This window comes from Silene latifolia, chromosome 9 (assembly GCF_048544455.1).
Source record: "Silene latifolia isolate original U9 population chromosome 9, ASM4854445v1, whole genome shotgun sequence".
In the NCBI taxonomy this organism is placed as follows: domain Eukaryota; kingdom Viridiplantae; phylum Streptophyta; class Magnoliopsida; order Caryophyllales; family Caryophyllaceae; genus Silene; species Silene latifolia.
Window position 1 is genome coordinate 68,265,508 of NC_133534.1, and position 72,089 is coordinate 68,337,596.

General features: G+C 38.0%; 2 protein-coding genes and 1 long non-coding RNA gene across 3 annotated transcripts; 2 read left to right on the forward strand and 1 right to left on the reverse strand.

Moving 5' to 3' along the window:
• The first annotated feature begins 42,555 nt into the window (after positions 1 to 42,555).
• On the forward strand, positions 42,556 to 49,892 carry LOC141599892 (folate-binding protein 1). Its single transcript, XM_074420022.1, has 4 exons — positions 42,556 to 42,792; positions 44,620 to 44,966; positions 45,472 to 45,806; positions 49,514 to 49,892. The coding sequence occupies exons 1-4, from the start codon at positions 42,729 to 42,731 to the stop codon at positions 49,635 to 49,637; spliced, it is 870 nt and encodes a 289-aa protein (XP_074276123.1). The 5' UTR covers positions 42,556 to 42,728; the 3' UTR covers positions 49,638 to 49,892.
• Positions 49,893 to 50,147: 255 nt separating this feature from the next.
• LOC141599891 (serine/threonine-protein phosphatase PP1 isozyme 9) lies at positions 50,148 to 53,627 on the reverse strand. The gene is made up of 4 exons (XM_074420021.1): positions 53,140 to 53,627; positions 51,691 to 52,250; positions 50,643 to 50,822; positions 50,148 to 50,519 (listed from the first exon to the last, which is right to left on the reverse strand). Exons 1-4 carry the CDS (start codon positions 53,330 to 53,332, stop codon positions 50,496 to 50,498), a joined length of 957 nt encoding a protein of 318 aa, XP_074276122.1. The 5' UTR covers positions 53,333 to 53,627; the 3' UTR covers positions 50,148 to 50,495.
• Positions 53,628 to 69,193: 15,566 nt separating this feature from the next.
• Positions 69,194 to 71,355, forward strand: LOC141598140 (uncharacterized). The gene is made up of 3 exons (XR_012523265.1): positions 69,194 to 69,462; positions 70,971 to 71,060; positions 71,242 to 71,355. It is a non-coding gene; the product is annotated as an uncharacterized LOC141598140 (long non-coding RNA).
• The last annotated feature ends 734 nt before the right edge of the window (positions 71,356 to 72,089 follow it).

Here is a 72,089-nt window from a genome sequence, read left to right on the forward strand (position 1 = left end):
ACCAAATAATTTTTGGGTCAATTTTTCTTACAAAATTAATATTATCTAGTATACATTATATTAATTTTATTAAGAGTGTGTCTTGGGTATTAATCCTTGGGAGAGATCCTATACTTGGGTCTTTGTTCATCCATAAAGGAAAGTACAAGAACAAGAGAGAAGGAGATCTCTCTTGTGCCCATATAAACCGAATTTCCAATGTAAGAATGAATGTTTCTTCCTTATTTTGTTTATAAGTTTGCATGCATAAGATCATTTATTAATTTTATGAGTAAATTAACAAAAACATATATGAATATGTTAGTATATAGATCTACTTTTCCTTCAGTTTCATCATTCTCGTCAACCGTGTCAACAGTTTTAGCATGGTCGGCATTTTTTCGTATATCATTAGCCTTTTTGACACAATTGATTTGAATGTGACCCGTATGACCACAGTAATTGCAAATCAGGTATTCGGGAAGATCAAAGATACTTCCTTTTCTCGAAATCAAAATCCGAAGGTGTTGATTTGCATTTAGAGTGATCTCTACGGCTGTAGAACTCATGTCCTAACCCCATCTTCATATTATTGTCAGATTGCTCGGTTAGGAAGTTTAGGACTTTTGTGCTACCTTCCCACTTATCATGGACCTTTCTAGCATGTAGAAGTAGGTCTTTTAGGGTTTTAATTTCCTCTTGACATTTCGTGTGATCTACATCATTATCCTTTTTAAAGTTATCACGAAAGTCTTGGAATCGTTTGTTAAGAAGGAACACAACATTGGAGTGTTGTTTCTTAACATTGATCATGTCGGTCTTAGATTCCTTTAATTGCTTTGAAAGGGAATCTATTGATCTAAAATACTCAAGAGGGGGTTTGAATTGAGGATTTAAAACTTTTTAAAGCTTTTTCGATTATGCATCTGTAATTGATTATTTAAAGTTTATTGATTAAACTTTAACCAATCAACTAATGAATGTAAAACGAAATATGCAAATGAACGAACGAACGAGGAGACACACGGTTTTTGAAGTAGGTCAGTTTCACAAGTCGAAACCTACGTCCACTATTCTCGATTAATAAATTTAGTACCTTTCTACGGATTACAAATTTACTAACCCAACTCGTACAACTAACTCTAGCTGTAACTCAATGAGTACCGTTAAATACTCGAGTGACTAACTTACGCTAATAAGAAAGCACTAATGATTCTTGCAAAGGTTCACGTTAATGAACAAGTAAGAAATCAACTAAGCACTATTATCTTATAACGATAACAATAACAATAAGAACGAGTATACGAGTTTATAACACACGACCTTTCAAAAATAACAAATCGGTTTTTCTGCTTGAAAACACACGGTTTGCTTTGTAAAATTAAAATCAATTTTTATGCTTAAAGGTCTCTACTTTAGATGTTGTAAAGAGTAAAGTATTTATAGGAAGGAGAGAGTAGGGCAACTCGGTCTACAAGAACCCTAATTGGCTGAATAAAAGAGATATGTTAACAAAACATATCTTCTATTATCTTTTTCCTAAAAAGCCTTAAAAGATAATAAAGAATATTCCAAAAGATAGAATATAATCTATTCAAATATTATCTTTACTATAAATTCTAAGATATGATAAGATTTCCTAAAACAAGAATATCTTTTATCATAAACAAATATATTAAGTAAGATATATAAGATATGTAAAGATATTATTATAGAATAAAATCTTTACCAAATATACCCTAGGTAACACGAGATGTCACGGCTCATAAGCCTCGTGACTCGTGTAAACCCTAGCTCAATATATGGTTTAGAATTTAGGTTTTAAGTGAGGTTTTGTTGAAACCCTAATTAGTAGCAAGGTCCAACTCATAAGTTGGTCCAAAACAACTACTAGTCAACGTTCAACATAAAACCGAACTCCGCACTAAACCGGGCTTAGTTAAATAAATACTTTTATTAAAACATTTAAAATAAACTTTAAACAATTTTCAAAACAATTTTGAAACACTATAAGTCGTGTATAATAAACTCATCATCTCAATGTTATAGTAGGGGAGCTATAACATTGAGCTCTTTTACTAGTAATGTTGTAGCTGCAAAGTTATAACTTTACCGATTCAAGAAACTCATTCTTGGTTATCATTACGAGATAATCACCTATACTATTCTAATCTTCAAGGAGATCTTCGAGTATAGGCTACGTCATCATCCAAGCTTGATTAATCTTTAGACGGACTTCGTCTTCACATAAATCTTGAATAAATCTTTATATCATTTGACTTGAATAGAGGCTTGAACATTTCATACTATCATCACAATCTCCTTTATCGCTTGATTGTAATAAGTTGATTCTAAAACACTTAGACAAACGATTAAGCGCAACAAGTATATAAAATATAAAACACCTTGACATCATCAAAACACAAACATATAAGCTATATGGTTCAACAGAGTCGTTTTTCAGCTTCAGTAGGACCTAGTGGGGGGTTGACTTCTTGTTGTTCCACAAAGGGTGGAAGGTTATCATGCACGCTCATATCAGGAACATTATTTTCTGCAGGAGGAAGTCTAGTTTCTACAGCAATAATTCGGCCTTCAATAGCATTGAGGCAAGCATAAGCTTGGTCTTGGCTTGTTTGGAGACGGACGAGCGCAACTAGGATTAGATCATTACCATTTTGGGGTTGTCCATTAACACTTGCGTGACTAGTTTCAGACATCTTGGAAACTGGGGATAAGAGATCGATGATGAATCAAAACACGATCGACCATTTTAGCACACTTACTCAAAAAAAGACTCAACTTGTGAAGTTGGAGTGTGCCACTGTGTTAATTGAGGTTTGAAAATGACAAAGATTTGAAATGTTTGTCCCAGGCAACGGTAGTGTAGTTGTAGGAGTGCTGACTCGAGGTGAGTTTTTTTTAAATGGGTTTTGAGGCCCGAATTTTGACTAGACGTTTGGACAGAGTTTCGACTCATTTTGCGCTATTTTAGGCCACTTTCGAAAATATTTATATTTTAAAAGGGTTTTTGATTTACAGAAATTTCGTCATGAATTTATTTATAAAATGGTGATCACATATGATACAAGCATTCATACAGGCATTATAACGGTATGCTGAGTGCATTTAAAAGGGTTTTGGCTTAAAAGGTGGGTTGCCATACGAAGCAATCAAACCCTGGTCTGTGGAGAGGTCCGTGCCAAACATGAGTAAGGTCGGTTCCTAGTCCATTTCCTCGAGTAGTGAAAGCCCTTGATATAAACAAGAGTATGTACCACGGTATGGTTGACGTCAATCGCTATCTATCCTTAGGCCCAGATAAGAATTTGGACCGTCCAGACGGGACGATTGGTCGAATGGGTTTGGTTGGGCCAAGAAAGGCCGAATAAAATGACCTAAGATGGTCGAGTAATGAAAATCGACAACTGTCTCGTATAAACTATTCCCTAACCTCATTTAATTTTCACCATGGGTAACAGGTAAGTGTATGATCCCCAGCGGAGTCGCCAAACTGTAGACATGGGGCAACGGGGGCGCTTGGGACAAGCGTTGCATTTGTGGAGTCGCCACCAATGTTTTTGGGATATTGGAACTGTTTGAATACCTCGTGTCATGTCAAGACACAAAGTAGTGACATGAACACTAAGAACCCGTTACCTTTATCATTCTATCTCTAGAATAACTCTCGTGGATGCCAATGAACACGGATGTTCACAGAGATCTGGAGTAAGGGGTGAGGGTACGTATTAGGAAGTCCTTTTACTGAACACCTAATCCCGCCCGCCTCGATAGCGGCCTCTACTAATGATTGGGGAAATCGTTCACAGCTGATATGTCGTCGATTATATGCATGAAATGTAACATCTAACCTTTTAATCCTAGCATGTGAAGTAAACTAAGTCTGTGAACAAGTGATTAGCACTTATTGATGTCGAATTGGGAATTAGAATTAATTACATGTGAAAACAAGCAAAAAAATCATACAATAAATGATAAATAAATAGCAATAATTAAAATTACAATGAATTGCAATGATTTAACTGATTTACATCAAAAATACACTTAAGACGGAAATTTGAAGAGAAGAAAAGAAGACAAAAGGGGTTAAAAATTAAAGTGACAAAAATAAGACAAATTAAGAGTGATATTACGATTAATAGTCAATTAATTGCGTAATTAAAAGCTAGGTCAAAGAGAGAACGAAAGTTCAGGAACAGAACTCACCTCAGAACAGGCGCAGCACTGCTGCGTCTCTTGGAAGAGGCGCATCTATTACTATGTCTGATCCCGAGTTGAGTTCTGGCTGTGAAGTCAAAACCGCGGGTTTGTTAATGTTCATTGGCACGTTTTATGGTTGATTATCGATATTTGACTCAAGTAAAAGTGATTTAACATATTAACATATAAACACGTCATAAAAGCGATAAACACGAATTAAAACGGATCAAAATGAGTTAAGAACGAATTATAAACGGATTAAGACGAATTAGGTTTATTTACGAAGGCGGAAACGAACTTGAAAGAACTAAGTAAACTGGAAACAAACAATGGAAACATGTACAAAGGACGAATTCCAGAAACTTGATATGAACAAATCGAGTTTCTAATATCCGGGTTTGATTTAGTGACGAAAACCCGCAAATATTGATTATAAAGGATTTAAGTCGTAAATAAAACGAAACAAATTGAAAGATATATATATTAAAATTTATTTTATATACAAATAAAAGAAAGAAAACAAGAAGATAAGACGAAAGGAACGAAACAACAGAAAAAACCGAGGAAGAAGAAGAAGAGCAGAAGCAGCGGCAGCCTCTGGAAGAGGCGCAGCAGATGCTGCGACCCTTCGAAGAGGCGCAGCAGCTGCTGCGTTTCTTCTCGGCGTCTGGTTGTTGCTGATCCGTAAAAACGGTTTGATAAAAGGGTTTTAAAAGTCGGTTTTGAATGTATTTTTGACGTGAATCTTACAATAATTGATACAAAAAAATAAAATACAATAAAAAGATGGGATTTACACCCTCAGACTTACATGTTTGACGAAACGAGATTAACTAATTTAACGTTTAGTGATTGCTCGAATCGAATGTATGAAGAAAGTGCCCTCGTTAGAGGATTTAGATTAAGTTGATTGATGTGTAGTGGTCAAATTGGTCGGTCATGAAACGTGACTGGAACTCAGAATGATCTGAACGTACGTGATCGATTGATCACGCACGTAGGCATCGAAAGCTTAGAGCACGGTCTTAGAATGCAAAGGGAGAAGAGAAGGGCGGACACTCGCGTGAAAAATATGTGGAACGAAGGTCCCTATTTATACTAAAAAATGTAAAGAGTTATGGAATGACTCAAACTTTGGAAACAAATCACGAAAAAAATCTGAAAACAGGCAGAAGCGAGATGGGGAAGAGGCACAACAGCTGCTGCGACTCTTCCAAGAGGCACAGCATTTGCTGCATCATTTCCCAGAGGTTTCCTCCTGCGAAAGAAAGATTTCCGCGTTTCTTTTATGGAATTGCGGTGGATCTATACTTCCTTATTCCTTAAAATAAGATTTACGAGATATATTTTACCAAAATATATAAAATTAAATTATGGAATAAATATCTGGAATATTCTAGGACATTCCGACTCGGCATTTTAAACGGTTTCTTAGAAATTGAAGCGGTTTTTGATCCGGACTCCAAATGAACTCTAATTACTGTCAAAACGACCGTATCGGCGCGTAGATGATGACCAAAGGGATAGACACAAGTATTTGAGCTATCACTTGATGATAAACTTACGGACTGTCATAAATCATTCCGCGTAGCAAACATGCGGCCCAATCATCAATGGGTGGTTGGCGGGAGGTGTAGAAATAAGGTATCTACAGGTTGGGAGACCGTCTTCTGCTTGGGTCGCCTCTTGGAGCTTTCCCACGCCAAGAGGAATGTGCACATTAATAACTTGAGTTTGGAGGGACTCGTGTGGTTGAGACACGAAGTCTGGTAGGGGATCAGGTTGGCTTCCGGACCCGGTATATCTAGGCGTGTCCCGGTACCTATTTGTGGTTATCGGTATGCCTGGGAGTGTCCCGGTACCAGTGTGGTGATCGGTATGTCTGGGCGTGTCCCGGTACCAGTGTGGTTGAAAGTATGTCTGGGCGTGTCCCGGTACCGTGGTGGTGGTTGTTGATAGTGGTTCAGTCATATCATTGTCGTGTTGCATGTTCACACACTCGAGTCGAGTTACACTTTATTTATTTAATGAAACTGACATTTGTGTATCTGTGCATTGTAACCTATCTCTTTTAGGGTGGTCTGTGTCGATCCATATGATATCCTTTGGTCATATGGGGAGCAGGTTATGTTCAGGTTGTTTGGATAGTACGCGGGAGACGGGACGAGCTTATGATATCACAAGACGAGTTTAGTTGGCTAGAAGAGTATAGATGTCACGAGTTGTATTTTATTTATTCATTTGTTTACGTTTATGTAATTCACTAAATATTACATTAATAAAATGTTCTTTGATTGGAGTTTTGAAACCCTACCTCGGGAAACCGAGACGGTAACGCTCCAGTTATCTTGGCCGAATAGTTTGGGTGTTACAAAGTGGTATCAGAGCGACGATTTTGGAATCTAAAACCAATGAACCAAAAATGAATTTAGAAGAGTCTAAGTAAAATGAACACGACATGAGTACCATAAGAGATCGGTTTTGGATGAGTAGGCGCCCTCATGCCAAAGCTAGTGCCTATCGTCTCAGTTGGACACTGCGGGGGTAGTTAGGAGTATGGGAATCGTGATGTGAATCGTAATATGAATGCATACGTGTTATGGTATTAATGTATGTTTGAATATGGCATAAGATATGATCATTAGTGAAATTGGCATGAATGCATGTATTTTGTTTCTCGTAACAGGTTTATAGTATGATAGTTTCGTTTATGTGGAATATGATAACATGTGATGGATGGATGAGTGGAATAACGTGAATAATATGCTATAGATATGATCAGTGTATGTTGATATGAGGGACGGTAGTCCCGAATCTTGCCATGTAGATATCATATGCGTGTTTGAGCTTGCTAGTGTCATGTTAGAGTATAAATGATGATGGTTAGTGGTAGAATAGTTATGATTTTGGGAGTGATATACCATAAATAGTGAGTGTGAGACCAAACCCAATCGAGTAAAGTAGTACTTGAGCGAGTTGACCAGTCACTCGACCGAGTGGACAGTTCACTCGACCGAGTGGGAATGTCACTCGACCGAGTGAGCAAATTTAAGAAATTGGAAAACTTCACTCGATCGAGTAACCTGTCACTAGACCGAGTGGAGTTGCACTCAGTCGAGTGCCCTAAGTACTCAGCCGAGTGGGCATGTTTAGTCGAGAAACTTGTGTAAAATTTGCTTTTTTCTACCTTATCTTTTCATTTCTATCTCGAACCCCGTAATTTCGGCATCGATTTATCTTAAAATAATTCATGGTTTTCATAATATGATTTGTTATTTGGATTACACTTTGCTACTTCACTTTTCTTGATCCATTTTCTCAAGTTTCGACCATGTAGTTGACTCATCTTCTTCATTTTGCAAATTGAAATGATTTTTATATATACACATATTTATTCAAGTTTTATCAAATAATTGCATGGCTTGTTTGATTTCATAGTAATGATTGAATTTCTATATCGTTAAAGTGGTCAAAAATTAGTTTTTTACGATAAATTTTCTTTCCCGCCATGGATGAACTTAGAAACTTGTGCTTTTGAGTCGATAACCGAATTTTCGTGTTTATTGTTGGGTCATATTGAACAAGAAAGACTTAAAGCTTGTTGTTAATGTCGGATTTTATCTTGTATGCAAAAATTTCAACTTAAAGGTTTTGACTTACTTCTCATTTTCATGAGTGAAACTTGTTTTAATCGTTTTACAAACATTACCGTTATTCCTACTAGGGTGGTAGATTATATTAAAAATGAAGATTTCGTTGTAAATTTTAGCCTAAAAATTTGAACCAAGTGAGGAATACGAACAATTTTGATTTTAACCCAGATGTGGTTTAATAGTATTATGAAGCGACAATATTATTTTTTGGAATTTTGTAATAAAAGGTGTGAATCAAATTTTTTTTCCGTCTTAAGGGTTGACAAATTTCCCGGAAATGTTGTGAGAATATAAATAAGCTTTGATTTTTCGCCCGTGACGTACTTCTTTTATTCCTTATTTCTCTAATCTTTGATTTTGACATTTTGTGAAATCGAATATGAGCAATTTTCCGTCTTAAAATTTTCTTTTCGAAAATGAATGATATACCCACCCACATTTTGATTTTTCTAAGTTTCGTACCGATCGAATAATAATGCTTTGAATTTGGTCTTTAGTGACATGTACCATCCTATGACGGGTTATTCCGTTTTAAAGTTTTCAAGAAATTTGAAACAAATGACTTTATGTTAGAGTTTTAATATAGCATTTCACTTTTAAGTAAATTTGAGTAAAATTGCATAATGAGAAAGATTATTTCACAAGTTAGTAAAGTGATAAAGTTCAATCTTGAAATTCCATCATTTTACAAAATTCATCATGTTTCAAGCGTGTTAGTAGGGCAATTTTAAGGCGTCGACCATTGATTTTCTATCTTTTTATATCCGTTCTAGATTGTTTTGATTTTCATCACCCTATCCGTTGAGTTAACCCAGGATATTCGGGTATAGAGTTGTGTGTGACCCTGTAAGAGTGTTTCATCACCTTAGCCTTAGGCATATGTTTCCGACAAAATGAGTGATCTTAGACAAAGTCATCAAGTTTTATAATCTGTGAACACTAGGACGGTAGTTGACCCACGTAATTTTTTTTAAGTATGGCGAATTGATCATGAGAGACAACTTATAAATGCTGAGTGAAATACAGTCAAAATTTGGACACTTAGCAATTGTGTGAACTCATAGATAGTGAACGCAATTTGAGGACATGTGAGGATGACCTTTGAGCACGACTCAAATATTTTGGTTAGCGTATGGGTGAGTTAGAACTTGTGGAATGATGAGGGACTAGTTGAGTTACTCAGAGGGTTGCAAGAGGAGTGATAATATGGATGGTAAAAGTAGTTGGATGATGTGCAATTTGGCTTAAGGAAGTATGAGAGTTGAATAAAGGGTGATAAGATTTGCAAGTGGTAGCCGTCATTCAATGAAGGATTTGTTTTAAGTTTCAAGTGAACCCGTGTGAAGAGGTATAATCGTGGATGAGTTGAGTTCTAGTAATTGGGATCCATGCAATTGTGCATTTAGTACTATCAAGTTTGGTTTTGGTTGTAACACCCCCATTTATTCAGGAGCCTTTAGCTAGACATTCCCAAATAAATAGGACTGTTACCATCTCGGTTTCCCGAGGTAGTGTATAACAAAGTACAACAAACCAAAGTACTTTAAATTAAAACTTTAGTGAATACATGTTTATTACAATTTAACTAACTAAAACTTAGAATAAAATAATTACAACTCGCAGCGGAAATAAATAAAGTGATATAACTACATTTGTGATCTAGACTCCTGCAGGTCCGAAAGCTCACACGCCCAAGCTCCCCATATCCAGCTAACTCAAAACCTGCTATTTAAATCTGCTCCCCATTTAACCGAAAATATTAAATGGTTCACCACAGGATGCCATCAATTAAAGCAGGCATCAATTTTATTTTGACACAGAAGCAAACACGTCAACCAATGGTTGAGTAGGAATAAAACTAAACAACAATAATAATAACCCAACCAAAATATACATCCTTCAAATTCTCATCACTTCATCCGTATAATTCACTTACGTCTCTGGCAGTAGCACAACCCCCTTAACATCGTGCTATGCTCAACTCAACCGGCAGTGGTATTTTCATACCATGCTCAATAGCGCGATAGTACCCTCCATACTATGCACAATCTGGCGTAGTAATCACTTACTATGCACAACTATCATGGCGTAGTAATTACTTACTATGCACATCTGGCAGTAACGATTGCTCGCTATGCACAACTGGCAGTAACACCCTCCGTGTTATGCTCAACTAAATAATCAACTCTCCAACAATCAAATACTCAATGACAATCCCGTCTTACAGCTCAACCAACAATTAACATACTCCATTACTCTACTTCCAATAATAAATCACAATTATTAATCTTAGTCTCATCAACCGTCACATTTAAACATCCATTCACTTAATAATAAAAACCCGAGTTGAGTAGGAAATTCCTACCTGGCAAGCAAGCACTCCAATTACGCAACTTAAGCAATCCAATAAATAAAGCAATCCGATCCGATTATAATTCTTCACAACCGTCACCTAATCAAAATATTATAAATCAACTATTTACTTGTTATTATAATTTATTATATTAATTATTCAATTATATTTTAATTATATTATTATTTCCCGTTTAAATTATTATTACGTAAAACCCCGTTTATTAAAGTCAAAACCCGATTACTTATAATACCCGAGTTAACCCGTCTTAAAACTAGATAACCAACCCATAAACAAAACCCAAACCCCAAGTATTCCCGTGAAAAAACCCACGACACAAACCACACAAAACCCGTCGATACCGTGTTCAACACCCCCACCAAAACCCGTCCTTCACGACTTCCCTAACCACCATCAGCCTCGACCAATCCCACCACCTCCTAGTCCACACCACGACGAACACCAGTGACCAAAACCACTAGCCAACCCGCCACCAGTAGCCCCCAGAACGCATGCCCTAACCCCCCTTCTCCACTCGCCATTACCAACTCTCCACCGTGAATAAAACCCACCACCACGACCACTACAGCCACTCCCACACCCAACGGCCACCACCATTGTCACCCTTGGTATACTACGGTTCTAATGGTACCTCCCATCCTCACTCACGGTCAGAAACGCGGCCACGACGCTCGTCTTAAAACAGCCGCGACAAATCCCCTGCTTTCCCCTATTTTCGCGGAATTCCGGCCACCACCAACACCAGCCGCCACCTGCCGCCACTAAAACACATCCATTGTGGTCGAATACCTCCCCCTATCACAACCCTACCATGCCCAGGTCAAGACTCGGCCATTAGAGGGTTCAATTACTCACTACAATCACCCACGACCCAATCCCGCAACACCCCCTGACCAGCCACCTTTAGCCACCTGCCACTGCCACCCTAGGCCTTCCCTGACACCACCACCATACCCATTCCAACCCTTGAAACCCTACGAACCACCTCCCAAAGTTTGGTCTCATTCCGTCAAGGTTTGGGCCAGTTTCTACGTGTCTTAAGATCGTCTGACATTCAGCTGTATAAGAAAATAAAACAAGATTAGAAATTGTTACCTATTAATTACCGCTTGCTAATTCCGTCTCCAAAAGCTCCTTCTTTAAATTTATGAATTATTTCTCAGATTTAAGGTGGTATTTATAGTGTAAGATTATAGAGAAAGCGAGGTCGATTAGGAAACTATCTTAATTTACCTATTCCAATTAATATAGGAATTACTATTATTATAATTATCATTATATTATTATTATCACAATTATATTATTATTATTACATATATCATAGGTAGGATTCCCTTATTTTATCTTTACTAATCTATTATTGTCATAAATTATTATTAGTAATAATATAATTACTACCTTTCCATATTATATTATAATTATTTTCCGATGCAAATCCCGATTATACTCTAACCTTATTATACTAAATTTCAGTCCAATTACTTAATGTCACATGGTCCAATACTCAATTATTAGCTAAGCCCAATTCCCGACTTGTTTTACTTATTTTATTATTTAATTATCGTCTTATTTGTAATTCATTATTAGAAATGCCTTTAATTAATTATTAAATTACATAAACTATTCTCATAACTTATCATTAAAATACAGGGTATTACAGTCTTCCCCCCTTAAAATGAACTTCGTCCCGAAATTCGCCCATAACTACAACCACAACATTCACAACATCACACCATTCAACATTACTAAGCAACTTCGATTATCATCTACATCAATCTCATCAAAACAATAATTCAAAATTTATGTTGTATTACATTCTTTCCCCCTAAAAATAAACTTCGTCCTCGAAGTTTGGAATACTAAAAATAGGAACAATCAATTCATTATTATAATGTCACAAAACCATGAAACACATATTGTAATATAGAACACTTATCGCTTCCAACATGAATTAACGATTGTATAAATAACAAAATTTTAATTACTAGCAAATCACATCATATAAGATATTTGAATTAATCTTTATTCCAACTTATTGCTTAACTACTGGCGAATACATTGCCAAATTAATAATAATCTATAACAAAAGATGCGCATAATTATTTAATTAATCTTTTCTTAGTTCATCTTAATTGTCACTAACAACATCCAACTTAAACATGAATGCAATTATTGTAACATATATATATATATATATATATATATATATATATATATATATATATATATATATATATATATATATATATATATATATATATATATATATATATAGGCTTTAGGGTAACACGTTCTGCATATCACTAGACATGATAATCTAATTCACACAATTCACAATATCAAAACATCAAGAGACAAAGTTTTCATTATTCAAGACGAAGGAAAACATGCTACAACTTAAAAATCATAGATAATTAATAACATAAATAAATTATGGAGAATTTCTAGAAAATACAAAGAGTTAGTAGATCATGGGTGAAAGAATCAAGTCAAAAATTCAAAGGGTCAATTTATAATGCATTTTACAAGATACTTGGTCGAAAAGTAAATTTTACAAAGAACTTGTCGAAACTTAGGTCAACTTGTAAGAATCACCATAAATTGTCAAAATATTTTCTTAAAACGTGGCTTACCAATTTAGAAACATACATGAGTCTATTAAACAGTGGCGTTGGAATTATAATAAATAATTACGTAGTTTTTAAAAGGCAAATTTTACAAAAACATGGCACGAAAACATCACTGTACAGGAATATTTCGACTACTGTCCACTAAAATATTTATTTTTCCTAAACCGTATATTATTTGAATATGAGACTAGTGGCATATGAAAGCTAACTCACAAGGGTATCACACATAAAAATGTCGGGCAAGAATTGTAAACCTACAGTAAATGACAGCCAAAACAATCAAGGATAAAATGTCGAGAAATCAACCAAAATCGCATTCTTCACAATTTCACGCAATTCTTTTAACACTTCACATATTAATCATACTCACACCTCCCACATACATGCCAACATACCTTCCCCATATCAACATGCTCATAACAATACTTAAAAGAAATCATCCGCAATCATTAACGAAAACAGTCATTCAAACAAGACAAACAAATTCCTAAAGGAAATATACTATATTCATTTTAAATTACCCCACACTGAAATGTTTCTCAAGGTACCCGGTTCAAAACTGGAAGGGCCAAGGTACAAATTAGGCGCGCTTTCCTAACGGTACTAAGAGGGGCTCCTAACAGTTTCTACCCGGAGTTCATTTTATTTAGACACATCCTAAGTTCATTATTATTCATTGGTTAGGCCTGAGGATCGTTTTTCTCTGATACCACTTTGTAACACCCCCATTTATTCAGGAACCTTTAGCTAGACATTCCCAAATAAATAGGACTGTTACCATCTCGGTTTCCCGAGGTAGTGTATAACAAAGTAGAACAAACCAAAGTACTTTAAATTAAAACTTTAGTGAATACATGTTTATTACAATTTAACTAACTAAAACTTAGAATAAAATAATTACAACTCGCAGCGGAAATAAATAAAGTGATATAACTACATTTGTGATCTAGACTCCTGCAGGTCCGAAAGCTCACACGCCCAAGCTCCCCATATCCAGCTAACTCAAAACCTGCTATTTAAATCTGCTCCCCATTTAACCGAAAATATTAAATGGTTCACCACAGGATGCCATCAATTAAAGCAGGCATCAATTTTATTTTGACACAGAAGCAAACACGTCAACCAATGGTTGAGTAGAAATAAAACTAAACAACAATAATAATAACCCAACCAAAATATACATCCTTCAAATTCTCATCACTTCATCCGTATAATTCACTTACGTCTCTGGCAGTAGCACAACCCCCTTAACACCGTGCTATGCTCAACTCAACTCCGGCAGTGGTATTTTCATACCATGCTCAACTGGCAGTAGTACCCTCCATACTATGCACAACTGGCAGTAGTAATCACTTACTATGCACAACTATCACTGGCAGTAGTAATTACTTACTATGCACATCTGGCAGTAACGATTGCTCGCTATGCACAACTGGCAGTAACACCCTCCGTGTTATGCTCAACTAAATAATCAACTCTCCAACAATCAAATACTCAATGACAATCCCGTCTTACAGCTCAACCAACAATTAACATACTCCATTACTCTACTTCCAATAATAAATCACAATTATTAATCTTAGTCTCATCAACCGTCACATTTAAACATCCATTCACTTAATAATAAAAACCCGAGTTGAGTAGGAAATTCCTACCTGGCAAGCAAGCACTCCAATTACGCAACTTAAGCAATCCAATAAATAAAGCAATCCGATCCGATTATAATTCTTCACAATCGTCACCTAATCAAAATATTATAATTCAACTATTTACTTGTTATTATAATTTATTATATTAATTATTCAATTATATTTTAATTATATTATTATTTCCCGTTTAAATTATTATTACGTAAAACCCCGTTTATTAAAGTCAAAACCCGATTACTTATAATACCCGAGTTAACCCGTCTTAAAACTAGATAACCAACCCATAAACAAAACCCAAACCCCAAGTATTCCCGTGAAAAAACCCACAACACAAACCACACAAAACCCGTCGATACCGTGTTCAACACCCCCACCAAAACCCGTCCTTCACGACTTCCCTAACCACCATCAGCCCCGACCAATCCCACCACCTCCTAGTCCACACCACGACGAACACCAGTGACCAAAACCACTAGCCAACCCGCCACCAGTAGCCCCCAGAACGCATGCCCTAACCCCCTTTCTCCACTCGCCATTACCAACTCTCCACCGTGAATAAAACCCACCACCACGACCACTACAGCCACTCCCACACCCAACGGCCACCACCATTGTCACCCTTGGTCTACTACGGTTCTAATGGTACCCCCCATCCTCACTCATGGTCAGAAACGCGGCCACGACGCTCGTCTTAAAACAGCCGCGACAAATCCCCTGCTCTCCCCTGTTTTCGCGGAATTCCGGCCACCACCAACACCAGCTGCCACCTGCCACCACTAAAACACATCCATTGTGGTCGACTACCTCCCCCCATCACAACCGTACCATTCCCAGGTCAAGACTCGGCCATTAGAGGGTTCAATTACTCACTACAATCACCCACGACCCAATCCCGCAACACCCCCTGACCAGCCAGCTTTAGCCACCTGCCACCGCCACCCTAGGCCTTCCCCAACACCACCACCACACCCATTCCAACCCTTGCAACCCCACGAACCACCTCCCAAAGTTTGGTCTCATTCCGTCAAGGTTTGGGTCAGTTTCTAAGTGTCTTAAGATCGTCTGACATTCAGCTGTATAAGAAAATAAAACAAGATTAGAAATTGTTACCTATTAATTACCGCTTGCTAATTCCGTCTCCAAAAGCTCCTTCTTTTAATTTATGAATTATTTCTCATATTTAAGGTGGTATTTATAGTGTAAGATTATAGAGAAAGCGAGGTCGATTAGGAAATTATCTTAATTTACCTATTCCAATTAATATAGGAATTACTATTATTATAATTATCATTATATTATTATTATTATTATTACATATATCATAGGTAGGATTCCCTTATTTTATCTTTACTAATCTATTATTGTCATAAATTATTATTAGTAATAATATAATTACTACCTTTCCATATTATATTATAATTATTTTCCGATGCAAATCCCGATTATACTCTAACCTTATTATACTAAATTTCAGTCCAATTACTTAATGTCACATGGTCTAATACTAAATTATTAGCTAAGCCCAATTCCCGACTTGTTTTACTTATTTTATTATTTAATTATCGTCTTATTTGTAATTCATTATTAGAAATGCCTTTAATTAATTATTAAATTACATAAACTATTCTCATAACTTATCATTAAAATCCGGGGTATTACATTGGTGGACATGAGAGTAAGAGTGTGGCGTGGGACGCTCGAGGGTTCAATCTTATGAATTGAAATATTTGATCATTTGTGCTAAATAAGGTGACCGTTGACCTAAGTACATAGGCATGATATGTGAAAGTGGTTGTGTCGGACTCCGGTCCTGAGAGTGGTAGTATAGATTTTGTTTGTAAAATTGCCTCCCAAGCGTTATTGTGAAAATGCCCACGGTGTACATTGTGATTGTGTTGTAGTGCTTAAGTGAGTGGTGATGTTGTTGCTATTCCTTGAGAATGATGAGTGACTAGGCCATGTCTATGAGATAGTGCAAGCGTTGTGTTTACCGACGTGACTAAAGTGTCGCACTACGGTGCAGTTGTTGGTGATGGAATATTAGGTTCGTGTTGGTCGTATGCCTTGGGTGCTTTATCTAAATTGTGTAGTCATGATGGCCATAAGGCTAATAGTTGTGTTTGATTCATTTTTTTAATTGTATATGAGTTACCATCGGGATGTATTAGCATTTGTGTGGCCGAGTGGCCTCCTACACCCGACCGAGTGGTCTACTTTGACCTTTGTTCTGTTGATATTTGACCGAATATTGATCATATACCCTCATTTCGCGGTTTATATTAGTTGTCTTGTGTTTGGATGAGCCTGTTGACCTTACATGGATGATATTTTGCGAATTATTTACGTTTGATCATATGGTGTGGCAATTTGCAAGTGAATGGAAATCATTGATTCGACATGAGTAGATTTATGGCAAAAATTATATGGTAATCTTTTTTAATGTGTGTCAATCGACGTGAGTTTATTTCCTTGCGTAAAAGTAAGATGAAAAATACAAGTTGTGTGTTGTATAGTGATCGTTTGTATGATTGTGATTGTGGTCCTCCGTATGAGCGGAAGTGTTGGTAATAAATGGGAATGGATGTGGAAAACACATGTGTGATCATGTGGTGGATTTGACGCGGTATGTGCGTGGCATGGTATCCGGAAAATGGGAATGTTGAGCATAGTTGAGTCACATGACGACTGACGAGTGACGTTGCATCATTTGGTTGTTTCATAGAGTTTGCATGTTCATGATTGATTTGCATACGTGTGCATGTATGAAATTAGACGTGATATATGTGTATAGTAATGATCGAGTTATACCCCGAGACTTATATGTAGACTTAGAACCAATTAAGTTGGGAGTTGTTATGGGATTAGTGTTTCGAACCGTGGGCGGGACCTTGTACCTTGACGTTTGGGAGGCTCATAGAGTAGGGTTATATCATGGCATTAGAACTATGTGTGATTCATTTATGGATTTGCAATAAGTAGGAGAGTGTTGAACCTGAAACATGGTCAATTGTGGAATTTGGTAAGGAATGTATGAGTCAGTATTTTGAGGTTGATAGTCGGACTTCGGGACGAAGTTCTCTTTTAGGGGGAGTAGATAAAATAATTCGGAAATTTAGGAAAGAGAAAGTACAGAATTTGAGAATGTAGTGAGAATTGAGTGAAGAATTTTGGGATGAGTGTGATGTTTAGAAAGAGCGTATACGGTTGATAAACATGTGAGGTGCGAGAAAATGCATGAGATTTGAGGAAATGAGAGAGTGAGGTGAACTTCGCGGGCGAAGTTTATTTTAAGGGGGGAAGATTGTAATACTTCGTATTTAATAATTATAAACTAATAATATTTTATTTACACGAGTTATGTTGAGACGAAATAATAATAATAATAATAATAATAATAATAATAATAATAATAATAATAATAATAATAATAATAATAATAATAATAATAATAATAATAATAATAATAATAATAATAATAATAATAATAATAATAATAATAATAATAATACATATACATGTATTATATACTTCCACCATACATATACATACTACCCTTATCCCTTACCCCATCCATTTGTAATCCACCAAAAATCCACCATCAATTAGAGAGAGAAAAGAAGAGAGAAAAGAGAAGAAAAGGGAGATTGTATTTTGTCCCTCCGCCTCGAGTTTGTAAGGTAAGACCGTCTTATACTAGCCTTTATATTATTTAATTTATACCATCGACCCTCTTTGACCCCGACTCACCTTGACCCGTCATTTGACCACCGTTGACCGCCCAAAAAGGGGTTTGACCGTGGCTTTTATAAGGATTAAATTGTTATTATAGCTGTTTTGTGCGACGATCTTAAGATGGTATTTTGAACCACCATTCGCGGCTGTTTTGGGTGGATCAGGGGTGGGTCGTGTCGAGGGTAGTGAGGGGAAGCTAGTGGTGGTCTTGGGTGGTGGGTTGGGTGGCTGTGGTGGTCGGGATCTGGGGTAGAAAAGGGGCTATACAGACGCAGGTTAGGGCTTGTAGCGGGGTGTTGTGATCGTGGTTGGTGGTTGTTGCCACCGTCCTTGATGCTGTTGGGCTCTTCGTGGCTGGGGGATAAGGTGGGGATGGTCGTCATCGGCCGGCGTGGCCAGTGGTGGCCGTGGTGGGGCCGATTATGGTTGTGTGTGTGTATTGTTTGTTGCGGTTTGTTGTTGTTGGTGGATGTTCGTGGGTGGTGTCGTGGTGACTATCGGCCGCGGTCCACTGTGGTGGTGGTGGCCACGGTGGCGGCAGTGGGTGGTGGTGGCGGTTGGGCTTGAGTCGGGCTTTGGGTAATTATATAAGACGAGTTTTATTTAATTAATAAATTCGTTTTTATTTAGTCGTATACGTATTTGTATAAGTATATTAGTATATTTATACGTATTGGTATAAATAGATTAGTATATTTATACATATTCATATGATCAGATGAGTATATTTATACGTATTCGTATTATTATCGTATTTTAGGAAATGGGTTTTGTGAGACGGTTTTATGAGACGAGCCTAGCTTGTGTGACGGATTGCTTGTGCGGATTTGCTAAAAGGTAGGTTAATCCTACTCAGTTTCAATATGCATTTGGATGGTTATTTGAGTCGTATTTTAATAGTCATTGCATTATAACAAGAAATTGGCTAAGAGGATTGGATGAGTCGATAATTGACATATTGTGTGGCACCTTGCATTTGTTGTACTTGTCATGTATATTGGATATTGGGATGGTTGTGATTGCTGGTTGTTGTTGAGGAGACGGAAAGCGGTTGGGAGACTGTCTTCCGCTTGGATCGCCTCTTGGAGCTTTTTCACTCCAAGAGGGATGTGCACATTAATGACTTGAGGTTGGAGGGACTCGTGTGGTTGAGACACGACGTCTAGTAGGGGATCCGGTTGGCTTCCGGACCCGGTATGTCTGGGCGTGTCCCGGTACTTGTTTGTGGTTATCGGTATGTCTGGGCGTGTCCTGGTACCAGTGTGGTGATTGGTATGTCTGGGCGTGTCCCGGTACCAGTGTGGTTGTCGGTATGTCTGGGCGTGTCCCGGTACCGTGGTGGTGGTTCTTGATGGTGGTTCATTCATATCATGGTCGTGTTGAATGTTCACACACTCGAGTCGAGTTATACTTTATTTATTTAATGAAACTGACGTTTGTGTGTCTGTGCATTGTCACCTATCTCTTTTGGGGTGGCCTGTGTCGATCCATATAATATCCTTTGGTCATATGGGGACCAGGTTATGTTCAGGTTGTTTGGATAGTACGCGGGAGACGGGACGAGCTTGATGATATCTCGAGACGAGTCTAGTTGGCTAGAAGAGTATAGATGTCACGAGTTGTATTTTATTTATTCATTTGTTTACGTTTATGTAATTCACTAAACATTACATTAATAAAATGTTGCTTCAATGGAGTTTTGAACCCTACCTCGGGAAACCGAGATGGTAACACTCCACTTATCTTGGCCGGATAGTTGGGGTATTACATTATTCAAATGACCCAAAATACACTACGTCATGGACAATATCTCTTCCCATTAATGATGGTGTAGGAGTCTATTTCAACTCTGGTCTTTTCCTCCAAATCCGACATCACTTTCGATGACCTAAACCACCATTGACGCCAAGCTTTTGTTGCTTCACTCACGGTAGATACATACCAATCGCATTTGGGTAATATATACCCCACCATCAAATCCTCAGAAGAACCAACTTCTAAAGCCGATGAATTCTCATCTGTACCTTCAAGAATGATATGTTTAAGGGGGAAATTAATGAAATAGAAAGGACATTGTTCCTTTAACCTTTTTCGTGACGCATCCATTTTCTTCTCACTTTCAATATAGCTCGGTTGACGACGCAATTCCCTTAATCTTTTATTTTCTGCTTCTTTTGACAACTTACGATCCCTCTGCACCTATGGACTCACAATATTTGTACCTTGGTTAACGACCATAATTTGGAACAAAATTAAAATTATAGAATCACCCACCAATAATGCAACGTTGATTCAAACCCACCAATAATGCAACGTTGATTCAATAAAAAAATAAATGAACAGTCCGTGCATTGGCCAAGTCAAGAATAATGAGAAATATTAGTCACGGCTTAAAAAATCATGTATGGTCAAACAATTAATTTTTTTTAATATATTGAGTCGTATGGTTATATCTTACATGTATTTATTTTTTTAATATATTGAGTCATATGGTCAAACAATTAATAAACGGTCCACGTTGAAGTTAGAACATTATGATTGACAACGATTGTAGGTGAACCATTGTTAATGAACAAATTTACAACGATTGTAGGTGAACCGTTGATGATGAACCAATTGACAACGGTTATAGGTGAACCGTTGTTGATGAGTATTATGTAGCAGCAATCTTGATCTTGATTACTGACTGATCTATGGAGTTCAAAAAATGGAAGCAAATCAAACAAGCATAACTCAACACTTTCAAAATGATCATTTCATTTAATTTTAAACCAAATACATTACAACATTTATCAGAAATCAAAAGATGTATAATAAGTCGGAATAACCTCGGTTAAGAGTAAAAAGCGCTTCTCAACCTGCCACCAATTACGCCACTCTTGTATAATGCTAACTTCCGGGTCATTGGCTTCATATTTTGCAATAACAAATTGAATATATGCAAGGAAACGACTTGCATGTGGAGATAAGGTTGGAAGAGTACAACTCAACATATCTCTGGCTGTAGCCAAGTTGCGAGTAATAAGCCGACGAGGGTATGAAGATGATGATGATGATGATGATGATGATGATGATGATGATGATGATGATGATGATGATGATGATGATGATGATGATGATGATGGTGGTGATGATGATGATGATGAGGCTTGGTTGACAAGCCGGACTGCTTCACGCCTCTTAATCCAATAATTCCGTTGATGTTCAAGGGATGCTTTGATTAATGGGTGTTGATCGGCGGGAAGCCCGGCGAGAACCTTTCCATCATCTGCAATTATTTGTGTAAGCCATTCTTCGTTGTTGATAAAATTAGGGGTCATTGCCATGTTGTTTCAAATTTGTGTGATGGGGATGAAATATTTTGATTTGATTAATGGATGTTAGTGAAGGATGCTTTAACATTTATAGTCACATTTATAATTTTTTTTCAAAACCGTTGGTAATTAATTCCTAACATTGATTACCTAATTAATTTAATGTAAAAGTTGACTTATTAACAAATATATTAAACATACGTAACTTGTAATAAATAATTATAAAATAAAATGCACTACCACGCATATATTCAAGAAAAACACATACATAGCAAGAAATTAAAAGACGCGCGGTTTAACAACATTAATTAGAATAATAATAATAATTAATCAACATAATCATCTTGTAATTCCCCTGCGATTGAGATATATATTGGGAATTCAATATATAGATTATTAGGAGGCACTTGTTCCGCCTCCCATGAACGAGGCACAGTGTCAATATAGTGCCGATATGTTCTTAATAAATTAATGTCACAATCGGTTGCAATCCATAAATATTGCGCTTGTAACACATCATCCGTATAATAATTTTTCTTCCCAACATCATGATCATCTTATCTTGCCTGGAGTTTTCTCGCTTGACAAAAAGATTCCAGCTTCTTCCCAAAACCTTCAAACTCGATCATTGCGTAACCAAGAAAATCATGAACTTTAGTCCAAGCTGGGTGGACCTTTTTAACGTTCGTATAACCACCTTGACGAAGCATATATCTCATCCAAGTAAAACTTCTCGAAAAAACCTTACCATTGTCATCATATTTGATTGGAAGGTTGTATATAATACAGGTAATAGGATGGACATAGCGGGTATTTGATTGTGATTCGGCGGGTGTAGATTGTAGAAGACGACGACGGCATGGTGATCGAAGTGTAATATTTTTAATTAAATTATAGGCTATGATTAATTGAACTTTGAATTGGTGAATATGGTTAATTGATCACATTATAAGTGATATTTATAGGAAAATATGTATGCATGTGTGAATTTAATAATGGACGGATAGTAATAATGGTCAAACAAAACAAGCATGCAACGGTTCATTATTTATCTTACATGCATCGGTTGAATATTAAACATTGAAAAATGTATATAACGGTTATTTTTAACCCGTAAATGATAAATAACAACGGGTATAGAGGAACCGTTCTTTCATAATAGAAAATGATAACGGTTACAAGAAACCCGTAGTTATAACATAACAATGGGTACCAAAACCGTTGCTGGTGTTAATTTAGTAACGGTTTTCGAAACGCCGTTTTCTTAAACTGGTAACGGTTGTCTAACAACCGTTGATAAGGGTGATTCTATAACGAGTTTTTGGAAACCGTTAAACATTTTTTATAACGGTTTGTTAAACAACCGTTGTCACATTATAATAAGAACGATTTTCGACGGAAACCGTTATTCTTATTAGCGCGGTCTAGGATTCCGCCAATATTTTGAAAACGGTAATCTAAGTGTCGTTATTAAATGCATTAAACCATTGTGATACGCTCCTTATTGATGATCAGATTTGGCGTAGTGGTTTCGTAAGTTGAGTGAGTGCTTCTATTTCTTTCTATCTTACACAAAAATCACCCATACTTATGAGTGCACGAGTGAATCCGCGAGAATCCGACTAATTTGTCTAGCAAGATTGAAAGGTATTTGGCTATTGTCTATATTACGGTATCATGTTACATCTTGGGACTTGAGCTGCGTTTTCTATTACACTTTGGTCACTACTTTGTTATAGATTTGGGTAGCTCGGGATTTGTATGTGCATTAACATTAGCTCTGAGTTATTCATTCACCATTTGTATGATTGCCCTTTTGTATGATGTTAGTGTTTGCTTACGGACAAGCAAAGAGACGGTTTGGGGGAGTTTATTGAGTCAAAATTATATACATATTTATGCCTCCCCTTAGTTACTTTTGAGAGGGTTTTGTACTTATATAGGTCATTTATATGCCGTTATTGCTAGAATGTCGATACTTCCGCCTTTTATTGTTTTAATGCAGGTTTGATACATTCGAGGACAAATGGTTGATAATGAGCACCGGGGAGTCGGCAAGGCGGAGTATAAGAAGGATGGCACAAGAATCAAGAAGAATGAAAGGAAAGAAAAGGAGAAAACATGAAAAAGAAGCTGAATTCTGAGGTTTCTTGATCGAGTCTTCAAGAACTTGATCGAGTGTGCAGTGTGTACTTGATCGAGTGCACTTGTACTTGATCGAGTATCCTACGTGCTGAAGACTTTCCGCGCAATTTCCTAAAGTCTATTTATGTTTGGTATAAATACCAAACTCGTGCCCTATTATTATTTTACACTTCTTTTACATTAAAACTCCTAGAAACTCTTAGATTAGTTGAGCTATTGTTATTGCTTCCGGATCTACATACTTTAATTACGGTATTAATTAATCTTTCTTTAGTTATTGTTGATTCATTTTCTAATTTACACAATTAATTCATTGCTCATCTTATTTATGCTTTCAATTATGTTTCCCTTCAATATTATTGTTGGGTTTATTACTAGTATGTGTAGCTAAACTCCTAACCTAGGGTAAAGGGGATCTAGGATCATGTTAGAATGGGGTAATTAATACAGTAACTGTTAAATTGCTTTTGGTTGTTGTTCAGTTATGGTTTTAAATCTAATTAATTAACTATTGATCAAAGTTGATTAATTAGTATTGCAAATTAGGATTATCATCGACCAGGTTAAGACTAATATAGGATACGATAACTGAATAGACTGACTTAATGATAGCGACCACATGTTAAGTTTAGATCTAAAGGGCATATTAGAATCGACCGATCATATGACCTTAAACAACCCAATTGCTCTGTTAATTAATTAAATCTCACCCCCGGATAAGTGATCTAGTGAACCCGATCCCTAGACCTTTTAATCTTATCGAATTCGTTATTTATTTATTTTGCAATTAGCTTTAGCAAAACAATCAGATCCTTCAAGAAAACTGTTATCTTAAGACAAACTTAGATAATAACAAACTAGAATATTAACGCCTCCCTGTGAATTCGACCCTTCTTACCGCTAGCTATCGGTTAGTAGTAATTTAGAATTATTTTGATTAAGATGATACGACTTTAGCCTTATCAATAACCCTTGCCCACAAATTCTCCATGACACGACATTACAACCTTGTTAGCCTCAAAAACAAGTTTCAAACCAGCTTTATTCAATAAGGCACCAGACACGAGGTTTCGACGCAATGAGGGTACATACAAAAAAAAATTTAGAGCAGCAAGTGTTTTCCCCGAGGTGAGTTTGAGAAAGATCTTGCATTTGTCTGTGATCATTGCAGATGAAGAATTACCCATGTAGACGTATTCTCCATTAGCTCACTCCTCGAACTTAGCAAATAACCCCTTATCAGCACAGAGGTGTCTAGAAGCACCAGTATCCAAGACCCATTCAGCAACATTACCCACCAGATTTGCTTCCACAACCACGGCAGCAATGACATTATCAGTCACAGCAACATTGGCTTTAGCAGATTTCCTTTCAGTGCATTATAAGCTTTGTGACCAGCTTTTCCACAAACATAGCAAACAATTGGACCCTTTGGTTTCTAGATCTTAGCAAACTGGCATGGTATGCTTCCCCGGACCATCCTTCTTAGCATGACCCTATCCCTTAGTCTGACCACTCTTCGCCTTACCCTTGAACTTTTCAGCGTTAGATGGACCACCGGACTAAACTAAATTTGTAATACTCCGTATTTAATAATTATATAATAATAATATTATATCGCATTTATACGAATTATGTTTGAGAAAGAATAATAAAATAATAATAATTATTATGAGATAGTAATAATAATAATAAGTTGTAATGATAATAATATGTAATACGATACATGTATAATATACGTATACTATACCCACCTTATATAATTCCACCTCACCTTATATACCCTTATCCACCCATCAACCCTATCGAAACACAATCTCATAATATCCACTAAAATCCTAGAGAGAAAGAAGAGAGAAAAAGAGAAGAAAAAGAAGAGATTTGTCCCTCCGCCTCGAGTTCATAAGGTAAGACCGTCTCCCTAGCTTATATATTATTTTATTGGATCCGCCTCAACCTTGACCCTCCTTGACCCACCGTTAACCACCCAAAATGGGTTTGACCGAACTAGATCTACGATTATAGCTGTTTTGTGCGACGATATTAAGACGGATTTTAACCCTCTATTCGTGACTGACTTAGGGTGGGGGTTGTGAGGAGAGTATGGTGGTGGTATTAGGCGGCGGAGTGGCTGGCTATAGGTGGCAGAATCGAGGGGCAAAGAAGGGTGTACAGATTGTGTTGTGGTGGTGTCGTGGTTGCTCTTGCGGCTTGTTGTCACCGCTGCTGGTGTTTGGGGGTGTGGGTGGTGGTCGCCTAGGGTCGCTGATAACCGTGGCTAAGGGTGGCATAAAGGTGGCCCACGGTGGTGGCGTGAAGGTGGCTGTTTTGGTTGGTATTTCACGGGTAAAAATAGGATGTCGAGTGGTGTGTGATGGGTTGTTGTTGTGGCTTGTGGTGGTCTCGTGGCTGCCGCCTTGGGTGGCTATGGTAGCAGTCGGCCACCATAGTCAAAGGGGGGAGGAAGTGGCCCACGGTGGTGGGCTATGGTGGTGGTTTTGGGTAGTGTATAAGACGGGTTTAATTAGTTGTATATGTATTAAATTCATATAATTATACGTATTGGTATAATTAGATTCGTATAATTATATGTATTTGTATACATATTAGATTAGTATATTTATACGTATTTGTATGATTGGATGAGTATAATTATACGTATTTGTATTATTGTCGTATTTTAGGAAATGTGTTTTGTGTGGCGGTTTTACGAGACGGGCCTAGCTTGTTTGACGGATTGCTTATGCGGATTGCTAAAAGGTAGGTTTATCCTACTCAGTTTCATTGTCGTATTTATTTACAAAATGAGTCTTTATCATTCATTTGCATTGAGTGAGTCGGTAATTGACATGTTATATGGTATATCGTATTTATTGTCTTGTCTTGTATGTCGGAGGACAGGTGGTTTGATTGGTCACTTGTTTAGGAGACGTAAGACGGTTGGGAGACCGTCTTACGCTTGAGTCGCCTCTTGGACCTTCCCACTCCAAGAGGGATGTGCACATTGATGGCTTAAGTTTGGAGGGCGCGTGTGGTTGAGACACGACGTCTGGCATGGGATCCGGTTGGATTGGTCACTTGTTTTGGAGACGTAAGACGGTTGGGAAACCGTCTTACGCTTGAGTCACCTCTTGGAGCTTCCCACTCCAAGAGGGATGTGCACATTGATGGCTTAAGTTTGGAGGGCGCGTGTGGTTGAGACACGACGTCTGGCATGGGATCCGGTTGGCTTCCGGACCTGGTACGTCTAGGCGTGTCCTGGTACCTGTTTGTGGTTATCGGTATGTCTGGGCGTGTCCCGGTACCAGTGTGGTTGTCGGTATGTTTGGGCGTGTCCCGGTACTGTGGTGGTTCATTCATATCATAATCATGTTGCATATTCACACACTCGAGTCCGTCACACTTTATTTATTGAAGCTGACGTTTGTGTGTTTGTGTCATTGTCACTGATACGTGCATTTTATATAGTCTTTTTAGTCTATTCTTGCACGCATCTTTATGCTATTTTAGTAGTTATTTGCTACGAATATGCCCCGAATTGCATACTTTGGAAGTTCTTGTATTAATTGCAGGAATGAGCTTAGAGATGCGGAATCAAGCCTAAAACATGTCCCTACGCATGCATTTAGGAGATGAGTTGAGTCGGAGCTTGGAAAGTACCATTTTGAGATGCGCATTGGAGTAAGGAAGTTAGGCGAGCCAAAAGAGTGCTTCAATTTGCTAGTTCCTGCTCGTAAGAGCCATATCTCGAGTTCTACAACAGTTATTAAGGTGATTCTAGTTGGAGGTGAAAGCTTATCCTCTTAGCTTTCCAACGCCACCAACCACGCCCTATTTGACCAAGTAACGAAGAAATGGCAGCCATTTGAAGTTCAGTGCGCGAAGCAGGAATTACATATTTGAGAAGTGCTCGATCGAGAACTATTTCTATTCGATCGAGAGCCCATTTGCTCGATCGAGAGCTACTTCTTCTCGATCGAGTGATTAAAGGGGAAGAAGTCTTCGATCGAGAGGAATGCTAAGGAATATCACTCGATCGAGAGCCTTAAGTGCTCGATCGAGCAACAATCCTTGACGGGCTGGGCTTTTAAGCTTTATTTTCCGCAATTAGGTTAATAATCCTATTTTTCTTATAAATAGGAGTTAGGTCGACATAATTAGGGGACTTCTCCTCTCTAATTACTCTTAATACTCTGTCACTTTTACATCTTTGTTACTTTGCTCTCTCTTTTCAGGATCACTTAATTCAGTAATTTCTTCCCTTATTCTCTTTTAATGCTTATTTCTTCTTTAATTATTGTCATTGCTTATTTTATTATGGGTAGCTAATTCCCCGTAGTGTGTTAGGATTAGGGAAGCCGTGGTAGCGATGTTTTAATTGACTTATATAGATTAGTCTTGCGATAGGAATTGTATTAGGCAATTTAATTGTTATCCGGTCGAATGAATGCATGCAGGAGACCATAAATTTAGTTAACCCCGACCTAGATCGAAAGATTGGAAGGGAAGGCTTGCTTAATTACAATAGGGTATTGCAGTGAGGGCGAAAGTTAAGCTGTTTACGCTCTAGGGCGGTTTAAGGACCGAAAGGTGACGACCATAGCTCTTCTTATCAATAGTCTAATCGCCTTAGTATTCCCGATAGTATAAGATCTGATAGCTGCCACGGTGGACCGACTCTTAGCATACTTCCTTCTCTTACTGTTAATTCTCTTATTTAATTCCCTTGCCTTAATCTCTAGTTTAGTTAAATCAATCAACCCCAATTGTGACATTTAGACAGATAAATAGACAAATAGATAGTATACCGCCTCCCTGTGGAGATCGACCCTACTTACCGCTGACTTCTGTTAGTTGTACTTAGGTATTTATTTTTGGTACGAAACGACAGTATCAAATTTTGGCGCCGTTGCCGGGGAGGCATCTATTTATTTATTTGTTTAATTTTATCTCTTTTTAGCCTCAGGGGATTTTTCCCTTGGGGCCGTTTTAATCTTTTTCCTTGAGTGATGTTTTGATAGGCCTTACAGGTACTACCTAGACAGTTCTAGGTGAAAGATCGTCAAAGGGAAGGCTTGAGTACCTTTGACCCGTCACCAATGTTCTATTATATGGAACAGCAGGTGATTTACTGCGGGAGATGTGGTGCTGCTGGGCATGATGCAGTTTTTTGTCTGGCAGAGAATGACGAAGCTTACGCATTCCAACAGCGTAGTCAAGCTAGTCAAGCAGCTGTAGTCGTGCCGCCACATCCACCCTATCAATGGCCACCGCAACAAGATCCTCCCGATATACAAGAAGAAGAATTTGCGGAGCTGAAATCATTAATGGAGACACTTGCATTCCAAGCGCAAGAATATGTCTCGCGAGTTGATGAGCTCGAGTCTGCAGTTGCTCAGTTAGCAGCTGAAATAGAGATCGAAGAGATCGCGGAGCTGACATATTCAATGGTAACGCTTGTATCACAAATGCAAGAGAGCAATAAAAATATGGACGCTCGATTCCTTAAGCTCGAAACTGACATTGCTCAGTTAGCAGCTGAGATGCAAGAAGAAGAGGTATACCTTCTTTGAGAGCGGTCTTTCCCCCGAGGAAACCATGTTACCCAATCCGAGGATGACCTCTATGACTCGGATGACGAGTTTCTATCTTATTTCAATGCCTCACGCGAAGATTTCAGCCCTGTACAGGAGGAATCACTCGATCGAGTGACTAATATAGGTCGATCGAGTGATTTGCCAGGAGAAGGTGCTCGATCGAGTGATAATTCCACTCGATCGAGTGGAATTCCGGAGGAAGTTGGTCGATCGAGTGATTATTTTGCTCGATCGACTGAGTTGGCCATTAGGAGCTATGATTCGTCATGTGGGTTTGATTTAGATGACGATTTTGACGATGACAATGGTTACGGTGAATCCCCCTTATTCAAAGCCGAGTTAGATGCACTTGAGGCTGAGATTTACGGGACGAATTCCACTGAGGGCGACGGAAGGATAGCTGAGTCGGTATATGCTCCTAGCACAGATGAGGTAATAAATTCCTCTGTCAGTGATTCCGATGTTGAGAGCACCCTACCTGAGGTAATTAGCGGTAATTTTATTATTGTTAATATTCAAAGTATGCTACCTCGTTTGACTCGTGCTAATTCTTATAATGATATACCCCCTCCCATGTGGATGTATAATTTGACGAATTTTCACCGTACATGTCATCTCAAAATTGCTAATCTGAATCGGGACCCTAATATATCGTCTATTGCTCCCGCGCTCCTTTATTTTGTGGATAAATTTAGGAGCTCACATAGGAAATTTGTTAGACTTAAACGGTTGTTTAATCTTATTTCTTATTTTTGTATTCCACTTTGGTGCTACTTATGATGTTGTGTAGCACATGCGCAGCTATTTGACAGGTTGCTGCGCGCTTTGAGCTGTTTTGATCGTGATTAATTATAGAGGCTCGAAGAAAAAGATGGTCGAGCTGGGACCTGACTGAAGCTAGCGCTACCCGGGAGGCAACCCGGAGATTTTATTTTGCATTTTTTTTCAATTTCAGTTGTAATAAATGGTTATTATACCATAGACGGTCTCAGTTAAGCTTGTTTTGGTTAGTTGCGGGCTGTTTTTATTGCGTTTTGCAGGAATTACACCGAGGATCACTCGATCGAGTAGTCATTCTACTCGATCGAGCACTTTCTTGATGAATTCACTCGATCGAGTGGCAATTGTACTCGATCGACCACCTGCAGATTAGAGAACCACTCGATCGACCACTATTCCAGTCGATCGAGCAGTTTTTGCATGCCCATTCACTCGTTTGACTTGGATTAGCTTCCTGAGACGGTTTTCCGGGCCCTTAGCAACCTCCCATGTTCATGGTCGGTTTGGGGAGGTCCCCTTATTCGCGCTATCTCGTGAGTTTTTCCGCATTTACTCTCTTTCTCCTTCAGTTTGCATTTCCTTTCCATATTTTGGTACAATGGGGGCATTGTACGGTTTGGTTTGGGGAGGTTATGCATCCATATCTGTGTCTGCATATTGTTTTTACTGCATTTCAGTTATCACGTTTATTTTCTGTTTGCATTGTTTTTTATTTCATAAAAATTCATAAAATCACATAAAAATTCAAAAATTGTTAAAAATTCAAAAAAATTCATGTTTATTTTTGCATATAGGTTGAGTCGGAACGGTAGATTTCCATGATGATAATGCACTATAACTTGTCAATTTACTTGAGCCTTGCACTTCCGTTGATAGTTTTAGCTTTGTCATACGCATAATCTACGAATTTCTGTTCAAATATAAGCTGACTGTTTAGACTTGACCTATAAATTGGCAAACTACTTAAAAATTCTGAGATTTAGAGCCCATAACTGGTGGCATTCATGACCAGTTCATTAGGAATTTTGAGTAGTACTCCTTGCATAGCACGTTCGTCTCTTTTGCACGTTTATGACATTCAATTTCTCGTCAAAATGCACATATTCGGGTTCGTGGTTGGTGTCACATGCAGGGAGGGCCTTGCAAATTTCCCTTTCCCTATATTTTTCACCCATTTAGCTCCACATTAGCCAAATTTGCCTTTTGACCCATTAGCTACATCCCAAACTAAGCCTGCCTAGTCAAGCTAGTTAGTATGTTCTTTTGTGGTATGAGTTTTCGTCTGCAGTTTGGCCGTATCTCTTTTGTATGGAGTTGTTGGAAAATAAAGGAAGGAGGAAAGAAAAAAAAAGAATGCTGATGACGTGAACAGGAGAAAAAGAAAGGAAGTGTTGGAAAAAAGGGTGATTTATTTTATTTAGCTATTTCAGACGGTATTTAAAAAAGGGAAGTTTGTGACCATCTGACTCCTCCGTTTTATTCCATATTTTTTTTGAGGAGATTGTGTTTGAGTTTAGTGAGTTGTGCGCCAAATGAAGGGCACTTATACTTAGTTTTTCAGTCAGTTGAGATTCGGATGGTTTACTATGGTCCTGTTAGGAACTAGCTTGACGCTTTTACCTCCACATTTCCATAACATGTTTTGCCCTTTCTCACCTGAACCTCACTATTCCCAAATCATTTGTAAGCCCTCGGCTGTGACGGACATTATTGGTTGGAGTATGTGCATTAGTACTTGAATTGTCTTTCATTTTTGTTGCATGCATGCTATGTAGGTCGCAGTTAGGTGAGTGACTGTCCTTTCTTCTCTCTTTTACATATAAATATTCACCCTTTGCTTCATGAGAGAAGAGTGGCCACGAGAGAGTCCGATTTTGTTGGTCTTGCAAGGTCGATAGGTTAGCTATATTTCTGAACAGCTTATAATTCGTTTGCGTATTGACTGCTTAGCTTAAACTGTTAATCTTGTTGCATTAAATTGGTTCAAGTAGACAAGTTAAGCTAGCTCTGAGTTATTTTTCCGTTCCATTAGCGTATAGTTTTGAGTTTACTCGAGGACGAGTAAAGGTTTGGTTTGGGGAGATTTGATACGTGCATTTTATATAGTCTTTTTAGTCTATTCTTGCACGCATCTTTATGCTATTTTAGTAGTTATTTGCTACGAATATGCCCCGAATTGCATACTTTGGAAGTTCTTGTATTAATTGCAGGAATGAGCTTAGAGATGCGGAATCAAGCCTAAAACATGTCCCTACGCATGCATTTAGGAGATGAGTTGAGTCGGAGCTTGGAAAGTACCATTTTGAGATGCGCATTGGAGTAAGGAAGTTAGGCGAGCCAAGAGAATGCTTCAATTTGCTAGTTCCTGCTCGTAAGAGCCATATCTCGAGTTCTACAACAGTTATTAAGGTGATTCTAGTTGGAGGTGAAAGCTTATCCTCTTAGCTTTCCAACGCCACCAACCACGCCCTATTTGACCAAGTAACGAAGAAATGGCAGCCATTTGAAGTTCAGTGCGCGAAGCAGGAATTACGCGCTGAGAAGTGCTCGATCGAGAACTATTTCTATTCGATCGAGAGCCCATTTGCTCGATCGAGAGCTACTTCTTCTCGATCGAGTGATTAAAGGGGAAGAAGTCTTCGATCGAGAGGAATGCTAAGGAATATCACTCGATCGAGAGCCTTAAGTGCTCGATCGAGCAACAATCCTTGACGGGCTGGGCTTTTAAGCTTTATTTTCCGCAATTAGGTTAATAATCCTATTTTTCTTATAAATAGGAGTTAGGTCGACATAATTAGGGGACTTCTCCTCTCTAATTACTCTTAATACTCTGTCACTTTTACACTGTTACTTTGCTCTCTCTTTTCCGGATCACTTAATTCAGTAATTTCTTCCCTTATTCTCTTTTAATGCTTATTTCTTCTTTAATTATTGTCATTGCTTATTTTATTATGGGTAGCTAATTCCCCGTAGTGTGTTAGGATTAGGGAAGCCGTGGTAGCGATGTTTTAATTGACTTATATAGATTAGTCTTGCGATAGGAATTGTATTAGGCAATTTAATTGTTATCCGGTCGAATGAATGCATGCAGGAGACCATAAATTTAGTTAACCCCGACCTAGATCGAAAGATTGGAAGGGAAGGCTTGCTTAATTACAATAGGGTATTGCAGTGAGGGCGAAAGTTAAGCTGTTTACGCTCTAGGGCGGTTTAAGGACCGAAAGGTGATGACCATAGCTCTTCTTATCAATAGTCTAATCGCCTTAGTATTCCCGATAGTATAAGATCTGATAGCTGCCACGGTGGACCGACTCTTAGCATACTTCCTTCTCTTACTGTTAATTCTCTTATTTAATTCCCTTGCCTTAATCTCTAGTTTAGTTAAATCAATCAACCCCAATTGTGACATTTAGACAGATAAATAGACAAATAGATAGTATACCGCCTCCCTGTGGAGATCGACCCTACTTACCGCTGACTTCTGTTAGTTGTACTTAGGTATTTATTTTTGGTACGAAACGACAGTATCAGTCACCTATCTCTTTTAGGGTGGCCTGTGTCGATCCATATGATATCCTTTGGTCATATGGGGAGCAGATTAAGTACAGGTTATTTGGATAGCGCGCGGGAGATGGGACGAGCTCGATGAGTCACGAGACGAGTTTAGTTGATTAGAAGAGTATAGATGCATGAGTTGTACTTTCATTCATTTGTTTACGTTTATGTAATCATTAAATATTATGTTTATTTATAAAATGTTCTTTGATTGAAGTTTTGAAACCCTACCTATGGAAACCGAGATGGTAATGCTACAATTATATTGGCCGGATAGTTGGGGTGTTACAAAGTGGCATAAGAGCGGCGATTTTGGAACCTAAACCTAGACCTGGCAAAACGGGTCACTCGGGTCGAGTTCGGGTCGGGTCAGTTTGGGTCGGGTTGGGTCGGGTCAGGTCAATTTCGGGTTTCAGGTCAATTTCGGGTGACCTGTTGTCGTGTCATTTCAGGTCGGGTCATTTTCTGGTATATGTCATTTTGGGTCGGGTTGCTTTTGAGTTAATGGCTAAGCACTTCAGTTAGTATTATTTTGATTAAGAAATACTATTTTGCAAATTTAACTATTTATTAGGGACCGTTGTAACCAATGGAACTTTATTTTGATATATATAATATTAGTATCACTTAGTACTAGTCGGTTCGGGTCACTTCAAGACATTTCGGATCGGGTCACCTCGGGTCGGGTCAACATTGGGTCAGACAACGTTTGGGTCGGGTCTGGGTTGAGTCGGGTCAATTCGGGTTTCGGGTCGTATTCGGGTCAAGCAAGTTCGGGTCATTTTCGGGTTTCGGGTCAGCCTTTTCGGGTCGGGTCATTCGGGTCAGACCCATTTTGCCAGGTCTACCTAAACCATTAAACCAAAATGAATTTAGGAGCATCTAATAAAATGAACCCGACACGAGTACGACAGGAGGTCGGTTTTGGGTGAGAAGGATCCCTCATTCTAAAACTAGAACCTATTGTTTCGGTTGGTCACTACGTGGGTGGTTATGAGTCGGGAAACGTGAAGTGAAATGTTGCATGATCATGTGTCTTATTATTTTGTTTAGCATCTTACATGAATTACTTAATCAATTGAAATATTGTGTGATTACATGTAGTTTTGATCATAACTAAGTACCTTGCATGATATCGTTATTTATGATGTGGTGTATCCTATCATGTGAAAATGTGCCCTCCTTTAGGCGTTTTAATACCGTACATGTTTGAAGTTCATTAGTGCTATAGTTAGAATGTGAGTAGTAATGTTTGTTAGTAGATTAGTCATTAGTATAAAATGACGTTTGTTAGTCGGAAATTGCAAACCACAGAGGGGCAACGAACCGAGTGCGAGGTAGTACCCGGCTGAGTACATGTCACTCGACCGAGTGAACCCTATCACTCGACCGAGTAGACCATTTTCTGGAAACTTGAAACTTTCTGGAAGTGGGTCACTCGACCGAGTGGACATGCATTCGACCGAGTGGACTCAGCACTCGACTGAGTGCCAATTTATGGGTTGTGAATTTCGCAAAAATTGCATTATTGCCTATTTTATCTCTTTATTCATTCATTTAAGATCATTTTGCTTGTAAACGTCATTGTTGATTGCTTGTTGCTCGAACTCAAGCTTTTACTCCATTTTAGTCCCTGAATTTGACTAGTTTCACCATGTAAGTGACGTTTTCTTTCCCCGTATCTTTCCAATTTGATTGTGCTTAAATCTACGCTAATTGCTTCAAATTTTGTCAATTAATGGCATGTTTTGTTTGATTCATAATATTAATCTTATTTTTACATCAATTATGATGCTAAGTATGAAATTTCATGTTGAATTTTACCCAAATTTTTTTTATGAACTCGAAAATATATGTTCTTGAGTCAATAATTTGATTTTATGTTTGTTGTTTGGTTGATGGTTTAACAAGGACCAAAACTTGGTTGTGATTGCCATCTTTCTCGTACATTTGAAAATTTGTCTTGAAAATTTTGTTGCAAAATTTTCGAAACTTTAAGGTTCATTCCTAAATTTTGATTTTTCGTGTTTGAAACTTAGTTTAATTAACTAATGAGGCTACTGTCCTTGTTAGCAACGACATGCATCATCTTGAATCAAGAATTCATTTTCAAAAATGTTGCCCAAAGTCTTTTGAAATTTCACCTCAAAATGAATAATTTTGATTTTGCTCTCAAATGTGGCTTAATTATCTCTTGGTGCTTAGTCCTTGTTAATATAGTGTTGTGTTTGCTAACCTAGGAGTCTTGCATTTTGTACCCATTCCTTATCGAGTTATGTCATAAAGATTCACATGTTGTTAATGATGTTAGGCATGACCTTAAAATTTTACGACTTTGTTTTAAAGTTTTCTTGACTTGAATGAGTAATAAGACTTCAATTTTGTTAATAATACTATGTATGTATTGTCTTACGTAGATAATTTTGCCTTAAAATTTTTCCCAAACCTTGGGTTTTTCATGTGTAAAGCTTGATTTGATGGTGTTAAAAGACCATAATCTTTGTTAATAATGTTAAATCTTACTTTACATCTGAGACCTTGTATTAAAATTTCACCCCAAAATTTCTAAATTCTTATATACATGTCGAAATTTTCATTCTTGTATTTAAAACATGACTTAATTGTCTCATAGTGCTTCAATATTTGTTAATGGTGCTATGTGTGGTCTTAAATTAGAAATCTTGTCTCAAATTTTCGAAATTTATAGTGTTGATGCCCAAACTTTGATTTTATGCTTAATACTCGGTTTTATTGTGCCGTAAGCTTACAATTTTGTTAGTAATGTGTTGTTTTACTTATATATAGGTCAATGCTTAGTTTACCTTGCGGATTGTATGGTTTTGATGAGTATAGACGCGTAGACACACGTGGTTGTAATTGAGAGGATATGAGATGGGAGTGAGTTGACGCGCTTATTAGGATAAAGAGCAAAGTGTCAATGATGTGTAATGAGCGAATATGGTATCTTGAGAGTTAGGAATGGGAGACATGGGTTATGGTAAGTCGTTCAATTGAAATGTGGAATTAGGTATAATCATCGAGTTTGAAAATTTGGGAACACTACGAAGATAGGTAGCCCTAGCAAAGTTTGAGTGGGATGAGTTGATCATGAGAGATAACCTATAAATAACGAGTGGAGTGCGACCAAGATTGGATATTTAGCGGTTGTTCGAACTCATAGTTAGTGAACGACATTTAAAGGACATGTGAGAGTGACCTTATTTAGTATGATTCGAGTATCTTGGAATAGCATACGTTTGGGTAAGACTTATGGAATGATGAGGAAATAACTGGGGGTACCGAAAGTAAAAGAGAGTAATGACATGAGTTGATAAAAGTTTTTAGAGGATATGAGATTTGACTTGAAGAATGGTATGAATTGAATAATGGTGACAAAAGTTTATGAAACCGGAATATGAGAGTAACGATATGTCATGCAATGCTTGAGGATTCAATCATGTTGTTAAGAGATTTGATCACTTGTGTTACCTAGTATGGCCGTTTAAGCTAGGTGTGTGTACATGGTATGTGAAAGTGGTTGTGTCGGACTCCGACCCTAAGAGTGGTAGTATAGATGACATTTGTGAAATTGCCTCCCAAACATTAGATAAGCGCCCATGGTGTATATCTTGACCTTGTGGCAGTGCTTAATCGAGTAATGATATCGTTATTATTTCTTGAGAATAATGAGTAGTTAGACCGTGCTCATGAGATAGTGTAAGTATTGTGGATACCGATGCGACTATGGCGGTTGTTGGTGATGGTATGGTGATACCGTCACCGGTTGTGGGGGGATGAGATGGGATAGTTGTGAAAGTAACCATGACATAGTATGTTTGTGTCGGTAGTACGTCTCGGATAGTCCAGCATGATTGTGTAGTGATGATGGCTATAAGGCCAAGAGTTTGTGTCTAATTCGGTTATTTAGTGGTGTATTAGTCACCATTGGGGTCTATTAGCATTGTGTGATGAGATAGGAAAGCATGGAAATGAGTTTAAGAATGAAAACATTCTGCCCAGGTGACACTCGATCGAGTGCACTACGCACTCGATCGAGTGACCGCCTACTCGGCCGAGTGGTCTCCTACACTCGACCGAGTGGCCGCGTACTCGGCTGAGTGCCCTTCTACACTCGACCGAGTGATCTGCCTTGACCCTTGTTTTGTTGATATTTGACCAAATATTGAGCGTTTACCCCCATTTCGCGGTTATATTGGTTGACTTATGCTTGGATGACCATGATTGACCTTACATGTGTGATATGTGTGAATTGTTTACATTTGATTATATGGTGTGGCACTTTCCAAGTAAATGGAAAATTGTTGATTCGAGATGAGTTGGTTGATGATAGAATTGATATGATAACCTCGTTTGATATGTGTTAATCGACGTGAGTTCATTCGTTGCGTAAAAGTAAGATTAAAAATGCAAGTTATGTGTTGCATAGTGACCGTTTGCACGATTGTGAGTATGATCTTCCGTATAAGCGGAAGTGTTGATGATGGATGAGAACGGATATGAAAATACATGTATGATCATGTGGTGGATTTGACGCGGTATATGCGTGGTATGGTGTCCGAAAATGGGAATGTGGAATATGGTTGAGTCACATAACGAGAAATTTGCATTATTTGAGTGTTTTATGGAGTCCACACATTCGTGATTGATGTGCATACATGTGAATGTATGAGATTTGACTTGATATAGATATGTAATAATAATCGAGTTATACCCCGTGATAGATAAGTACACATATAACCGACATGAGTTAGAAGTTATCTATGAGATTAGATTTTCGAACCGTGGGTTAGACCTGACGCTTGACCTTTGGGAGGCTCGTAGGGGTACCCGTAGAGAGACTTCTAGAGAGGTTCCTACATTGGGATTATAGCAATGGCATAACACGATACGAGATTTGATAATGGATTTGCAATAGGTAAGAGAGTGTGTTGAACCTGAAACATAGTCATTTGTGGAATTTAGTAACGAACGTATGAGACCGCAGTTTGAGGATTGATAGTCGAACTTCGGGACGAAGTTCTCTTTTAGGGGGAGTAGATGTAATAATTCGGAAATTTAGGAAAGAGAAAGTACAGAATGTGAGAAAGTAATGAGAATTGAGTAAAGAACTTGGGATGAGTGTGATGTTTAGAAAGAGCGTATACGGGTGATAGACAGGTGAAATGCGAGAGAATGCATGAGATTTGTAGAAAGGAGAGAGTGAGGTGAACTTCGGGGACGAAGTTCTTTTAAGGGAGGAAGATTGTAATACTCCGTATTTAATAATTATATAATAATAATAATAATAATAATAATAATAATAATAATAATAATAATAATAATAATAATAATAATAATAATAATAATAATAATAATAATAATAATAATAATAATAATAATAATAATAATAATAATAATAATAATAATAATAATAATAATAATAATAATATCGCATTTATACGAATTATATTTGAGACAGAATAATAAAATAATAATTATTATTATGAGATAGTAATAATAATAATAATAAGTTGTAATAATAATAATAATATGTAATACGATACATGTATAATGTACGTATACTATACCCACCTTATATACTTCCACCTCACCTTATATACCCTTATCCACCCATCAACCCTATCCAAACACAATCTCACAATATCCACCAAAATCCTAAAGAGAAAGAAGAGAGAAAAAGAAGAGATTTGTCCCTCCGCCTCGAGTTCGTAAGGTAAGACCGTTTCACTAGCTTATATATTATTTTATTGGATCCGCCTCGACCTTGACCCGCCTTAGACTACCGTTGACCACCCAATTGACCCACCGTTAACCACCCAAAATGGGTTTGACCTAACTAGATCTAGGATTATAGCTGTTTTGTGCGACGGTCTTAAGACGGATTTTTAACCCTCTATTCGTGACTGACTTCGGGTGGTATTGGGTGGAGGTTGTTGGGGGTTGTTAGGAGAGTATGGTGGTGGTCTTAGGTGGCGGAGTGGGTGGTTGTAGGTGGTAGAATCGAGGGGCAAAGAGGGGTGTACGGATTGTGTTGTGGTGGTGTCGTGGTTGCTCTCGCGGCTTGTTGTCACCGCTGCTGGTGTTTGGGGTGTAGGTGGTGGTCGCCTAAGGTCGCTGACCACTGTGGACAGGGGTGGCGTGAAGGTGGCTGTTTTGGTTGGTATTTCAGGGGTAAAAATAAGGTGTCGAGTGGTGTGTGATGGGTTGTTGTTGTGGCTTGTGGTGGTCTCGTGGCTGCCGCTTTGGGTGGCTATGATAGCGGTCGGCCACCATGGTCGAAGGGGGGAGGAGGTGGCCCACGGTGGTGGGCTATGGTGGTGGTTTTGGGTAGTGTATAAGACGGGTTTAATTAGTTGTATACGTATTAAATTCATATAATTATACGTATATAATTAGATTCGTATAATTATACGTATTGGTATACATATTAGATTAGTATATTTATACGTATTTGTATATGTATTTGTATGATTGGATGAGTATAATTATACGTATTTGTATTATTATCGTATTTTAGGAAATGTGTTTTGTGAGACGGTTTTACGAGACGGGCCTAGCTTGTTTGACGGATTGCTTATGCGGATTGCTAAAAGGTAGGTTTATCCTACTCAGTTTCATTGTTGTATTTATTTACAAAATGAGTCTTTATCATTCATTTGCAGTGAGTGAGTCGGTAATTGGCATGTTATATGGTATATCGTATTTGTTGTCTTGTCTTGTATGTCGGGGGACATGGTGGTTTGATTGGTTACTTATTTTGGAGACGTAAGGCGGTTGGGAGACCGTCTTACGCTTGAGTCGCCTCTTGGAGCTTCCCACTCTAAGAGAGATGTGCATATTGATGGCTTGAGTTTGGAGGGACGCGTGTGGTTGAGACACGACGTCTGACAGGGGGATCTGGTTGGCTTCCGGATCCGGTACGTCTAGGCATGTCCCGGTACCTGTTTGTGGTTATCGGTATGTCTGGGCGTGTCCCGGTACCAGTGTGGTTGTCGGTATGTCTGGGCGTGTCCCGGTACCGTGGTGGTGGTTGTTGATGGTGGTTCATTCATATCATAATCATGTTGCATATTCACACACTCGAGTCTGTCACACTTTATTTATTGAAGCTGACGTTTGTGTGTTTGTGTCATTGTCACCTATCTCTTTTGGGGTGGCCTGTGTCGATCCATATGATATCCTTTGGTCATATGGGGAGCAGATTAAGTACAGGTTGTTTGGATAGCGCGCGGGAGATGGGACGAGCTCGATGAGTCACGAGACGAGTCTAGTTGATTAGAAGAGTGTAGATGCCATGAGTTGTACTTTCATTCATTTGTTTACGTTTATGTAATCATTAAACATTATGTTTATTTATAAAATGTTCTTTGATTGAAGTTTTGAAACCATACCTCGGAAAACCGAGATGGTAACGCTCCAATTATCTTGGCCGGATAGTTGAGGTGTTTCAAAATTACCAGCAACAGTAGCATTCACAGATTGACTACCAGGTTTATCTTTGAGACGATTTGCCTCCTCGGTCCTCATGTGTCCCACAAGTTGTTGGAGTGAAAGGTCTTTTTTTCATAAGCTTAAGGGGGTTCCTATATTCAGACCAAGAAGGGGGAAAACGTTCTAACAGAACATTGGCCAGAAAAATGTCATCTAGTTTCATCCCCTCATTGACGACATTGCACATAAATTTTCATAGACATGTACTTGTTCCATAATTGGTTTCCTATCAGCCATCTGAAATTCTAGCCATTTACCCACAACATATCCCTGCATCACCAACCCCATATTAACTAACAGGGTATTAGTCATATTGTTTAGCAGTTGGCATCTAACAGTTTTATTATCCTTGTCAAATTTCTTAATAGCCTCTTCATTTGACTTAACAACATAAATAATAGGAGGAGTTTCCTCTACAATGGCAGCAGTAGACCCGGTAACAGCAGAAGGAGGGTCACTAAATAGCACATATCAATTTCTAGTTGTTCAAAGAACATAAACAATTTTTGTGACCAACGTTTGTAGTTGTTACTATCTAGACGCTCAGGTTTAGTCAAATCAGGAAGAGTTTTCGAGAATACAGATGACGACGTTGTTACAGCAACAACAAATAGTTTTCAAATTGTTGGGACGAAAATTATAGTAACAACGAAAAGGAGAAAACAGAGAAGAGATAACCGATTCGTAGTGACGTGGTAAGAAAGCCATTGCCTTGAAAACTATTTCGGTACGACCGTGGTGGCGATCAGTAATTACTGGTAGTTCGCCAAGGATTTACACTACAACACCCAGACGCGCCCACTCAAGACCGAGAGCTTTTGGAACGATAAAAAAGTATTTACTTTTACCCAGAAAGTTTAGAGAAGAGAAAAGAAGATAGGAGATTGTCATTTTTATGAGATTGTGTATCTAAAATGCTGAGTAGAGACTCTTATTTATAGTTTTATACACAAAATGGAGCAATTAGAGGAGCCAAAAATGCTCCTTAAACTCATCAGTCAAACCGAGAAAATGGAGGAGCAAAGCTCTCAACTCACTAACAGCTTTGACTGACCAAGTCTACATCAGGAAACAACAACATTGACAAAACAGCAAGCCCAAAAAGATAGGCATTGCCCGTCGCAAGCGATTGCCGAATCCCGAATCTGGGTCAGGCTCGGGCACAACACGCAAGCTGAATTAAGCACCTCGCAAGTCTCTACAAAAGACTCCCTAACCCACTAGTGATATGGAAAGGAGTTGGTTATATAAACCCAAAAACCAACAATATTCTACCGATTTGGGACAATTGAAAAATAAAAACTTCACTCAATGAGTCCCTATTTCCAACAATTCAATTTCAATCTATAATAAAAGATACCGGTTTAGTTCAATTTCGATCTACAATATTAAAAAAATAAAATCTAACCAAATCAAGTTTCATAAGATTCGAATCGGATTATTTTTAGGAGTCTACCCTGGCTTTGGCCGTCTAAAAAGTTGAAGGAAGAAATAGGTGGGTAAAACAAAACGTAAGAAATCCGTGTAACAAGTAGTCGGTATATTGATGTTGTTGGGTCGCTGACTCGCAGTGGCAAACTGGCAAAGATGGAGAAGACTCACTTATTCCTTTTACTTCTTCTTTCCAATCTTCTCCTTCAATCTCTTTCTGGTAACTCTTTTTCTCTCATTTTTCCTTTTCCATTATTTTCTACATCTTTAATTTCTTAATCCACAAGTGGGTATGCTTAATTTACAAATTTTATCATCTGGGTTGTTGATATTTCTATTTTATGTTATTCTTCTAAAGTTGGGATCTTTTTATTGTGTTAGCTGATTTTTGGTCGACATTTTACAAATAATGTGGACTTTGCTTATTAGAATATCACCAATTAGTCTTATGTGAAGCGGTTTTACTCTAATATCGTGTAAAAGGGATCCGAATTACATAGAACATGGCCCTAGATGTTAAAATGCAGTTGCCAAAAGGATCCGTCGTCGTACACAAGTATTTGTGGCGACCAATACACTGTTTTATAACTTTTGTTTTTTTTTAAGCTGTTTTAATTGGATTTAATGCGTTGCTTCATTGATCAAGAATCTTGTGATCGTCCATTTTAATGAGATGATATGATGTGGATGATTTAATCCCTAAGCATACTTTTTTGGATCACTTTGTTCTTTCTAAGTATTTTTCTTGCATAAAAGAATGTAACTTTTGCAAAAACCGGGATTTTTGTAGTTGCCGGCATGCCTCCTTTTTGAGTAGGCTGAACCATTCCTTCTTGTTTTTGAGTAGGCTAGACCATTCCTTCTTCTTTTTGAGTACGCTAGACCATTCCTTCTTCTTTTTGAGTAGGCGGAACCGTTCTGTGAACACATATGGTTAGTCTATTTCCTTATGAATAATTCTATACATAATAAAACTAGATGGATTTTGGAGCTTGATATTGCTGAACTGCTTATACTGTCGTGTGGGGATAAAAGGTTGATTGTGAATTTGAGCAATGGTAATAGCTACGGCTATTTCGATGATGGGCACACCTAAGGTTTTTTAGATTAGGCTTGAGTAAAAGGGCAACACCACAAAATTATATGCTGAGGTAGTGCCTTTTAGTGCCTTCTGTGGTGGTGTGATTGGGTAATGCCTTTTACATAATGCAGGATGCTTTTGTAATTGCTTGTAGAAGTGTTGTTTCTTAATTTATACCAACGGAAAAAATTTAATGCCAGCGCTGATATACTGGTATAAATGGATGAACATGAAGGGAGGTTGTTTGTGCAGAAGTTGTGTTTTTGGACTCAGGTTTCACACTGCTTAGACAGATTGTCGTCTTTACTTTTGGTTTTGTCTTTGTTATTAGAACGTTTTTGTGTACTTAGCCTTCGCCAGTGGCATTGGCCCAATTTTTTTTTACATGGATATCTAAGATTATTAGGTAGATAATTGCTCTAAACATACAGAAATTTGATCGCCTGAATGGAAATAACAATAGCTTAGTTTCCAACTTACTACCTTGTCACTTCTCTATCCTTTTCACACACTTGGATGCTCACTATATTTCAAACGGATGATTCCGTTGCCTTAATTAAATTGGTCAACAATGAACTGGTCTTGATCCCTAGTGGATGTCAAGAATATGCCTGTAGTTTGGAAGAGCTGTAAGCTATTAGGATTTTTTTGTGAATTACTTAACTATTATGAAAATTTGACACATGTGGGCCATTTACATTATATTCGTATCTCACTTTTGTAAGAAATTGTAAAAGACTAAAGAGTGTTTATGTGCAACTATTATTGATGTGCCTCCTTAGCTGCGCTTTATGCATAAAACGCACCCAAGGCGGTCTAAGGCATCGGGCTAATGCCTAGGCGAGCCTTCTGCAGCCTGCGGGTGCGTTTTTTAAGCACAGTGTAAGATATCTTTAAAAGTGTTTCAGATTTTCCTGGCTAAATCTTACGTTTTTGGAACTTATTGATCTGGCTACATACATGCAGAAAAATCAAATGGGGTGTGTGTGTCACCTGGAGGTCGTTTCTCCCCATTCTCATCAGAAGGGAAGTCTCCTAGAAAAGTTAGAGATTTGACCCTTTGCAGGGTTTTTCAGAGAAAGACTTGCTGTGATGCATCAAACACACATCTTGCTTTGTTGTCTATACGGAAGTTGGCATCAACAGGAGAAGCAAACCAAGACTGCTTACACCTATGGGAATTACTCGATTGTTCTATTTGTGATCCGAATGTTGGTGTAAAGCCCGGTCCTCCTTTGATATGTCCCTCTTTTTGTGACAGACTGTACCAAGCTTGCTCTGATGCATACTTCTCCATGGATACTATAAGTCAGGTTTGTCCTTGGTCTAGTTCAATTAATTTTAGTAAAGAACACCGAGTTTTAGAATTTGGTATACTGTAATACTGAAATTGCTCCTCTTCACATTTTCCCCCTACAATAAGTAGTTTGATACGAGTATAAGCCAAGCGATTGCCAAAAAAAAGTAACTGAAGAACAGAAGGTACCATACAAAGTGTGGCAGCACACAAATCCATATAAATAAATTAACTTCATCAAAACATTCCTGACAGCAAAACTATAAGAAAACAAACCCAAATAACCCTATTCTTGGTGAACTCCAGCTGTGATGATCTTCATACCCACATGGCATCCTTGTCATAGTCCAAACCCGTCATATTATCCATTAAACCAAAAAGGTAGCCATATCAACTTCTTCCAGAAAAATACGTCATACCAACATCTATATAATGTAGCTATGAACGATTTTGATATGTATATGAGTATATCATGATGTCAAGAGTTTCTTGGAATTCTCTGATCGTACATCGTGTATCAGGTTCTTGCACCATGTGGAGTAGGTGACTTTGTATGTGGTCGGGCCTCTGAGTGGGTCTCTAATGGTACAGAACTCTGCCGGGCTGCAGGTTTTGCTGTCCAGCCCACAGTTGGTTCGGGCCTTAGCATCGAGGAAACATCTTGTTATGGTGGAAAAGTAAGTCTAGATTCCATTGCGGAGCCATGGAAGAGCTCACCGAGCCGCACATCTGGAAAAGACATTCGGTATTTATTGTTAGATGATTTCAAACAGTGGATGAGAGACATGCCATTTACCGAGCAAGTTTCCTGGGCAGTTGGAGGCTTGGTGCTTACTGCTGGCCTCTTATTTATAAGGTTGGTGCATGCCCATCTCACGCCTTGATTTATTTTTATTGTGAACTTTATGTTAATCTTTGTACAATTTTTTTATAAAACAGACTTGGCGATTAAACCAGACCATTAACAATTAGCCCAACTAAAAAATTCATTGAACCGAAGATTTATCAGTCTAGTGGTTAAGACAGAGGTATTGTGGACAATAAGTCCCGGCTTCGAATCCCCCCTCCCCTCTATTGTAATGCGACTAAGTGCGCGCTTCGATTACCAAAAAAAAAAAAACTAAAAAATTCATTGAGAACAAACATGCATTTTTACAGTGATGATGACCTACACATTTAAATTAAAAATTATCAACTTAAATATGTTTTTTATAACCTATCATCTTAAAAAGAATAGATTACCAAAATAAAATTATGTTACAGAAATACCTTGTTTACATGTTACTATCGTTTTGGGCCCTCGGTCCCTCGCACGCCACATGACCGTCTTGTGAGAACTGCTTTAACCTTTGCCTTGCTTTAATTTTTGCCTTTCTATGTCTTTGTATTCATTTCCCACTATTAGTTGTCTACTTGTCCATCTATTGCTACGGAAAATAGGTTTAGTAAGAGGACTAAGAGCAATTAGTTGTCCAATAAAAACCGGACCAAGCTCCAACCCGACACCTAGAAGAGTTCCAAGGCTCACAGCCGAAATGAAGGTCATTCATTTGCGGCAAATCTTTGGTGTATTGTTACATGATCTTTGTTGTTTGCAGGCTCATTCAATGATACATGTTTTTTTTTTTTGGAAGAGGAGGGGTATTAAAGTGCTCCCAATATATCACATAACCCCCTTTACGTAACGGAGTTTCAAAACTGTTGCGTTACTTCCCAGTATATAACTCCCTGCACATAAACGCCGATATAATGGCCGCATAAACCGGTATTTCAAATATTGTCGTTTTTATTAGTGGTATTTAGTATTTACACATCTAAATATGTACTTTCTGTTATTTTGTAAAAACAGATATAGGCAAACATGTGTATTTGTAATGTACATGTATTTGTGAAAAAGGAGGGCATAAGACTGTAAGAGGTAGAACATAGACTAGAATATGGGAAAATCAACTCTTAAGTTTCATATTTTAAGAAGAGAAGAATTAACGTATTTGGTAAACGTTTTTAAATTTCCTTTACGGTACACCTGGGATATTTCGATACTTATATTTCGCAACTGACACCGCATCAACGACCGATATTGCATTTTAATAGTATACAATTTATACGGAGTACTTATCAAGTAATTTTTTTTTTCTCAAATTGTACTGTTGAATATCCAGCTAAATTATTATACTCGTATGTAAGTGACCAAAATGCCCTTCTATTTTCACACTTACAAAAACTTTTTTTGTAATCAGTTTAAAACGCTAATTGAATCGCTAATTTGATTTACTATTTAGCAACCCTAATTTGATTTCTCAAATTCAAAATCTCCACTTATAAAAATGAGCCCATATATAAAATTAGCACTTGTGTACATCTCCGTATTTTTTTTCTTCTTCTCTTTTCTTCATGTCTGTCTTATCAAGATTTTCTAAACTTCTATTTATTAATCTTGGGACTGGCTGGAGATTTTACCGACATTAATGATACTGCGAAGGGTAGTTTGGGACACTGGGTACGATTTAGAAGAGCTCTTAAAATATTACTCCTATACTAAGCAGATGCTGAGGAAGGTGCATAGGCATAGGGATGTCCATAATGTCCAGTTCACTCATAATAGTTGTGTTCGGTGTTTGGATATAAAGCCTCCAGTGACTAGCCGACCATTGATCTGGAGGTGGGTTAAAGAACTTTGTTGTTGAGTAGAAGATGAAGGATGAAGTAGGACTAAGAGAGATGAAGGAGGTGAAGAAATTGAATTGATTTAGGGGAAACATGAAGGATGACTAAGTGGTTTTTTTTAATTTTATTTTATTATCATGAAGTATAGAATGATATCGGCAAGAACGAGGTGAATGGCTGGAAAAAAATCATCTTACAGTACTCGTGTTAGGTTGGAAATTGTAAAAAAAGAGGTACTTCATAGGTAGTCCGATTAATTATTTTTCATAATAGGTAGTAATATGTAAAACGTGATACAATTTATAATAGGGTTTTTTCATGAAAATAATCCATCCTATGCCCTCCCTTCTCATATTAATCTATCCTAACGTTTAACTGAGAATAATCTCATCTTTGACCTCATTTAACTTGTATTAGACCGATCCCTTTTTTGACCTGTTAGCACCAGTTTCTAAACAGGTGACCATATAAGCCCCATTATTCTTCAATTTCTTCAATTTCTTATCTTACATTAACACTTCTTCAATCTTCATTTCTTCGATCAATTTTCTGATTCTTCTTCTTAATTTCTTAAATTCTTCAGTTTACTCTCTCTTTTATTTTTATTCTTTATTTTATTTGCATTTAATCTAACATTTTCTTTAAAAAAACCCTCAATCCTTCATCAATTGAAACAGCAGCAATAATAATAAGAATCCCTCCATCAAACAAAGTAAAATCAATATCAAGATTATCTCACTTATTAACCAACAATCCCGATATAGGTAGCGAATCGGAGACCCATTAAATCCCACATTACCAAGTTGAATATGCACCTTCACCATCTCCTACGAAACCGCGAAACACCCCGCCAACATCAAAGCTCTCACTTACTAAGACAAGAGGGTGTCTTCCAATACATGAACTTTTACTTAATCTATCACCCTCAGCAAAAGCAAAGTCCAGGACTCGGCTTTCTGACTGTCTTGATATGGTTGAGGAACTGGGTGGTGATCTTAGGGGTAGATGCAAGACTAGGACTAGCTCTGATGGCTTTTCTGCTTGTGGGTCGCCTCGTAATATCAGGAGATTTAAAAAGAGGATTGAAAATGAGGAAAGGGAAATTGTTGCTTTTGATGAGTTGAATAAACCAAAGAAGAGATGAGGGTTGCCATACAATGAAATCGCGCTTCTTGATCAATTCGCACCACAGTTGAAAGAGGAAATCAAATTGGAGGAAATTAATCTAGGGAGTTAAAAGGTTAACAGGTTTATTAAAACAAGGGATACCGGTTGTTTAGGTAGCCCTTTCACTAGTCTGATATAAGTTAAATGAGGCCAAAGACGAGATTATTCTCAGTTAAACGTTAGGATAGATTAATATGAGAAGAGAGGACATAAGATGGATTATTCCCATGAAAAAACCCTTTATAATATGTAGCTATTGCCAATTTTCATAATTTTTTTATCCTATGCTACCCCTCTTTTTTCACAATTTCGTGTACATGTCAAAAGTATTATTCGGAAAGGTGTGTACAAAGCTTAGGTACAATTTTCAATCGTTATCATGCATTGACCACCAAGTTGCAGTGTCTTGATGTCACGGATGTAATGTTACCGATCGCCTGCTAGTGCGGCTGTAAGTTCCAAAATGTTTACCACGTGCTTTATTTCTCCACTTCTGAGATGAGATTTTTATGTTAGTACATTCTTATTCCTATGACCTATTTTTTTCACCCTGTTATGGAGGTAACAGGGATAACAAACACTTGCTTGAATATTTATTTTAGAATCGGCTGGTCATGGAGAAATAACTTGCCTTTGTTTTTCTAGTTTTGCTCATTCTTCTGTAAGTTCCATCATGTAATCTCCTATGATTTAACCAAGTTAAACTCATATTTGTTGGCTGTACTATAGTAAAAGAAAGAGCTACAGGCAACAGAAGAAGAATGCTGCTGCTATTCGCGCTGTTAGGATTAGAAAATTGGATGCTGATGCAGGCAGAAGATCAAAGGGGATCAGCAAGGCTGGTACAACATAGGACTTGTAGATAGATTCCTGGCTTTCTTTTCCTTAAAATTGAATCATAAATTTCGACAATTTTGGGGTTTGGACTCATATATCCTTGTAACACTTGGTGTAAAACGGCTTTCTCTCTACCGTTTGTGTTGATAGAAATTTAGAATAGATGATTGATCATTTGATCATGTCAAAGGAAATTTTCAACAGAATTTTACATCATTTGGATTTCCTATTTTGAACCAATATTAGTGAAACAGCAAGTTATGGTTATCCATGTTCACATTGTACATACCGATTTATAGCTTATGTGGGTTAGTTTTTTTCTTTCTGTACGAGTGTACGATTGTGCGAGATAACTTGATTTACCCAACACAGAGAAGACATTTTGCTGATTTCTAAAAGGGGACATTGGCAGCTTTGATGATAATTGATAACAGATCATGTTTCTGATATCTTAATAAATAATGCAATGATGCTCAAGTTTGTCATTGCCGAATGCCACTCAACGAAAGACTGCCAAAGGTGTATCTTAAAACAAAATGCCAGACTTTTGAGAACAAATTATGAGAAAAAATTTGTTACACAAAAGTATTCAGGGAACTATGGGAGGCTATGTGGCTAACCTCTAATCAGGCATTTGCCTACGAAATGCCAACAGACACATACATGGAAATAGACTACTGACCTAAACCAACTCTATAAAAAACATGGAATTGCGCTAAAATACACGTCTCGCGTGGAAATAAGGAGCATGGTGTTGATTTACAGCTTCGGACGCAACGACTTTTAACTACAGGAATTGTAAGCCAGTGCCCATCGAGGGAGGATTCAACTCGGTATGTGAGACACGTGATCTTCATATACATACAGTATTTTATCAGGACCCTCCCGCTTTAGGGACCTGCACAACAAGAATTCTGAGTCAAATATAGTTCATCTTTTAGCGTTTATTAAGTAGCTACAAAACAGTTAACTGAAAGGTCTATGATCAAATCTTAGGCATGAGGAATGTTAGTTATCATACCTTCTTAAGTTTAGAACCGCTTCCATGGTCCCGGGGCTTCAGTATCTCGAATGAGCAGACTAGGGCTTCGTCAACGCTCAAAAGCGCGCCTGCATTGTCAAATTCTCCACCATAGTTTGGTGCTGAAAAGATCGTCACCAATCTTCGTTTGGCAAAAAATTCATATCCATCTTCTACAACCTGCGGGTTAAAAGTATAAACAATCTACAAAATTCCAGATCATTCAGTTGGATTGTCAACTCAAATACACGAGTCACACATGGCCTAGGTTCGACATTCATTGCATCGAAACTAATTTATGACTCTATTTACACACACACACACACACACACACACACACACACACACACACAAAATAGTGTACCCCTGTGTTTTTCTAATTCTAATATGTACCCTCGATTTTGTAATTATTTAATATAACCCTAAACTCAATGAAAAGTTTTTCAAATAACCTAAATACTCAAATAGCCAAATGAACTTTTAAATGTTAAATTAAGGCATTTTTTTTCTTGATTCATAATGTCATCAAGAATTCAAGATGACCATTGTGTACTGACTGTACTCTGCAATTAAATATATTTTTTCTTCACAAAACTTAAAAAGCCTGGAGTTATGGTGCTTTCAATCTAAGAAATACGAATTGAGTTTAGGGTTTACTTCCTCCCTCCAAATCATTTGTTTACATTTTGATTAAAATACTCCTCACAAAGAATATGAAAGGTAAATAAATGAATGGGACAGAGAGAGTATTAGAAAATTCAAAAGAAACTTGGAAAAAAAAAAAAAAACAGTTACAAGAAAAGGTTATCCCTCCAAAATAAGAAGTCATACTCCACAAGTTGCTAATCACTTTGATATTAGGTGATCATAGGAAGTGCTTTAAATCGAGACCTCTTGGTCAGAATATCGATTATCGAATATGATGGTCACGAGCGACACATCTCATTTATTTCAAAAGCTAAGGTAACCAACATCCAACATCTGACATCCGCTATAAAATCAACTTGTTACAGTATGCAAACTTCATTCTGAATAAAGAAACTCTTACCTGATGGCCACGACATATCAGATCAAGATCATTTTTGTCTAAGAACTCGGCAACCACATCAGCGCCAAATGTACAAGAAACACCTCTATCGCTGTCTGCCCATCCCTCAATCTTGGGATCTGGATCAGCCCAAAGAAGATCACAAAGCAGCCCATTATCTGGTATATCATTTGGTCTTTCAACTTCATCAATTTGTTTCAAGTTTTGAAGCTCAGGAGACAGGCCTCCATGCATACAAAGTATTTTTTCGTCTATAAGTGCAGCAACGGGCAAACAATTAAAGCAATCGGTGAAAATCTTCCATAACCGGACATTAAATCTTCTTTTACATTCATCGTAAAATCCATAGATACGATTGATCTTGGCATCCTCATGATTTCCTCTCAAAAGATGAATCTTTTTGGGATATCTTATTTTATATGCTAAAAGTAGGCATATTGTCTCCAGGCTTTGCTTGCCTCGGTCAACATAGTCTCCAAGAAAAAGGTAATTTGCAGACGGGGGATAGCCGCCATACTCGAAAAGCCTTAAAAGGTCTTGATATTGACCATGTACATCACCTGAAAAAGAGCTTAGAGTTAGGCATACTGAGAACTACATCAATGTCCTTGAAACAAAATAGACTAATAGCAGAAAGCCAGAAATAGTTGAGCTTAACTCTTCTAATTTGTGAAATTAATGGTGTTACGAATCATATCCAATATTTGACAGCTCTCACTGAAGTACCAGCAAAATGTAACTAGTTATCATATTGAATAGTAGCAGCTTTACCATCACTTATAAACGAATTGGGACCCAATGATCAAATAAAGCATAAAACAATTTGATCAAAGCGTCGAACATTGCAGATTAGTTAGTATCTAAACTTGGTGTCAGCATCGAAGATTAGTGAACAATTTACACAAAATTGGTGACGAGCAAAATGGAAACTACCATAAACCATATTGACAAATACGACAATCATCTACAAAAGACAGTTCCACATCATAACTTTTTACCCGCGAGCACTGAAATCAACAGGTAAAGATTTGATATAACTTAACAACAGGTTTCAAGTTCAACACAGCCATGTCAAAACTCTTTGACGTTCATATAATCCTACCGGGCTCAAATCCAGACTAAACCTGATGGTGTAAAGAAAAACAATACTCCGTACCATCTAAACTCCCTAACACAGTAAGGCAGTAACACGACACAGGTCGATTCCGCGATTGAATGGAGCCGGTAAATCATAATGGTTAGATATACGCAACCTTACCCTAATCGACAATTAGAGAAATATCGAGGATACCTATCTTTCTTTATAACCAATTCTCAAATCCAAGAAAACCCATATCCCAAATTGATCCAAACCCATTTCATGATGCAAGAAATGCAAACAATTCCAAAAAAAAAAAAAAAAAAAAAAAAAAAAAAAAAAGAGAAAGAGACGAAAATTAGAAAGAATACCACAGATCCGAATAGGGGCATGAAGCTGAAGAAGATTAGGCTGAGATAGAAAAATATTACGAGCATTAACACAAAGTTGTCTAATCTCTCCTTCTGATAATTGTACTTGTTTACCACCTTTTCCTTCTAATAATCTCCTTATTATATCATCTAATACATTTTCATCCATTGTTCCTTCCATTGTCATCATCATTTTTAACCCAAAACAAACCCCAGAAGATTAAAATCAAAAAAAAGGGAGAAAATGAAGGAAAGAAAGAGAAATAAATGGGTGAATTAAAAGAGCGAATAATTTGGACAAGGAATGATGGATATAATTGGTGTGATTGAAGATGAATTCAAACATGCGACAAGGAAGACCAATATTTTTAAAAATGCAATTAATTGGACGTACAAGTGTTGTTTATATTTGTGATAATAGTAAGCCTAGATTTGAACATATACTTGTAAAAAGTAGCACAAGATGAGAAGAAAACGCGTTTTGACTTATATACGTGCTTCCTCGTCTACCCCCTTTTCTTGCCTTTTCTTTATTTTCATTTATTTTCCTACTAGATTCCTATAAAACATTGTTACATCGCGTTCCTTTTAAAGTCTAAATCTTTACGTGAATTATTGTAATTTTTATGGCCCTTCGGAGAGGACTGATGTTAGCTATGGAACGTAACGTCACTCTAACTTATCATTCAAACGGTTCTACAACTATCATTGATTTCATGAAAGCTGAACTTCGTACCACGTCGGCACACTCACATTTGGTGAATATCTGCAAGTCTTTTATTCGTGACACGCCATGAAAAGTTGAGATGCATCATACGTATCGTGAAGCTAACTCGTGCGCGGATTGGCTTGCTAATTTGGGAGTCTCGCAAGATCATCGTTTGGTGGTGTATGACCATAGTAATGTTCCGGATATGGTTTTCCGTTTGGCGCAACAGGATGTGGGTGGGGTGTCTTGGCCCCGTGTAGTTCCGTCTAGTATGTCTTAGTGTTTTGTTTGGTGTGTCGTAGTTTAGCAGCTTTTCCTTTATTTGTACTCCCGTTTGGGCTTTATCCCGCTTCTTTTCACAAAAAAAAAAAAAATCATTGTAATTCTTTGCCAGGTAAAAGCACAAATTCAAATCTGTGACGGACCTTCAAAAACGTATTATATTTGCGTACACGATCAGGTTGGTAGGGAGTTTGATATAATACCTTCAAAAACGTGCATGACAATTGCCAAATATAATACCTAATCGTGTACATATTACAACGTTAATATATTTAGTTATAAGTTATATTAGGTACTCTAAGACATAACACCTACCAACACATTTAACTCAGTTATATCCATTAAAACTATGATAGTCAGATGTAGGCCTTTCATATCCTTAGAGCTAATCGTGTGCATATCCCTTCCCTAAATTCCTCCGGACAGTTCAACAATTCAAACATTGTCGAACTCCGACACCATTCTCCTAGTTGTGACGGCTCTCCCGGTTCATCATACTTAGCTGGGTTATGACGAGCAAGGGATGAGCTCATCTTACCAGCATCCACTTCAGATCCCTTCTTTGAGTTTTGCAAGGCCGTTGTCAGCGCTGCATTCATTTATATCAATCTTTCTATCTCCTCAACACTCATATTGGCAGCAGTCAATGTTTTCTTTGAGGCCATCTTCTTTTCTATTAAAATGAACTAACATAAGTACTATTTACATAAAACTTCCTTAAATTAAACGTTACACTTGTGCACCTTATCAAATATTGAACACATCTTAACAGGGTTGAGCTATCCTGCATACTAAGTATACAATTTCGGACTTAGATGCACATACTGGTCGATCGGCAAGTCCCCTCATATATCCGTCCGTTATACGCTACATGTTATTCTATTGTAATACCCCGTATATTTTCATATAAATTTATTATTTTATTATGTATATAATTTATTATATATGTTAATATGAGTCGGGAATGAGTAAAACCAGCACCAACTCGTTTAAAACGAGTTAGAAGGGCTGAGTAGAGGGTCGGGCTTGACCATGTTTTATGAGTTGCTCGGGATATATAAACTACGTTTTTACACTACCTGATAACCTTTTACACATTTTAACACAACAAAAAGAAAAACCTAGAGAGAAAGAGAGAAGAGGAGACAAAAGGGAGAAGAGGCGGCGACGAGGCTAGGGCACGGGTTTTTCGAGTCGATTTTTATCAATTTTTCATCCTTGCGATCGTAGGTATAATCCTATTGCTTTCTAATTCATTTTAATATAGTTTTTAAGCGATTTTCATATTTTGCCTCAAACCCTAATTTGCTAATTATCGTAAAATTGGGGGATTTCGTTAATATGATGATTAAGACGGTATAATGATAATATGTATGACGGAATATGGATCAAGGGAAACACAGGTAAGGGTAGTGTGTTGTGTATGGGTGTTGTGACCGTGTATTGGCCGCGGGTTAGGGTCTTGGGTGTTCGTGTGTGAGCCGTGGCCTGGCAGCAGCCTATCATGGCCTGGTCGTGGCTCGTGGCGAGACCAAGGTCACGGTTTTGGTCGAGTTTGTATAATAGTGTCGCGTAATTATTTTCGTACCGATATTTACGTTAAAATGTTATAATTATAATAGGCGCCGAGTTTGTAGAAGAGCCTTTTTAAGCACATCTGATCATTTGTTGCGACGATCTTCAGCTGAGGTAGGATTTCATCCTACTCACTTATGTTAAATGTTGAATAGCCTGTGAAAAATTCATCTTTATATAAGTATTGTGATTCCTGCTGAGTTATTGTATAGCCTTCTGTATTAAGACCGTCACATGCTGAGCTATTGTAGATACCTCATTTCTGTACCTCCCGCAAACCACCCGGTGATGATTGGGCCGCATGTTTGGTACGCGGAACGATTTGTGACAGTTCGTAAGTTTATCGTCAAGTGATTGCTCAAACACTGATGTCTACCTCTTAGTTGTCATCTACGCGCCGATACGGTCGTTTTTGCTATAATTAGAGTACATTTGGAGTCCGGGCCTAAAATCGTCTTCATTTTTCTGATAACCGCTAAATTCCGAGTCGAATGTTCGGAATGTTAGGATATTTCTATTCCATATTTCACAATCTTTTAATCTTTGGTAAAGGATTTCCGTAATATTCACACAAAATATTAAGGAAAATAAGATTAATCCGTTATTCCATAAATTAAACACGGAAATCTTTCTTCCGCAGAGGAAACCACACTGGGAACAGACGCGCAGCAGTCTGCGCCTCTTCCAAGGGACGATGGATGATCGCCTGCGCCTCTTCCCAGTCCTTTTTGCGTATTTTTCGTATCTTTTCATATCTTTTCGAGATTCACTTCCAAAGTTTCTCCGAAAACCCTAATTTCTTCACGTGATTAGTATAAATAGGAGCCTTCGCTCCTCATATTTCTCACGCGAGTGTCCGCCCTTCTCTTCTCCCTTTGCATTCTAGACCACGTTCTTACTTTTTGGCGTCTACGTGCTTGAACATTCGACCACGTAAGCTCGGATCCTTCTGAGTACCAGCCTCGTTTTGCATGACCGACCAATTTGACCAACTCCACAATAATCAACTTAATTAATCTTAATCGTTTTCCTCTTACGAGGGCACTTTCGCTACATTCGAGTCGAGCATCACTAAACATAAACTTAGTTCATCTCGTTTCGTCAAACATGTAAGTCTGAGGGTGTAAATCCTTCTTTCTTTATTGTTATTTACTTTTTGTAATCACAATTGTAAGATTTATGTCGAAAGTACTTCTAAAACCGATTTATAAAACCATGTTTAAAACCCTTTTTTTACGGATTTTCAGAAGACAGACGTCGAGAAAGGACGCAGCAACTGCTGCGCCTCTTCCGAAGGGACGCAGCACCTGCTGCGCCTCTTCGTGAGGCTGCCGCAGTTCCTGCTTCCTTTCTTCTTCCTCCGTCTTCTGTCAATTCGTTTGTTTCGTTATTTTCTTTCGTTTATTGTTCATTGTTCATATGATGACTTAAGCATGATAATTCTAATAATTCAACATATTGTTAATCACTGTTAGTATTAATTCATCATTAAATCCCGACTTAAATCCCTTATAACCAATATTTGTGGGTTTTCGTCATTAAAATCAATCCGGGTTGTAGAAACTCGATTCTTTCATATCGAGTTTCTGGAATTCGATCTTTCGTATATTTCCACCTGTCTATTGTCATATCCGTCATTAGTTCTTCATTAATTCGTCATGTTTAACCTATTTAGTTCACTCATGTCACTATCATTCATGTAATTAATTCGTTCACATTCGTTTCGTCCATGTTTTATCGTTCTTATGACTCATCCACATGTAATTAATGTATTAAATCACTTTCATCCGAGTCAAATATATTAATCAATCATTAAATTCACCAACGAATATTAACGATTTGCAGTTCCGGCTTCACAGCCAGAACTCAACCTTGGAACAGACGCAGCAACTGCTGTGCCTCTTCCAAAGGGCGCAGTCCTGCTGCGCCTGTTCCAGGTTGATTTCTGTCTCTAAACTTCCGTTCTGCCTTGACCTAGTTTAATTAGTTTACGTATGTAATTAACTATTAATCGTATTATCGCCTAATTCCTGTTCGTTTATTCGTTTATTCATTCTTTCTCAAATCATCCGTTTTAAAAGTATTTTCGACATAAATCAATGAATCCGATGTAATTATTGTAATTTTCATTATTGTACTTATTTTATTTCTTTTATTGTATCACTTGTATGCCTTCACATGTAATTGAACTTAAATTCCTACTTCGGCCTAATTGTTTGCTAAATTAATTGTTCACTGACTTAGTCTAATTCTCATATGTTAGGATTAAAACTTGGATGTTGCATTGCATGCATATAATCGACAATATATCGAGTGTAGACAATTTCCCTAATCATTAGTAGAGGCCGCTATCGAGGCGGACGGGATTAGGTGTTCGATCAAAAGAGCTTCCTAATACGTACCCTCACCCCTTACTCCAGATCTCTGTGAACATCCGTGTTCATTGGCATCCACGAGAGTCATTTTAGACATAGAATGCTAAGGGTAACGAGTTCTTGGTGTTCATGTCACTACTTTGTGTCTTGACGTGGCACGAGGTATTCGAATGGTTTCCAATTTTCCACAATAAATTGGTGGCGACTCCACAAATGCAAACGCTTGTTCTCCCTCCCAAGCGCCCCCGTAGGCCCGCGTCCACAGTTTGGCGACTCCGTTGGGGAAAATACACTTACGTGTAGACAAAAGGGTGAAACTTGAATAAGGTTGGGGAATAGTTTGTACAAGACAATTGTCGGTTTTCATAACTCGATCTTTCTAGATCGTTTATTCGGCCTTCCTAGGCCCAACCCAACCCATCCGACCAATCGTCCCGTCTAAACGGTCCTAATTCTTATTTGGGCCTAAGGATGGATATCGATTGACGTCATCCATACCATGGTACTTACTCTTGTTTGTATCAAGGACTTTCACTACTTGAGGAAATGGACTAGGAATCGGCCTTACTCTTGTTTGGTACGAGCCTCTCCACAGACTTCGGGTTTGATTGTTCGGTATGGCAACCCACCCTTTAAACCAAAACCTTTTAAATGCACTCAGCATCCCGTTATAATGCTTGTATAAATGTTTGTACCTTACGTGATCACCATTTCTAAACAAAACCATGACGATTTCTGTAAAATCAAAATCCCTTTAAAATGTAAATTTCGAAAAAAGGCCAATGATTAGCGCAAAACCGAGTCAAAACTCTGTCCATTTGTCGAGTCAAATTCCGGGCCCAAGCCCATTTCAAAACCTCACATCGAGTCCACTCCTACAACTACACTAAAGTTGACTAGGACCAATGATACGTGCATTTTATATAGTCCTTTTAGGCCTTTTTATGCACGTATTTCTATGCTATTATCGTAGTTTTATGCTACGAAATGCCCCGAATATGCTACTTTGGTTTGTTTTGTCTTATTTGCAGGAATGAACCATAAAGTAGTGAAATCAAGCCTTTTACTGTCCGTTTAGCATGCATTTGGAGGAAGAGTGAATCTGGAGCGGGAATGTAGCTATTTTGAGATGCGCAAAGAAGAAAGATAGCTAGGCGAGCAAAGGAAGAACTTTAAATTGCTAGTGCCTACTTTGAAGAGCCATATCTAGAGTTCTACAACAGATATTTAGGTGATTCCAATTGGAAATGAAAGCTTGTCCTCCTAGGTTTCCAACGCCACCAGAATTGCCCTGTTTGCCCAAGTAACGAAGAAATTGCAGCCGTTTGAAGTTCAGTGCGCAAAGCAGGAAATTATGCGCTGGAAAGTACTCGATCGAGTACAATTATGTTCGATCGAGTCCTTTTTCTACTCGATCGAGTAGATTTTATATTCGATCGAGTGGTTTAAGCTTTATTTTACTCGATCGAGTAGTTTAAAACTACTCGATCGAGTGGTTTCTCTTATGGGCTCGGGCTTTTAGCTTTAATCCGTCTTTAGGTTAAATAAAATCCTATTTTTCTTATAAATAGGAAGGGGAGACGTCATTGAGAACTCTATTCCTTCTCTTGTCAACTGTTTTACTGCTGGATATTATTTTCTCTCTATTTTCTGGATCTCTTCCACTGTAACATTCTCTTTCCCTTTTCTCTCATTTTATTTAATGTTTATTTCTTTCCCCTTTGCTTTTGTTCTTTCTTTTATTATGTCTAGCTAATTTCTCTGCTAGGATTAGGTGATTCAATGGATGAATATTAATTGCTAATTAGTTTATAGATTGGTCGTTGTTGTTTTAGTCTTTGTTGTTAATCACTGCTATAATTGTATCCTGCTAGTTGAGTCGATACAATTACCCTTTTAATTTAGGTAAGACTTGACCTAGACCGAAAGGTTGGAAGGGGTGAGACCTGCAGTGAACAATAGGATGCTTTAGTGAGGGCGAAAGTTAAGTTAATAGCATTTTAGGGCGAATTGAGACCGAAAGGAGATATTCATTGCCCCTTAGACCGACACATCGACTGATCTGTGACCTTAACTGCGATTGACTGACGTTCATTGATGACCCGAAATCCTAGTCCTCTCTCCTTTACTTGTTAATTCCTCTCATTTCTATTTCTCTTGTTCTATCTTATTTAGTTTAGTTCAAACAATCAAAACCCCCATCCTGTGACCTTAGACAGACCGAGTTGACAAGTAGATAGTGACCGCCTCCCTGTGGAGATCGACCCTACTTACCGCTGACTTCTGTTAGTAGTAGCTAGGTATTTATTTTTGGTACATAACGACCGTATCAAATTTTGGCGCCGTTTCCGGGGAGGCAACTATTTATTTACTTGTTTTATTTTGTTCGTTTTTAGCCTCAAGGAATTTATTCCTTGAGACAGTTCTTATCTTTTTCCTTGAGTGCTGTTTTGATAGGCCTTACAGGTCCTACCTAGACAGTTCTAGGTGAAAGATCGTCAAAGGGAAGGCTTGAGTACCTTTGACCCGTCACCTATGTCCCATTATATGGCGCAGCAGGTGATTTACTGCGGAAGATGTGGTGCTGCTGAGCACAATGCAGCTTTTTGCATGGCAGAAAATGACGCGGTCTACGAGTTCAGGCTTTGGGGACGAGCTAGCCATTCCTCTGTAGTTGTGCCGCCGTATCTACCCTATCAACGGGGCTACCAATAGCCTCCGTTTGTCTGGCCACCGCGACAAGAAGCTCCTCCCCCTGATAGGCAGGAAGAAGAGATTGCGGAGCTGATATCTTTGATGAAGGAACTTGCACTCAAAAGGCAAGAACATGATGGACAATTTTTTGCGCAAATTGATGAGCTCGAGTCTGAAATAGCTCAGTTAGCTGCTGAGTCGAAAATTAGGCAACTAGAGGAAGCCCGCGTTACCTACACAGAGAGCGTTTTTTTCTCATGAAGAAACCATGTTGCCTGATGCTGATAATGATTTCTATGACTCGGATTACGAAGTTCTATCATATAGTGACGCTTCAGACGAAGATTCATGCAATGTACAGCAAGAATCACTAGATCGAGTGACATTTATTAGTCGATCGAGTGAAATACCTGAATAAAGGTTCGATCGAACAGAAAATTCCACTCGATCGAACAACTGCTTAAAGGGAGTACTCGATCGAGCTGTTCCAAATGCTCGATCGAGTGATTATCAAGAGGAAAGTCCTCGATCGAGTAATAATTCTGCTCGATCGAGTGGTTTGGCCAGTGAGAGCAATGATTTGTTACTTGGGTTCGTTTTAGACGACAATTTTGATGATGACAACGGTTATGGTGAGTCTCCCCTATTCAAAGCCGAGTTGGATGCACTTGAGGCTGCGATTTATGGGATGAAATCCACTGAGGAGGGTGACGAGGAGGCAGCTGAGTTGGTAATTGCTCCTAGCACGGAAGAGGTAATATTTTCCTTTGTCAATGATTCCGTCATTGAGAGCAACCAACCCGAGGTAGTAGACGATAATTTTATTATTGTTTGTTTAAGCAGTACATTGCCTCATTTGACTTATGCTTCGCATTTTAATGCTTTGCCCCTTCCCAGTTGGTCATGCAATTTAACGATTTTTCACCGTCCTTATCATTTCAATTTCATTAATCTGAAACGATATCCTAATTTCTTATTGATTGCTCCCGAGCTTCTTTATTTTGTGGATAAATTTACGAGCTCTTATAGGAAATTTGTTAGACTTAAACAGTTGTACATTTTTATTTCCTATATCTTTATTCCACTGTGGTGCTACTTACATTTTTGTGTAGCACATGCGCAGCTGTTTGATCGGTTGCTGCGCGCTTTGAGCTGTTTTGACAAGGCTAATTAAATAGAGGCTCGAAGAAAAGAAGGTCGAGCTGGGACCTGTCTGAAACTAGCGCTACCCGGGAGGCAACCCGGAGATTTTATTTTTAGTTGTTTTTCAAACATTTCAGTTTTTATTTTGTTTAATAATCGGTTCTCTCGATCGAGTTTTCTTGCTTTGATTCGCTTCCTATGACGCCACTATGAAGCTGTTTGCGACCTCCCATGTTGCTGGCTGGTTTGGGGAGGTCCCTTCTTCGCGTTATCTTGTAAGTTTTCCGTATCTTCACTCTTTTTTTAGTTTGCATTTCCTTTCCCTATTTTTGGGTACAATGAGGGCATTGTACGGTTTGGTTTGGGGAGGTTATGCATCTATATCTGTGTCTGCATTCAGCTTTTATTGCATTTCTGTTATCACGTTTAATTTTTATATTTCATATGCATGGTTAAAAAAAAAAATCGTAAAACAAAAATAAAAAAATTCACGTTTATTTTTGCATATAGGTTGAGTAGGAACGGTAGATTTCCGTGATGAAATTGCACTTTAACTTGTCATTTTTTTTTACTTGAGCCTTGCACTTTATTGATAGTTATTAGCTGAGTCTTGCGCGTATCTACGAGTTTTTGTTCAAATTTAGCTGAACGAATAGACTTGACCTGATAAATTGGCAACCTACTCTATAAATTCTGAGTTTTAGAGCCTTATAACTGGTGACATTCATGACCGGTTTACATAGGAATTGAGAGTAGTACTCCTTGCATAACATGTTTATTACTTTTGCACATTTATGAAATTCGATTTCTTGTCAATTGCATACGTTCGGGTTTGTGGTCGGTGTCACATGCAGGGAGGTGCTTGCAAATTTCCATTTTCTTATATTTTTCACCCATTTAGCTCCACTTAAGCCAAATCTTGCCTTTTTGACCCATTAGCTACATCCAAAACTGAGCCTGCCTAGTCAAGCTAGTCTAGTATGTCTTTTGTGGTATGCTTTTTCCATCTGCAGTTTGGCCCGTATCATTTTGATTGGAGTTGGTGTAAATAAAGGAAGGAGAAAAGAAAAAAAGGATTGGAAAAGCAAAAGAAAAAAAAGGAGAAATTTACGAAAAAAAAGGGGAAGAGAAAAAAAAAAGAAAAAAAAATCAGTGAAAATCACGTATACAGGAAGAACCAGGGAAGAATGAAAAGTTTGGAAAATTTTTGAGCTGGTTTGATTTTTGAGTCCGTCTGTGCCTATTTCTATCTTGTGACGGTCTCACTCCTCCGTTTTATTCATATCATTTTGAGGAGATTGTGTATTGGGTAGTGAGTTTTGTGCCAAAGAAGGGCACTTGTGTTTATTTTACAGTCAGTTGAGATTCGGATGGTCTTATATGGCCTTGTTTAGGAACTAGCTTGACGCTTTACCTTCCCATTTCCATAATTTGTTTTGCCATTTCTCACCTGAACCTCACCTTCCCATATCATTTGTAAGCCCTCAGCTGTGACGGACATTGTTGGTTGGAATGTATGTGTAGTACTTGAATCGTCTATCATTTTTGTTGCATGCATGTTATGTAGGTCGCAGTCTAGGAGAGTGTCTGTTTTCTCTTTCTCTCTTATACATATACTTTCACCATTTGCTTCATGAGAGAAGAGTGACCACGTGAGAGTCCGATTTTGTTGGTCTTGCAGGGTCGATAGGTCAGCTTTATTTATGGACATCTTATAATTCGTTTGCGTAATGACCATTGTAGCTGTAACTGTTGATTTTAGTTTGCAATAAACTGGTATAAGTAGACAAGTAATAGCTAGCTCTGAGTTATCTTTTCCGTTCCATTAGTTTGCATTTAGTTTACTCGAGGACGAGTAAAGGTTTGGTTTGGAGAGATTTGATACGTGCATTTTATATAGTCCTTTTAGGCCTTTTTATGCACGTATTTCTATGCTATTATCGTAGTTTTATGCTACGAAATGCCCCGAATATGCTACTTTGGTTTGTTTTGTCTTATTTGCAGAAATGAACCAGAAAGTAGTGAAATCAAGCCTTTTACTGTCCGTTTAGCATGCATTTGGAGGAAGAGTGAATTTGGAGCGGGAATGTAGCTATTTTGAGATGCGCAAAGAAGAAAGATAGCTAGGCGAGCAAAGGATAAACTTCAAATTGCTAGTGCCTAATTTGAAGAGCCATATCTCGAGTTCTACAACTAATATTCAGGTGATTCCAATTGGAGATGAAATCTTGTCCTCTTAGCTTTCCAACGCCACCAGAATCGCCCTGTTTTCCCAAGTAACGAAGAAATGGCAGCCATTTTAAGTTCAGTGCGCAAAGCAGGAAATTGTGCGCTGGAAAGTACTCGATCGAGTACAATTATGTTCGATCGAGTCCTTTTTCTACTCGATCGAGTAGTTGCATTTTAGGATTTACTCGATCGAGTAGATTTTCTATTCGATCGATTGGTTTAAGCTTTATTTTACTTGATCGAGTAGTTTAAAACTACTCGATCGAGTGGTTTCTCTTATGGGCTCGGGCTTTTAGCTTTAATCCGTCTTTAGGTTAAATAAAATATTTTTTTTCTTATAAATAGGAAGGGGAGACGTCATTGAGAACTCTCTTCCTTCTCTTGTCAACTGTTTTACTGCTGGATATTATTTTCTCTCTATTTTCTGAATCTCTTCCACTGTAACATTCTCTTTCCCTTTTCTCTCATTTTATTTAATGTTTATTTCTTTCCCCTTTGCTTTTGTTCTTACTTTTATTATGTCTAGCTAATTTCTCTGCTAGGATTAGGTGATTCAATGGATGAATGTTAATTGCTAATTAGTTTATAGATTGGTCGTTGTTGTTTTAGTCTTTGTTGTTAATCACTGCTATAATTGTATCCTGCTAGTTGAGTCGACACAATTACCCTTTTAATTTAGGTAAGCCTTGACCTAGACCGAAAGGTTGGAAGGGGTGAGACCTGCAGTGAACAATAGGATGCTTTAGTGAGGGCGAAAGTTAAGCTAATAGCATTTTAGGGCGAATTGAGACCGAAAGGAGGTATTCATGGCCCCTTAGACCGACACATCAACTGATCTGTGACCTTAACTGCGATTGACTGACGTTCGTTGATGACCCGAAATCCTAGTCCTCTCTCCCTTGCTTGTTAATTCCTCTCATTTCTATTTCTCTTGCTTTATCTTATTTAGTTTAGTTCAAACAATCAAAACCCCCATCCCGTGACCTTAGACAGACCGAGTTGACAAGTAGATAGTGACCGCCTCCCTGTGGAGATCGACCCTACTTACCGCTGACTTCTGTTAGTAGTAGCTAGGTATTTATTTTTGGTACATAACGACCGTATCAACCAACATTTTTCAAATGTTGTCATTTCTTCAAAACTCACTCAACACAAGTGGCACACACCCACTTCATAAGTCAAAACATTTCTTTCTTAGTAAGTGCGTTAGAATGGTCGATCGTGTTTTGATTCGTCGTCGATCTCTTATCCAGTTTCCAAGATGCCTGAAACAAGCGACGTGAACTTCAATCAACTCCAGGATGGTAATGATCGAATACTAACCGCGCTAGCTCAGCTCTAAGTTACTCAAGACCAAGTGCATGATCGCCTTGACACCATCGAGGGCCGGATCTATGCCATAGAAACGAGGTTGCCTCCTTGAGAAAGTGAAATCGTTGATGACTTCGTGAATGACTTCAGGGACGAAAACCCTACCATGGGTATGACTGCAGCTGAGAAACGACTCCAGTACTTAGAGGAGCAATTGATGTATCTTAAAGGGGATGACATTTATAGGGAGAATAATCGCAAGTATGAGGCCGTGAGTTCCAAGTTGCCAACCAACTTCAACATGACGGATATCCTTAAATTCAAGGGGCACGAAAACCCTTTGAATCACATCCGTGCCTTCAAAGATTACATTTCTATCAAAGGCATCAAACCCGAGATGTTTTTAAGGATCTTTCCTTCATCTCTTGACACCATCCCAAAGCAATGGTTCTACTCTCTAGAACACAAGAAAATCGCTACTTGGGAAGACGCCGCGATTGAGTTTGCTAAGCAATATGCGGATAATGCTGAAATCCAAGTTAACATGCGCACTTTAGAGGTTCTTACCCAAAATGACAAAGAAGGTTTCACCGACTTCCTAAGTAGGTGGAGGAAGACTAGTATCCAACTTGTTGAATGCCCGGATGAGGCTACCCTTGTGGAGAAGTTCGTGGACAACCTAAAACCCATCTATGCAAATCATTTGAGGTACCAAAACATCAAGACTTTCAAAGATTTGACCGTACTAGGAACAAGGATCGAAGATGACATCCGTAAAGGGCTCTTGTCCAAAACGGTAGGTCGAGGATATCAAGGCTCAACAAGTCGTTCTTACGGCTCCACTAGCAAGACCGATGAAGTTAACCTCCTCGAGCCATCCAAGAAGAGTACCCCACCAAGGAAATTTACAAATTTTGGGGACACTTACTCCAATGCTCTAAAAAGGTTAATGAAACAAGGAAAACTCCAACCCATAGGCCCTACGCCCGAACTTGAAAAGAAATCCAAGTTCTGGGACGAGAATTCATAATGCGAATATCATAGGGGTAAGGGGCATGACACAGAAAAATGCTACAAATTGAAAAATGTGCTCCAAGACATGATTGAGGATGGTCGACTACCAATACCGCCGGGAGGTAAGGCCCACAACACTCAGAATCCTCTTGGAATTCTAGTGATCACAAGTGAAGAATCTACCTTAGATTGTTCACACCTTATTTCTCCAGTCGAAGATGAAATCCACGCGATCGAGAATGAAGGGTTCTACTCTATCATTTCCCATACCATTACCGACTTCATCGCATGGGCAAGGAGTGTGGATAAGCAAGCTTCGGAATTGGAAAATGTGGTGACAAATTTACATGACCCCAATGCAACACCTAAAGAACACGCGCCACTAATTTTCTCTCAAAATGCTACTATGTAAGAAATAGTCGCCGTGGTTGATAAACTAGTCGACCAAATCACACAATTAGAGGACGAGATCATGATAATGAGGGAACTAGCTACAGTCAATGGAGTATGGGCCGATGATGATGAAGACGAGTATCCCATTGAACACTCTCTAGTCAAGAAAATAGTCCAAAAAGGTGAAGACCAAGATGTGGACCACCTAACTCGTTCGAGGCGTCCATATCAAAGTACTACTCAAAATGGTCCAACCAACGTTATCACACCAAATTATAACGAAGATGACTCTACTGATCATTTTCTAAAGCAATTACAGAAAACAAAGGCTGATCTTTCAGTCTGGCAACTAGTAGCAAGCTCGTTCCCACATCGCCAAGCTTTACTGCAAGCTTTGGCCAAACTAAATGTAGCACATAACTCCACACCCGACGATGTAGTCAACTTGGTCTTCCAAGAATCACCGAAGCTAAGTAATCCTATTACTTTCTCAGATGAAGATTTGCCGCCCTTTGGCGCTAGTCACAACTTGGCTCTTTACATCACTGTCGTTTGTTTAAAGAAGAATGTGCCAATGACCTTGGTGGATGATGGCTCCGCGATCAACGTCATACCCCTCAAAACGGCATACAAACTAGGCATGAAAGAGTCGGATTGGACCCCTACCAATCAAGGTGTCCACGCATATGATGGTACGCGACGAAAGGTAGTAGGACTCATTAACCTAACCATAGCCACAAGGCCAATTGAGCGAAAGGTTATTTTCCAAATAGTGGACATTGAAGCTTCCTTCAACATACTTCTGGAAAGACCCTGGATTCACGCTTCCACAGCGGTAACATCCACCCTTCACCAAAAGATCAAAATCCCACTAAATGGCAAAGTGGTGACGATCACTTCGTCACCCATCAAGGCGATAATCGAAAAGAAGTCAAATAATCAAGTCCTTGCGGATCCAGTATACGAACTGGTGGGCTTTCAAAGCATAAGTGTCATAGAAAGTGAATTGGCACCCCTATACTACGATCCCTACTCCAACTAGGTGGTCAACCACATACTCAAATCCCAGGGATACTTCCCGAGAATGCCTTTGAACCCTGCCCGAAGAAACACCTTCGCACCCTACAAGGAAGGCAACTAAAAAAGAATACCACTTGGACTAGGATACAAACCCACTAAAGAGGAAGTTCTCGAGATGCTCGCTCAAGTTCAAAGCCGTAAGCACGTAGGAGTCCAAATGCGACCATATCTCCCTACCCGAAATGGATACTTTGTTAGGGAGGGAAGTCAAGAACTCTTTCACGGATTTCCCGAACCTTGGCACTACCTCGGAAGGAAGCTAGCCGGAATCGAGATCTTTCACGATTGCTACTTCATTCCTTGAGAAACAGTTCCTACCATCAAAGCCCGTCAAGCACCTTGCTTAGACGAACAAGCTGTTAGTCTACTATTTGGAGAAGATCGATTTGTTAGAGCCGCGTAGGATGAGATCATTACCATGATACTTCAAGACAACCACTTCAACCCTACCGCGTTAATCACAGAAACAAACGCGAACCAGCAGAAAGGATGGAGAAAGTCAATCAAGTGGACCAACAATCAAGGAAGACTCTTCAAGCTCACCACTGGAGAAGGAGAGATGTTCAAAGGAGAACCAGAAGACGACGAATTCGAGTCAGAGTCAGAGTCGGAGTCTAGAGAAGTCACTAAGGAGTCTCCTCCTGTCGTCACCCCCATTCCCTTTGTTTCTCCTAGCTTAGCCTCAAATAGTAATAGTAGTTCGGGAAATGCCCCAACAACTGTCCCTTTACCACCACTGACCACAGATCAGATGGCTTCTTTGTTTCAACTTTTCTCAAACTTTAATATGAATAAATCAGGTTCTGCTTACTCTTTGTGTTATCTTGAATACAATTCTGTTTACGATGATGCTGAGGATATACTAGTAGAAAAAACCCTATTACGACGCGGTTATGGTGGCGGTTCTAATAGAAACGACGCGAAAAGTTCAATAAATTGGCGGGAACACAATTTTTATGTATGTAAAAGGTCTATTATGGCGGTTTAAGTAAGAACCGACGTGATAATTGAAATTTTTTATGGCGGTTCTAAATAGAAAATGCCACAATAAGTCAATTGTGGCGGTTATATTAACAACCGATGTTAAGAATGACGCTAAAAGTTAATACTAAGTTACAATTTTTTAAGCTAAAAAACCGCCGTTATATGTTTTTGTGTCGGTTTTTAATTACAACCGACTTTAATAGCAAAGAAAATAAATAATACCCAAACCCTCCATCTGACTTCAAATAAAAAAACGTACTCTTGGTAAACAAAATTTACTCCATCAAACCCTCCATCTCCATTCACCACTCAGTCAAATTCACTCTCATCAATCACGGTCTTCTTTAGCCTCGCCACCGACGACCTTCTTCATCTGCATGCTCTAGGCTCGAGCACGACCAAAACCCTCAAATTAATTATCCTAATAAGTCGTCGATAAGTCAATTTCGCGGAATTAGGGTTCGGTGTATAAGAAAAATGGGGCGATTATTGAGGGACTCCGTCGCAGTTCATGAACTTCCAGTTTGCATTCAGGTTTGATTTTTTCTTTCAACTTTTTTTAAAGGTCATCGAAGTTCATCTATTTTTCGAGGATTTGATTTCGTTTGTCATTGAATTTGGGTTTTCTTATCAGTTTGGGTTTAGGGATTCAATTATTATTATTGTGCTAGGGTACAATTAAGTTTTATGGTTAGGGGTTTCAATTAAATTTCAGTCAATTGGGAGATTATTCGTTTTTTACTGAGGTTCAGTTGAATAAGGGTGATAGCAGATTCAGTTGAATCAATCTTGAACCTCAAGACTGCTCCTCGAACATCGATTGTTGATTGATGTGAGACATCCACGCTATTCGACGTCACCAACTTCTTTCTCGTCTGATATTTATTTTTCTCCAATGTTCTTTACGACCGATTTCTATTGCTGTGACGAACGTAACTTATTTCACCATTATTGCCCGACGTATAACTCGTTACTCTTATTGTTCATTCAATTTCAAAATGATAATCTTCAATTTTTGATTAAATATGATCTTTGCATTTCATTTCTAAGTATAATTGGTACTATTGTGTTATACAATCAAATACGAAGTACAGAAGTTAGGGAGTAGTTGTTTGATTAGGGTAATTGTGAAAATTTAGGGCTTTGTTTTTGCAGAATTCGATATTTTCAGAGTGATATACAAATGTTCTTTTACACGATTATTCTGATGGCTTTTAGGTTGATAGTTATGAATGATTGTTGCATTACATGGTGAAATAGGGCGTTTTTGTTTGGCAGGTTAGTGTTTTTGCATACACAATAAAAACTGTAGTCGGACAACTTAAAACCGACACTAAGTATGTATGGTAGTCAATTAAGCAATTTTATAGTGAACTAGATGATAATTGCCAATATTAGGACTTGCTCCATTAGTGTTGAAATTTCCAAAGGGATTTCAAAACTAAGGGAATTGTTCAACTATCTAGACAGCTAAATAGTCTGCAATTACCAAATCTAGGTATATTTTCAATTCTTATTTAACTCCACTATAGTTGTTAAATGTTGTTATTGGAATATCCCTGCTTTATTTGAGTCATAAATTGACAAGTTCAATCACCTGATTTTGTATACATTTGCTAGAAGCACTTGCTTTTATGTTCTTATAGGCATATAGCTATCACTATCCTGATTTTGTATACACTTGCTAGAACTTTACATTCTCATACATGGGATGAAAAAGACATGATAAGTGTTATCGATGCAAAGATATGGTATACTGGTTGAGTTTAGTCTTACAGGATTCTGATTGTGATTGGCTTGGTTCAATTTTCTTTGAGTTTCAATTTTTATTGGGTTAAATTTGTGTTACCCACAATCTTTCTGAGTCAATTGTTGCGATTTCTTACTAAGGTAATTCCTCTTTCTTCTGATATTAAGAACTCACTTTCACTTGGTCTTATTTACCTGTAGCTAAGTATTGTCAGTTGTCACATGTTAGTTAATCTTACAATTTTGTGGTCTGATCATTATCTTCCACAATCGATTTGCCGTGATATTCTCAGATACTAAACCAGTTCTCCAAGAGGTGGACAAGCTTTCATGGTTCTTGGATGTTATCATTCTCCTCAACAGTGTTCAGTCAGTTCTCTCAGGTCCAATAATTCTTGCAGTCTTTCGGATTAAGATTCATTTTTGTTTCATGATGTTCTGTCGTTGTATGTAGTTGGCGTTATAGGCACAGTTTTGATGCTGACATGTTTCGAACCCAGATTATATTCGAATAACTTCACCAGCTAACTAATATTAGCTTTTTTGTTAACTTTTGTTATTCAGGAGTGGCCATTGGATCAGGATGGCAGGCTTATGTAGCCTACATTAATATTGCTTGCTACTATGTTGTCGGACTACTTCTCGGAATCCTGATGGGCTGGGTCTTCCACTCCGGCATAACAGTAAGTTCATCGAGGACTTAAATTTGAAATTAAGATTATTTATAACCTTCAAAAGTTAATCCTTATAACTATCCCCATAACATTCGTTGAATTCTTTCACCTTTGACACTAACAAAGATACAATTATGAAGTTGTCCAAGTGTCTAATACGATAACATAGTCTCGTGCAAGAAAATAGTTGGACTTGACTAATGTCGAGGTCAGTAGGGTATACGATTTGATTACTGAGCTCATATGTTTATGCATAAAACAGGGGATTTGGGCAGGGATGTTTTTCGGAGGCACAACTCTTCAGACAATAGTATTAGCAATCATTACAATGCAATGTGACTGCGATAAAGAGGTAAACACTAGCAACTAGCTTGATTTTTAAATAGGATTTTACCTACAGTTCTTGAGTTAGGCTTAATTGCAGTCGCCGGCTTATTGTCGCTAAGAACGTTCATATCTCCCTAAAACATGCTAATATGAAGTTAAAATTTTGAATAAATTGGTCCCTCTATTGCTTTCAATCAAACCTGGGAATGTTCTATACTGTCTTATGTTGAGTGTCTTATGTTTATTTTAATAATGTTTAGGTTGTTTTTCTAACTATTGGTTTGCTAAATGTATTATTGCAGATTCAACAATCTTAATTGACGAGATGAAAGATGTTAAAGACGTGTGAGCTATTAAATGTTTAGAGAACATGGAATGTTGTTTAATTTATTAACTAAGACGTGTATGTGA

What these genes read in the sequence shown, in the direction of transcription:
- LOC141599891 (XM_074420021.1), bottom strand. Translation starts at nt 53,332, where the DNA reads ATGATGATGACAATGGAAGGAACAATGGATGAAAATGTATTAGATGAT. An exon ending in TGATATGTCGTGGCCATCAG is followed by an intron (nt 50,823 to 51,690) that starts GTAAGAGTTTCT and finishes TTTAACCCGCAG; the next exon opens with GTTGTAGAAGATGGATATGA. An exon ending in GCGGTTCTAAACTTAAGAAG is followed by an intron (nt 50,520 to 50,642) that starts GTATGATAACTA and finishes CTTGTTGTGCAG; the next exon opens with GTCCCTAAAGCGGGAGGGTC.
- LOC141599892 (XM_074420022.1), top strand. Translation starts at nt 42,729, where the DNA reads ATGGAGAAGACTCACTTATTCCTTTTACTTCTTCTTTCCAATCTTCTC. An exon ending in TCTCCTTCAATCTCTTTCTG is followed by an intron (nt 42,793 to 44,619) that starts GTAACTCTTTTT and finishes ACATACATGCAG; the next exon opens with AAAAATCAAATGGGGTGTGT. An exon ending in CCATGGATACTATAAGTCAG is followed by an intron (nt 44,967 to 45,471) that starts GTTTGTCCTTGG and finishes ATCGTGTATCAG; the next exon opens with GTTCTTGCACCATGTGGAGT.